Source organism: Mauremys mutica, chromosome 2 (genome assembly GCF_020497125.1).
Source record: "Mauremys mutica isolate MM-2020 ecotype Southern chromosome 2, ASM2049712v1, whole genome shotgun sequence".
NCBI lineage: Eukaryota > Metazoa > Chordata > Testudines > Geoemydidae > Mauremys > Mauremys mutica.
In genome coordinates this window covers 135,630,623-135,702,711 of record NC_059073.1, presented here as the reverse complement: position 1 = coordinate 135,702,711, position 72,089 = coordinate 135,630,623, and the positions used below count along the sequence as shown (strand labels likewise).

General features: G+C 44.5%; 1 long non-coding RNA gene across 1 annotated transcript; it reads right to left on the bottom strand.

Annotated features, from left to right (window-relative positions):
• Positions 1-18,513: 18,513 nt before the first annotated feature.
• Positions 18,514-51,377, bottom strand: LOC123362614. Its single transcript, XR_006576500.1, has 3 exons — positions 51,306-51,377; positions 31,285-31,309; positions 18,514-18,726 (listed from the first exon to the last, which is right to left on the bottom strand). It is a non-coding gene; the product is annotated as an uncharacterized LOC123362614 (long non-coding RNA).
• Between the last annotated feature and the right edge of the window lie 20,712 nt (positions 51,378-72,089).

The following is a 72,089-nucleotide window of genomic DNA, read 5'->3' as shown; positions in this document are numbered from 1 at the left end:
TTATCTGACCCATAAGTGCTGTCCAGATCTTGGGCTGTCTCCTCTGCACAGGGGAGAATTCCACCCACAGAGAATCTGTGGCAGAGCGAGGAATTGAATACACATCGCCAATGTCTGAAGCATGAGACCAAGATAAATGGAAGAGAATAGATCCACAGAAGGGGACCGTTTTGTACCTTGCTGGAGGCCATACCAAACAGATGAGGAACTCCCACAAAGGTTGTCGAGTGACAAGGAAAAAAGAAATCAAAGAAAAATTTGAAAAGCAGAAAATGTTCCAGACCATATTGTAGGTTTTATGAGTCTCTCTCTCCCTCTCCTCCAGGGACCGCTGTATTTTTTCCTGTAATTAGCAGCAAGCTGCAATTGCCTTGCTTTAACGATCTGGAAGTCCCTTTGGATGCCTCCTTGGGGGTCTTTCCCCCCCGTTCCATTCTTTAAATTTTATTTCCCACTATATAATTAAATCAGAATTGGCAGCTTGCAAAGCTCTTTTAGAGACCGTGCTAGTGGAATCTAAACAGTGGCTCCCGGCGGGGCGATGAGAAGTTATTCATTTGAGGCTTACATTGGGTCATTACTTACCCTGCCCTGGGGTGCTTGAGGAGACAGAACTCAGCTGGAGAAACTCCAAGAGGCCACTGCAGCCCACTCACTCAGACAAAGTAAATCAAGTATATTACAGAGAGGGTGAAACAGCAAATCCTGATGCAACCATGGGGAGCATTTGAGATGGTCCCAAAGCTCAGCAATCCAGAAATACTGCTGGACTGTGATTACAACTGGAATTTATGGCATGGAGATTAAGTGGGTTCTGTAAATTGCAGGGGCTCAAATCGCCTGCAGATACTTCTCACAAGATCTGGTTGAAATTTTTCATATAGGAAGTTTTTTTACATCCCAAAATGACTTTTCCCCCCAAACTAACTCATTTCATGACAAGTCCTCATGTTTCTCATGAAAAAAATTATGAAATTTTTAATAGTTTTTAAAAAAATCATAATATATCAACTGTGCTATTTAAATGGTCATTGAAATGCCCCAGTAACTAGGTTCTCAATAATTGATTTAAAAAATATATTTTGGTTAAAAAAAATTCAGTGAACATTTTCCAAAAAGGGGTCCGTTTCATACCCTTAGACACAAAAGCAGCATTGATTTTTTTTTTACATTTTGCACAAAACCAGTTTTTCTTTTCTTTTTTTTCAACCAGCTCTGCTTCTCATTTATACGCCATGGGAAGTATTTCTCTCTCCTTCTCCTTCTCTGATCCATATTTTATATATATATATATATATATTATATATATATATATATATATCTCCTTAACACTATGGTCTAAGTGCTAGGGATTTAAAGTGTTTGCATTCATGTGCCAACTTCAAGTCAGCAGCTCTCAAATGGCTTTGCAAACATTCAGGGGGAAATCCTGTTTGTATTGAAGTCCATGGACATTTTGCCATTGACTTCAATGGGGCCAAGATTTTACCCTAGGACTCCCAACATCTCGGTGAGTGGGTATCTATCATGATCCCCAGTTTTGAACCAGGAAGAATGTAGCACTTGCTCAGGAAAGCACCTTAACCAGCAAAATCTGGGGTGAGGAAAAGGAGAAATGGAATTGAGTGTCATCTGCGTGTTGTAGCCCATTATTCCTCCCAATCTCACCCAAAGCCTTATGTGCACATTGAACAGAGTTCTGTGTTAGACTGCTGCCAGAGAGGAAGAGAAATTACTCTGTGTCACCCTCTGAACTCTCTGAGTCACTCAAAAAGCTGGGATGGGAACCTACATGACCTGACTCTTAGCCATGTGATCTTAGCCACAAGAATTGATTTCCCTTCATTACACATTTATCTGAACTATTCAAAGCCTCTTGAGCCAAATTCATTCTTGCTCCAGCAATATCATTGGATTTTTTTCAGGGGGTGAATTCTCATGGGAAAATTAAGTTTTGGTTGACATTTTCAAGTTTTTGTATGAATAAACATAAGCTGGAAACTTTTTTTTTCAAAACAGAAAAATATTTTTGGGTATTTTTCCCTGGGGGGATAAAGGAGAAAGTGGCGAAAACTGAAATCTTGTGGGTTTTTCAAAAATGTATTGGATTTTCATAAGAAATGTCAGGAGTCTTTATAAGTCCCGTGGGGCTTCTTTGCAGGCTGTTGGATGGCACCCCAAAAAGTTGGTGTTGATTCATGTGAGCAGAATTCTGTACCCAAGCAGAGTGACACTGAAATTTAGGTGTAGGAGTCTTCCCACATGCATCTGATTGCAGAATAAAGGCCCTGAGAGCTGCTAACCCTATTGTTGTCTATCAAAGCAGCCCTGGTCTTCTGACCCAGACAACCCATCCCCTCTTTTTGTAAAGCAACTGTAATTGTGACACAGAGACACAATGCTAAACAGAGAGGTGCTGAATAAAACATGAATCAGAAAGTAAATCCTTTCTGGCACCTGGTTACCTCTCTTCCGAGTGCAATATGCGAGGCTGCTAATTGCTTGATTTACTGTAGCAGTCACTCTGCCAACAGCAATAAATAAAGTTAATTAATATAAGGTAACCCACTGACAGGAAGGCTAGTAATTACCAGGAAACCAGAGAGATGGGCCTTTTGTGGCTCTGTTAGGAAAGAAAAAGCACAATTTCCTCCCCCTATTTTTTGTTATCTATCATCTTTTATTTGTTTGCCTTGAGCACTATGTGAAAAGATCTTGGGTACAATTTCTGTTTACTTTTCTTTTCTTTTCCCCTTCCCCAAAGATGACTGTTTGTTAACTGGAGCAGAGTTTTGAAAAGAAAATAACTGTTTTCCCTCCCACCTATCATAGAATCATAGAATATTAGGGTTGGAAGAAACCTCAGGAGGTCATCTAATCCAACCCCCGGCTCAAAGCAGGACCACCACCATCTAAATCATCACAACCAAGGCTTTGTCAAGCCAAGTCTTAAAAACCTTTAAGGATGGAGCTTTTACCACCTCCCTAGGTAGCCCATTCGAGTTCTTCACCACCCTCCTAGTGAAATAGTGTTTCCTAATATCCAACCTAGACCTCCCCCACTGCAACTTGAGACCATTGCTCCTTGTTCTGTCTTCTGCCACCACTGAGAACAGCTGAGCTCCATCCTCTTTGGAACTCCCCTTCAGGTAGTTGAAGGCTGCTATCAAATCCCCCCTCACTCTTCTCTTCTGCAGATTAAATAACCCCAGTTCCCTCAGCCTCTCCTCGTAAGTCATGTGCCCCAGCCCCCTGATCATTTTCATTGCCCTCTGCTGGACTCTCTCCAATTTGTCCACATCCCTTCTGTAGTGTGGGGACCAAAACTGGATGCAATACTGCAGATGTGGCATCACCAGTGCTGAATAGAGGGGAATAATCACTTCCCTCAATCTGCTGGCAATGCTCCTACTAATGCAGCCCAATATGCCGCTAGCCTTCTTGGCAACCAAGGCACACTGCTGACTCATATCCAGCTTCTCATCCACTGTAATCTCCAGGTCCTTTTCTGAAGAACTGCTGTTTAGCCAGCTGGTCCCCAGCCTGTAGCAGTGCATGGGATTCTTATTCCTAAGTGCAAGACTCTGCACTTATCCTTGTTGAACCTCATCAGATTTCTTTTGGCCCAATCCTCCAATTTGTCTAGGTCACTCTGGACCCTATCCCTACCCTCCAGCATATCTACCTCTCCCCCCAGTTTAGTGTCATCCACGAACTTGCTGAGGGTGCAATTCATCCCATCATCCAGATCATTAATGAAGATGTTGAACAAAACCGGCCCCAGGACCAACCCCTGGGACACTCCGCTTGATACTGGCTGCCAGCTAGACATCGAGCCATTGATCACTCTCTGTTGAGCCCAATGATCTAGCCAGCTTTCTATCCACCTTATAGTCCATTTCATCCAATCCATACTTTTTTAACTTGCTGGCAAGAATACTATGGGAGACCATATCAAAAGCTTTGCTAAAGTCAAGATATATCACATCCACTGCTTTCCCCATATCCAAAGAGCCAGTTATCTCCTCATAGAAGGCAATCAGTTTGGTCAGGCATGACCTGCCCTTGGTGAATCCATACTGACTGTTCCTGATCACCTATGATCACCTAAGTCTATGTCTACACCACACAGCTTTTAGCAACGAAAAACTTTCATCCCCAATGAACAGCATTAGCATAAAGTGCTGTGCACACCGGTGCTTGTCGTCCACAAAACTTTTGTCTTTCGGAGGGGGGGGTGTGTGTGTTTTAAACAACTCTGAATGACAAAAGTTTTGTCTTTCACTTGCCAGTGTAGACAAAGCCTAACTCCAAATGTTGAGCAGTAGGAACTTGGGCTATGATCTTGTCAGGTCTTCCAAGCTAAGGAGCTGATTTAACAAGCCAGTTATGCACACACTTAAGTCCTTCCCTGTTCAGCGAAGCACTTATGTATGTGCTTAACTTTTACACTGATGGCTCTTCAGCATATGCTTAAAGTTAAGCACTTGCTTACATACTTTTGCTGAATCAGGATAAGAGACTTCCAAGTAATTTAGGCGACAAAGGAGTTCTGCCTTCTGGGTCAGCACCGAACAAACGTCTTGGCATGGAACTGTGCTGATAATGATGCTGTGTGTCAGATGAGACATAAAACAGGTTCTCAGTGTCCACGTTCAGGGGAACTGCACCTCTATTCCCCCTCCACAGTCCAGCAAGGACACCCATCCTCGGGGTTCCAGCTCTCCAGCCATCACCTCTCTTGGGTGGAGGTGCGTGTATCCCTTCCCTCCTGACCAGGGTATTTCCAGGCTGCACAGTTCCCTGCCTACACTGTGAATTCCCCAGCAAGTCAGACTGCCCTTGCAGATTTGACAACGAGCTGCAGTGCTGTATCTCCTGCAACATCTGCTAATTTCTGACCACGCTACCTCCCTTTGAAAGATGCAAAAGAGAATGGACAGTCCTAACTGTCTTACTCTGTGGCAGGAAGAGAACACTCTGGTCTGTTCAACATGCAGGGTGGCAGACTTCCAAGACTGCAGGCTGTCTTCCATCTCAGGACCCTTCTCACCCTGGTCAAGACAACATAAGAACATAAGAACATAACAAGCCAATTCAGAGGCTGTCTACAAGATAAAAGATACGGGTGAAATAGTACAATAAATGAAATAAAATAACAAATTGACTAAACCATCCCTAAACATACCTGGCCATTTCAATAGAAGCCCTAGGGGAATATGGGGAAGATTATAACAAGTAGATAAATGAAATCCTTTAAAAATTAACTGCAGCATCGTAAATTCTGGCGGAACAGATGCATCTCAATCGGGGAGGGGACACTTGTCATGAGTGGATTCTCTCCAGCTTGATGTAGGAATTGGTTGTTGGGTTTTTGTGATGCGCAGGTAATTCTGTCAGCGAAAGATTTCCTTGTCCAGCAACAACTGATATAGACAAATTACTCTGGCAAAACTCTATGACAGCTCCTAATGATCCTCATTCTGGGCCACTGTGGAAGTGACACCTAATCACTGCTGCTGATGTGTGCTAGAAAGCTTTGACGAGTGATGCATGTGATATGGGAGCCACACTGAATGTTCCCAGGCATCAGAGCTCAGGATCTCACAGGAATATGTGCTCTGAATTGCCTGGGGTGTGGAGTGAGGGGTGCTGGTGGAGGGAGTGGGGAGAATGATGCTGGGATAAGTGTAATAATTTCATGTTGTGCTATAGAGGTAATGGGCCAAATTCAGCATTGTGGCCAGCTGACAAATTAATTGGGAGCTGATCCTCAGGGGCCAGATCCTCGGCTAGTATAAATCAGCATAGTTCCACGTAAGTCAACGAACGTATACTGATTTGCAGTAGTCGAGGCTCTGGCCCCAGGGTTGAAATTAAGCCTATATGTGTAAGTTTCACCCCCACCCACTCTTGGAGGGAAAGTCAGACCTGTTCTACATGTGAGATTGTTACAACTGGTCAAAATTGTCAAATTTCAACTTTTTGGGTTGAAAATTTGAATTTTGCCAACAACTAAAGAACCCAAAATGTTTTAACAAAAATGGTCATAAAAAATGGATAGGTTTTCCAACCTGCTATATGGCCAGTTGAGAATGATGTTTCACTTTTCAAAAGATGAAGTTTTCAAAAATTTTGATGTATAAAAAGTGGTCAAAAATTTCGATTTATTTTTTAACCAGTTTTAAGATGAAATCCTGGCCCCATTGATGTCAATGGGAGCTTTACCATTGACTTCTATAAGGCCAGGCTACCCCCAGTGGTTAAGTCTGTCTCTGCAGCTGAAATGGTGAGTGCTTCTGCATTTGGTCCTGAGTCCCAGCTGTATCAATGACCATGTGAAGGTCTTGTGCCATGGAACTGTTTTTTGCCATTCCATTCTGTGATATTTATTTTGGATGTGACCTTTCAATCCCATTATTTTGTGTCTGGTTTGGAGTTTAGGGCCCTGATTTTGCTCTGTCTAGCACTTTGCATCATCACTTACACCTGTGAAAATGAGCAGATGTTACAACCAGTATAAGCAAGTGGATAATTGAATTTACAATCACTTTGCATATGTACATGGGAGGTTTTCTTCTGCTTCACACACTGCTACCACAGAAAGACCCGTCAGTGAACTGAGGTTCATCTCAAATGATTGGAGAGAGGTAGTCTGGGAAGCCTGATTCTTTCCCTACTTACACTAGCATAAATCAAGAGCAACTCCAGTGGTGTCACGCTAGTGTAAATCTGGTGGCAGCGAGAGGAAAATCAGAACATTTAGATGGCCCTGTTTTCTTAGCATATGGGAGGGAGGGTGTTCATATTTATAAGACAGATCACAATTGAACGGTCAGTTCCATCAGCTAGATACCAGTTCAGATTTCCCCTGCTGATAAAGTCAATGAAGCTTAGCCAGTTTTCACCAGATGAGGATCTGGTCTGTAGGAGCTGTGTTGAATTGGTAGCAGTTTGTTCCCACTTTGCACAGATGTAAAGGACAACATAAAGTTAAAGTGCCCACACTCCCCAGTTGATGGTTCTGATTTTTTATGTGCTGTCCCAGTTTCCCAAAATCTTCTTTCAGGGCACCTGAAATGTCCTCTTTTTTTCTTTTTATTCATTTTGTCAATCAAAATATTTGATCCCGCCCCCCCGCAACTGTAAATTGTTTGTAAGGGACATATGCTGCACCGAGTAGCTTTTGCTCAGTGTTTACCAGGAACAAACAGGCCAACAGAATGAGAGTTCAGTGTGAGGAGCAGTATCTGGGGAGAAAGGAAAAAAGCGAATGAGTGCAGATTCTATCTAAGCGGTTCTTTTTGTTCCAAGTGAATGTTAATGACATTTGTTCTGAATTTCGTGATGAACTGGTTCAGAACACTGAGTTACCGGAAGAAACACTCCACTGTGAGTAATATGCCCAGGTCGCTCGTGAGTCAGAAGCTGGCAACAGCAAGACTGGCTCACATTTTATTTAAAAGTGCACTTTTGTCTTTGTATGATTATTTCTTAACTTTAATATATGTTGCCACAACAGTGTCCTGGTTTCTTATCTGAAAATATGGATGTTGGGGGAAAAATCAGGAGTGTAATAGCCACATTGGATTTGTCCAAGAAAATGGGTTTAACAATCCCATTCTTACAACAACAACAACAACAAAAACCCAAACAAACAAAACCCAGCTACCTGTCATGGGATCGATAATGGAGCAGTCAGGATTCAGGTTTCATGTCTTACCTGAAAGACAATGCTTAGACAGATCTTCACATAATGTGAAATGTCTTACATTGGAAATCCCAGGCCAGATTCTACTCCACTGACTAAAGGATAATGAAGGGTCTCTGGAGTTAAAAATACTGATTCACAGATTCTAAAGCCAGAAGGGACCATCATATAAGCTAGTCTGACCTCCTGTATAACACAGGCCATAGAATTGTCTTCACCCACTTACCCCTATTTTGAACCCAGAAATGATGCAGGTACTTGAGCAGATTGAGCTGGAGTTTTGAAGTGATGTCACACCTCAATCCACCCCCATCTCTATAACTAGAAATGTTACCTTGTAAATGATAGGCCAGAACCACAGTGTGGCTCCATTTCATAACAGGGATAATAAATGCTGGGAGGAGGAGTTATAACTACCAATGGGCAAACCTTTCTTTGCCAGAAGCTGGGAATGAGCAACAGGGGATGGATCACTTGATGATTACCTGCTCTGTTCATTCCCTCTGGGGCATCTGGGACTGGCCATTGTTGGAAGACAGGATACTGGGCTAGATGGACCTTTGGTCTGATCCAGTAGGGCCGTTTTTATGTTCTTAACCTCAGCATGTTCAGCTGGAGCTGACGTCAATAGAGCTCCGCAGAGGTACACCAGCTGAGCATCTGACCTGTGCACATTTGCAGTAAGTTTTTCGTTGCGTATTTTAAGAGCATTTCCTCTGAGGCAGGTGACCTGTCAATTCTCCCCAAGGTCTCTCACCATGCTGGAAATACGTTTCAATATATGTCATTGCAATTAGAGTCTAGGTTTTAAAACTGGGGGCACATGTATCACTAGGGGTACACGAGCACTCATCAGGGGGTATGTGAGAAAAATCCTGTAAAGGCGGACACTGTATTTTATTTAGTAAGACTTGGCAATCTGATCATAGGTATATTATGACTCTATCTCAAATGGGGATACATGGTAGACTACATTATTTGGAAAGGGGTTCACAGCCTGAAAAGTTTGACAACCATTGAACTAGACAACAACAGTTCAACAGTTCGGGCAACTCCTGGGCATTTGTTAGTAAAATAGGTGCTGCTTCCTGGATTACTGGAACATTGCATGCAGCTTGTGTCAATGAGTTTCTGGAGCTTCCGCATTAACCCCGCTCCATGGCAATAACTGCCTTGGTTTGCAGCAGATTTGTTTTATAAAACCATTATCAGCTCTTTGAGCTCCCACTTTGAGAGCTGTTTGTCAAGAGGCTTCGGAATTGGAATTGCCAGGAATATTTTAGTTTTCAACGCAGTGGGTAACGTGAATGCCCCTTCTGAGAGCCAGTCTTGTTTGCTCCTGTAAGAGTTGCCACATTGCACCAGCAGCTGGAAGTCAATGCTTCAGCTTGCTTGACTCTGACTGCGTAAGGAATCCATTTGCTGAGCACTAAACTCAAGTAGTGTGTTGGATTTTGGACACTGTGAATGCTCAGAATGATGTTGCTGAAATTGGAGAGAGTTCTAAGAAGGGCCATAAAATTAAAGAGCCGGATCCTCAGCTGTGGTAAATCAGCACACTTCCATGCACATCTATAGTGCTAGGCCTCTTTACATCTTCTGTGGATCTAGGGCCAGATTTACAAAGCTTTTTCGATCCTTAAAGTACATAGGAGCATAGTGGGATTTTCAAACCCCCCTAAGCAGGTTAGGTGCCTAACTCTCATTGAAAATCAATGGGAGTTTGGCCCCTACCTCACTTAGGCACATTTGTGAACCTCATTAAGTGCCTTGAATAGAATAGAATTTCCATCTTTAGGTACCTTTATAAATCTGACCCTGAGCCAATAACCTGAAGGGACTGGTAAAAACTGATTTATGAGGCAAGAATAAAAGTATTTAGGGCCTGATTTTCTTGCAGCACAAGAGAGCTTAGAATCAGTCATCATTTAGCCAGGTTATATGTGGCCAGGGCTCAGGGTGAGACAGTGATCATCTACAAGTGTATGAAAGGTGGGGACCCCAAGGTGGGAGAAGAATTATTGTGAGAATAGGATGAATGCTCAGGAAAGGAAGATTTAGACTGAAAAGGGTCTGTCAGTGGAGCCTCTTAGGGCTTGTCTACATGGTGGGTAATGCACTCTATGGGGGTATGATTTCTAAAGTGGACTAAAGAGCTGAGCATTAATTGGGTCATGTGGACCCTGCTGGTGTGCTTTAACACAGCGCTGCTTGAAACATACTTTGTTAAAGCACGCTTGAGAACCTTTAGTCCTGATTTCGGATGAGGAAAAAATTCAAAATCTTAAAAATGTTCAGGGAAAGGGAAATCCATTTCCCAAGCAGCTGTAAGTTAAATCACTTTCCAAACCTGTTCCTGACCCCTATTGTCAGCAAAGGCTAAATTTCCTAGTGTAGCCAAGGCTTAAATCTTTTCAGTCATTGCAGAACGAGTGCCTGCACCCAGGCTCCTGCCTTTGTAACAGGATATCAGTGTCTCCTCCACTTTTATGACTCAACTTGTGTCTTTTTCCCCATGTGACATGAGGTGATCAAGTGGCTAAAACATTGGAGTGAGACTCACAAGACTTGGGTTTGATTCCTGACCCTGCCAATGACTTGCTGTGTGACTTTGGGCAAGTCACTTGACTTCTTTGCACCTTTCACTATGTAGAGCATAAGCTCTTTAGGACAGGGGCTGTCTCTTGCTATGTGGTTGCACAGTGCTTAGCACATTGTGTTACTTTAATGCAAACAATAATAACCTCCCCCCTCCATGACTCTGGGCTGATACCCATGCTCTCTCCCTGTGCTAGCAGCATGTACCCATTTGGTGCTCCCAAGTCCTTTGGGGAACAGCTCAGCTCTTTTAAACATTAAAGGCTCATCAAAGACATCATTATTTTGAATGCCATGAGATTTGTCTCCAGCATTTTCTGCTTTTCATTGTTCATTAATAACAGGCAAGGGCTTGTCCCATGACTATCATGTCTGCTGTTCTTGCCTCTCATTTTGTGCAACTCAAAGGCTTGTGCCGCTCAGACTTCCAAGTCATCATTATGCTATATTTATCCTCCTTGCACTGCCTTGTAACGCTTAGTCTTTTAACGTATCAAGTCCTTTGGTGCCTGGCTACAATTCCTCCTTATATTCACTGCTCTTCTAGCCCAGTTTCTGACATGCATTCCTAAAGTTAGTTACCAGAGGGGTCTGCTATTCACATGAAATGAAAAAATCGCAGCCTGGCTTGTTACTCGTGGCATTTCGTTCCCCTTTATTGATCATATTAAAAGATTCAGACACTTGGCTTTATGATTATGCAATGTTTAATTCTGCATATTAAATGACTGATGCATTCACATCTGCCTGAGAGCCTCCTTTTTAAGTACATTGCATTGTTTAATGTGCCTTCATAGCAAAGCATAAATTTTGAAGCATTTTGAGATCTGCTGATGAAAAGCACTATATTAAGAGGTGGTGTTTTAATTAATTATTCATTATCATTATTAATCATAGTTAGATATGTGAAAGACCTCTTAGCTTGTTTCACCTATTTCTCCTGCTAGTGAAGGATTGATCCCTCCATTATATTACTCTTTTTCCTTTATAAAAAACCAATAACACATTATTTCCCCAGGCCTCTAGCCATGGTTCTCAGGTTATTATCATTTATTATTTGCATTCTGGTAGCACTTAGAGGTCCCACTCAAGATCAGCAAAAAACAATTGATATTTTTCGACCAGCCCTAATGCTTATCATTCAAACCCAGGATTTATGGATTCTTCTTCTGCCTTTCCTACTTGCATTGACTAGCTTGCTATTCCTTCCCTTTTTCATTATTTTTCTTGTTAAAGATCAATGTTGAAAAGTAAATGCAAGTCAGTACCAGTTATTTTGGTTCCATTATTAATTTTGTCACCCTCTACCCTACTTATGAATGATCCTATTTTCTAATTATTTTCCCACTAAACTATTTTTACATCTCTTAACTTTCTTTCAAAGTTCTCTACTTTTCTCCCTTTCTGATCAGTCTGTTGTTATCCTCAGATTCCTCTGATATCTTTTCTAGTTCTTCCTAATAGTAAATTCAGGGCCGCCCAGAGGGGGGGCAAGAGGGGCAATTTGCCCCAGGCCCCGGGCCCCACTGGGGCCCCCACGAGAGTTTTTCGGGGCCCCTGGAGTGGGGTCCTTCACTCGCTCCAGGGGGGCCGGAAAACTCTTGTGGGGCTGGGCCCAGGAGCTTCTTCCGCTCCCGGTCTTCGCCGGTGGGGGGTCCTTCCACTCCGGGGCGGAAGGACCCCCCGCCGGCAAATTACCGCCGAAGTGGGACCCGCCGCCGAAGTTCAGCTCGGTCTTCGGCGGTAATTCGGCGGCAGGGGGCCCTTCCGTTCCGGGACCCACCGCCGAAGTGCCCCGAAGACCCGCGGTGGGGGCCCCCCGCCGCCGAATTACCGCCGAAGACCAGGCTGCACTTCGGCGGCGGGTCCCGCTTCGGCGGTAATTCGGCAGCGGGGCGGGCCTCGCCGCAGGTCTTCGGGGCACTTCGGCGGCGGGTCCCGGAACGGAAGGGGCCCCCGCTGCCAAAGAACCCAGGCCCCCAGAATCCTCTGGGCGGCCCTGGGTAAATTGAGTTAGGATTTGAACCTAAAGACCTGAATGAAAATCAAAGGGCCAGAATAAAGTTCATTGGAGTTACTCTCGGATTCATAAATTTTGAAGGCCAGACGATACCATTATCATCACCAAATCTGACCTATTATATAACACAAGCCCTAGAATTTCACTCATAGGTTCCCACCTCCAGCCCAATAGCTTGTGGTTGACCTAGACTATACTTTCTATACTGCTCTTTGGTAATCAGTACTTATGCTTAATTACTCTCATTGTTAAAAATGTGCATCTTAATTCCAGTTACAATTTAGCTAACTTCAACTTCCAGTCACTGGATCTGTGTTATGTCTTGTCTGCTCAGTTTAAGAATCTCACAGTAACAGGTATCTTCTCCCTGTGGAAGTAATTATAGACCATGATCAAGTCACCTCTTAACCTTTGCTTCAGGTTTGCACCAGTGCATCAGCATCTGGCCCTAAGTCTAGAGATGAAAAGCTGATTCAATAAGGGTCTAAAGCCCAGTAAAGTCAAGGGAAATAATCCCATATTGAGGGCTTTGAACCAGGACACAATCAGCTGTATAAATTAGACAGCCTTCCACCAACTCAGTTGACATCTACAGCCCTTGTTCTTTGGTACATGCATCTGGAATATCAATGGGCTTGATTCTTTTTCTGCAAAGGGATGATGTTATTCCCCTCCCCCATTAATGAAAAATACACTTTAATTTTATGGGACTGGGACTCTGATGTGCTAGCCACAACCAGCTACAGAAGAATGAACCTCCAAAGGCAGAGCCAGGGGACATCTGAGAACCTAAAAGAGCCTCAGAGAGTGGTTGGAACAACCAATTTCAAGGGAATTAGAGTTCAGTGTAATCCAGAGCTTCAGAGCATTCTTTCCAGGCGTGTACAAGGCAGAAGCAAAAATGAGCAGCCGCATTGGAAAATCCAATGTCTTGGTTGTTAATGTCAGATTTTCCATCAATCATGCCCTAAGGATACACTCTTTAAAGTTTCCTAATATGCAGAGTTCCCATTTGAAGGCTGTCACAGTTTGCCAATCAATGTACATGCTCCCTCTTATTAAGGGATTCCCCATGGCCACTTTCTGGAGGAAAGGAAAGGAAAGGACTTTTGGGATTAGAACAAAGACTGATTCAACAGAGTTGGCTGGCCCCTAGCCCATTATTCCAAGGCCTTGGTAGGAACACCATTTTTATATTAAGGTGATAAAGAAAATCAGCAACCTGGAAAGGGTTAAGGGATTTCTGCTTAATGCTTGGCTGGGCAAGACACATAATGAAGGGAAGCTTGATCCAGGGGTCACATCACAATGGAAGAGCGAGTCCCCCTTTCCCTGGTTGGTGAGCGTGTGATGTCAAATGGGATGCCGTGGGAATTTCCCTCTCTTGCTCTTTGTGTCACTCATTCTTTTCAGTTCTGCCTTTGTAATATTTTCCTACAACTACTTTTCTTCTTCATTCAAACATACAAAATATCCAGGCATGGAGCCAGCACTGCAAAAGCCAGAGCTGTGCTCAAGGGAACCAGCTCTCTCCTTTGGGATCTTACATCACCACATTTCGCTCCTGATCGTTCCCTACAGTCACAGCACCTATTTTCTGAGCACTTGCTTTTCAGAGGTGCCAAACACCCACAGCTCCCATTAGTTTCTGTGATCTGACTCACTGACTGGCCCTGAATCCCTAGCAAATTAGCATGACAACCCTAACTGAAACAGAGCTATGCTCCAAAATCCAGCAGCCACTTGTCAGAATTGTCCGGCAGCTGGCTAAGGCAGGAGCTGCTGCCAATAGGCATAGGCTAGAGTAGAAGAACAAAAGTCTGTTGCAACCACCAACAGGCATACTAGTCCCACTCACATAGCAATATTCAGCAAATTACAGAGGCTGCTCCCCCTTGGGAGCCTATATACCTGCCTTGGGATCACCTGGGTGAGTCCTTGCCTATAGATTGGCTGAACCCTGGTGGAGTGGAGTAGGGCCTATCACAAGCCCTGCAGTTCATTGCCTCTGATGATTCATAAAATTTGCTGGCTCAGGGATGACTCATCACAACATTCCATCCTCATTTCCATGATTCAAACCTCACAAGAACCTGCCTCAGGTTTGGCCCTTCAAAGTCAAAGTGACATATTTCTCTGGATATTTGCAAAGCAAATCACAGCCACCTGGGAGCTGGAAGCTACCACTCTGATTTCAATGGCAGTGGAAGCCATATTTAATTATTATCCAACCACACTGGGAGTGAATCTATATGATGAGCGAGGGCAGGGAGTACTTGGGGGAATCCCACCACAGTTGTGTCCCTTTTAAGCTCTTTGGAAATGTGCATCTTCTTTCTCAGTGCTGGAAACAGTTTAAGGAGCCTTTCACCTTTTTGATTCCAGAACCGTTTTTGACAGAACAAGGAGGAATGGTCTCAAATTGCAGTGGGGGAGATTTAGGTTGGATATTAGGAAAAACTTTTTCACTAGGAGGGTGGTGAAGCACTGGAATGGGTTACTTAGGGAGGTGGTGGAATCTCCTTCCTTAGAGGTTTTTAAGGTCAGGCTTTACAAAGCCCTGGCTGGGATGATTTAGTTGGGGATTGGTCCTGCTTTGAGCAGGGGGTTGGACTAGATACCTCTTGAGGTCCCTTCCAGCTCTGATATTCTATGATTCTATTCAAGCTCAGGATCCACCCTGAGACAGAGATCCTGACGAACCATTGATCAGTGGACTGAGATGGCGGTTCTAAGCGCAATTAAGAGGTTTTGCCTGCCACCTACATAACACTTGGTACTAACTGTTGGCCTTCTCAGCAGAGAGGCTGTGGACTGAATGGGCAATACATATCTAAAACACTCATCTGACCTTCATTCCTTTTTAACACCATGGTAAGTTCTCTTATCCCCATTTTACAAATTGGGGAACCCAGGCCCAGAGAGAGACTATGTGTCTTACCCAAGTCAGCAGAACAGGAACTTGAACCTGGGTTTCCTAAGTCTAACGCTTTCAGACTCCCTCAACCCTCCTAAAGGGTATGTCTGGACAGCAGCTAGACACCTGTGGCTGGCCTATGCTAACTCACTCAGGATTACAGGGTTCAAGCTGTGGGGCTGTCTCATTGCTGTGCAAACTTCCAGGCTTGGGGAGGGGGTCTAAGACCCTGCAAGGTGGTAGGGTCCCAGAGCCCAAGCCTGGAAGTCTGCACAGCAGTGAAACAGCCCTGCAAGCCAAAGTCAGCTGGCATAGGCCAGCCATGGGTTTTTCTTTGCTGGGTAGACATACCCTTAGAGAACAACCTCATTACACTCCCCTTGAGGTTATGGCTGCAGCACATTAACAAGGGCTAGTGCAAGAGAAGTTTGCATCTCTGCTGTCTGTGCTGTGTCCTCTCCTTCAGTCTTCTGGGGCTGCCAGCCCCCACCAAAAAATCTGCTGCGGTATTAAAAAGGAAAGGGAACATTTAATTTTAAAAAGCCAGACTTTCCAGAGATCTCTGCTTCAGTTTGCTGGCAGTGATAGGTTACATTCCAATTGGATACAAGATTTTGTGTTCTCCATGTAAATGCTTTTTAATGGATGTTTAGCAAAAAGCTGACAGTGATATGACAGATAGGATCCACTTGGGGCTTTTCCAATCACACTATTAGTTTAGTCTTTTGGATGACAGAGATCTTGATCTTTCAAGTGTTTATTTTTTCTTTTTTTTTCTGAAATAGCTGCATCCTTGGCTGATGCACAAGGAAAACAGCACAGAGAAAGGGGGGGGGGAACACATTTGAGAAGGTAGGAAGAAGAAGAAAAAAAAAGACAGAATACATCAGATCAGCTAAAAACTAAACATCATAGAGGAAAGCCTGGATAAGATATCTAATCACCAGCTCTGCAAGGCATCAGCTACCAAGTGGAGGAGGGGCTTATCAATACATCTGCCCTCCTTAAAATCTCCCTCTTGCAGAGGGCATGAGGGTTTTATGGAGAACCTGTAGGTCAAGGTGGCCACAAAGTTTCAATGCAACCCATTTTTTAAAGGTGTTGGTTGGGATTGTCAGATGCTCCTATAAGAGTTAAGAACTCAATTCCCACTGGAATGTTATGGGAGATGGAAACCTCTGGGGACTTTTGAGCCTTAGATAACACATACAATATGAAGGAACCAGACAGGAATACTGGTGCCCAAATAACCACATTTAGTATATTATAGTAGCACTGTGACTTTTTTTATGTCCTTTAGTAGTGTTAGATGGAATCCTGTGGGTGAGAGTCAAGTATCAAGGGGTAGCCGTGTTAGTCTGTAGCCACAAAAAAACAAGGAGCACCTTAAATCTGAAGAAGTGGGTTTTTTTACCCACAAAAGCTTATGCCCAAATAAATCTGTTAGTCTTTAAGGTGCCACTGGACTCCTTGTTGTTTTTGTGGGTGAGTGAATGGGTTGTAAAAGGAGCTGAAGATCTTGCACATTTCAGCAACAATGGGGTTGGCAGTGTAAAGATGTATGTGTTAGGGTGTATTGGTGTTAGTAATACAACTTGATGGGCACAATCAAGGGTCAGACCCCGAGTGAGCACAGTTCGTCAGCGACTAATACGACCTCTCTACAGTGTGGACACAGGCTAGTGCCATTAGGCAACCATCCAGGCCGCCTGGTCCAGCAATATGCAGGAACCCAGTTCTCCCTTCACAAGGTACAAGCATCTCTTATTGGCTTCAGTAGGAGTTACCTCTTCTGTGTTCAGCGGGGAGTTAGATAAATTAAAATCCAGGGACAATTCCTCAAGTTCCCTCTACCATTGTTGATCTTAAATATTTCATTAACACAGTATAGCGTGGTGCCAAAGCAGAGTGGATTGTTTAAAAAAAGACATCAGACCGTATTGCTCCCCAGATCCACTAAACGCATTAGCTGTGACAATTCAATTTCTTACCAAACTCTAAAGGGAAATAGAAAGAGGTCAGGGGAGGGGGGCTGTTCACCCAAACAGAAATTAATTAATTAAATTCAATCAAAACCAACAAAGCAAAAGGCCAGATATCATCAAGGAATAGAGATACATGAAACTACTGATCAGAGATAATGGGACGGAAGGACCTTCTCTTCATATATATTTTCCATCAGGCTGAGACTTAGGAGAAGCTATTAAGAATCTGACATTCCAAAGTATAGTTAAGCCTTGTTTAAATTAAAACATTCTGTTTCTCTCTCCTAGCTCTCTCTTGCACCCCCTCCACACCCCACACTTTCTTTAATATTCCTCCTACATTAGTGGATTTATTTCTGCCACACCATTCGGCAGATTTTATTTATATATATATATATATATATATATATATACCCTTTCTTCTTCCCCCCACCCCCCATTTGTATCATGAAGCTGTTGACGAATAAATTAGGAACAAATGAATATATTTCTTCCATAAATAATTGATGGGCATCTTGGCAACATGCAAACCCCGCATAGATTTTGTGAAATACACAGTGCCCAGAGAATGAGATGGGAAGGAATTTCTGCTTTCAATCATGGAAACTGGTTGCTGATCGCAGGAGTGCAGAGAGTAATATTGGACTGTCCCATTCCTCATCCGGTGACAAAATTAATTGTTGTTTCCTCAGCACAGAGATGCTGATCTGCTCTAAGGAAAAAATGGAGAGGTGCAGGTGCAAACAAAGCCCCTGCTCCCCACCGCCCTGGGTAGGTTGTGCCAAAGGCGGCTGTGTTGTGAGCAGTTAGGGAGACACTGTCACCTCTTAAGAAGGTCCACAGGAATTTAATCCCCATGAGACATTTGTCTACATAAGAAATCAAATCTGCAGTGTAGCACAACTGGCAATCTACCCTGGAAAAGGCCCAGGCCTGGAACAGCAAGTGGGGATGGAGTGAGATTTCAGGTGAGGATTCAGGGGCATTGGGAGCTGTGTGTGTGGGATCCCAGCACTGGAAAAGGAGAGGTGGCCAAGGGTCAGGATTGAGGGGCATTGGCAGAGCTGTGTACAGGAGCCCAGGAACACAATAGCAGGGTGGGCTGCAGCTAAACATGCAATGCTTATATAAATGTAAGATACTCTGAATAATCATTCATTTATTATTCATTAAGTTTCTCTTGCAAGAGAATTGGATTTTTCTTTTCTTTCTTCCTTCATTTCTCCTTTTAAATGATATGTCTTTCTTCTCCGGCTTTTCCCCTCCAGCCTCAAATGGCCTGCAGTCCCTGGTCGCTGGAGCTGAACGAGTCTATCTGAGCTTTCTTCTGGCTGTCATCATAAATCCTCACACTGCAAAATCACTGAGCTCGGGTGTTGAAAGAGGGCTGCCGGGAACACTCATGTCCAGTTCAGGTGTTGTGGTCCCCAGGTCTGTCTCTCCCCCCCTTGCACAGCATAGGGTGGGGAAGGCCAGTCATAATTCAGTAGAATATCTGAGGATAATTAAATTTTGCAGTTAAGAGATAATGTGAGAGATGCAGCTTTTCCTGGGAGCTTTTTGCACTGCAGCTGGAGGCATTAGATAAGGTGGAAACTGGCCTATTTTCCAGCCAAACACTGCTTTGCTGAGAGAACATGAGGAAATCTGTATTTTTCCTGCTTTGAGACAAAATCAATCACAAATTTTTGCAGGGGCAATTTTTTTTTTAAAAAGCCCAAAAATTCAGGAATGCAAAATCTCCTGAAACCAAAAGGAAGGGATTTTCTCTTGGCTGGAACAATAAAACACCCCACCCTTGAAGTACAATAAAAATGCTGGGCTTGTCTCTGTGTGTAGAAAACCCATTGTAGTCAGTGAGGCGTCTGCATACAGAGAGCATGTGGGATAAGGCCCCATTAATTAACCTTCAAAACCCACAGCACTGAGAAGGAGCTATTATTGTCGCCATGTTGTAATGAGGAAAATGAGGCACACAGAGACTCACCAGTATAATCATACAATAAATCAGTGGCAAAGCCAAGAGAAGCACCCTGGAGCCCCCGTCTCTCTGTCTTTTGCCCAGAGCACTAGGACATACACCTAGTCTCCATAGGGTATGTCTCCCCGTGCTGCGATCACACACCCCGATTGCAGACTAGACATACCCTGAGTGTCTGTACAATGGGATCCTATGTGGGTTGGTGGCTCTTTATGCTACCATAATACATATAATAATAATTTGACTCAGTCTGATATTCCCACTGATGAGGGATGATGTGCCTCTTCTGATAAAATAATCACAGGTGCCTGATTCTCCTCTCATTTACACTAGTGGATCTTCAGGCTTTGCACCAATGTGAGAAGAGAAACAACCTCAAATGGTGCATAATATTATAATGAATAAATACCCAGGGCTGTTGCTTGCCCCAGCTTGGCCTTTGTGGCATCACTATGCATGGTCTGACCGGCAGTGCAAGAAACAATGTGCAGTATGCCCAAGGCAGTCCAGTCACAGGGGATTAATGTTAGACACTGTGTCTGCTCGTTTTGGTGCCAGGGCTTGGTGGAAATGCTTTTCACCAGGCATACGATCCACAGCGAAGACAAGCCAGCGGATGTGATTGTCCCTTGGTTGGCTCACCTCAGCCCCCGATGAGTTGTTAGAGGATTTCAATTACCATTTCTGACCAGCAGAAAAAAAGATGTTTTTGTTAAATGCCTACCTTGTTTGTTGTTGTCACCTCTGGCTCTTACTGTGCTCTCCTATCTCCAGATGTTTCCTCCTGATAATGATGGTGTGAAATGTGCAATTAGCCTGTAGAACTCATTGCCACAAGATATCAAGGGCAAGAGATTAGTGGGACTCAAAAAATGATTGGACATTTATATAGAGAATTAGAGTATCCAGAGGATTTAAAAAATCATCAAGCTTCTCAGGAGAGACAGAAATGCTGCTGCTTCACAGATAATCCTACCTCTAATGGGAGTTGGGAGGAAACTTCATGTGGCCAAGTTATTCCATAATTATCCACTGCTTGCACATTCCTCTCAAGCAGCTGGTACTGGCCACTCTTAAAGACTAGATACTGGAGTAGGTGGATCACTGGATCCCTGTCATTTGGAGATTGCCTTTGCCCAGAAGAAAAAAGGATGACAACCCTTACAAATTGCTTGGGTTTTTTAACCCTTACTCCTCTAACTTTGGATGTTCTTGTTATTCACGTAAATGTCCAATTCGTTCTTATAATCTTGCTAAACTCTTTGCCTCAACGCTCTCTTGTGGCAATTAGTCCTACACGCTAACGATGCATTGAGTGAAAAACATTTGCTTCCATCAGTTTTAAATTTGCTACAAATCTATCCACCCGCTCCCCCAAGCGCAGCAACCGCAATCTTCCCCAAAGGGTGCTGCTTCCTCATGTAAATAGCTGCTCTCAGGCACTGTCTGCTAGGAAAGAGGCATTCCCTGGGAGAGGGACTCGACCTCAATCCAGGATATTGCTTCCTTCCTCTTGACACTTATGAACTATGTTTTTCACATCTCTGGTGCCGTGTTCCATAAAATAACATCTGTCATAGCCAGCAGCCCTTGGAAAGTGCTCTTGCTGGAGTTTACTTTGCAGATTTAATGCTCCTGAAAAGGGAGATCACAGGAACTGGCTTGGGTTTGGCAGCAGAATCCACTGCAAGGAGGTGGGAGCCAAAGGACATTGGGAAGGGGGGAGGTGAGGCTCTCTGTAGGCATCACCTAAGCACAAGTGAGTCTGAAGGGGAGTAGCCGTTCAGGCAGTGAACCAGAGCAATGGGTGCTTGTCCAGATGTGACGGAGCAGGACATGAGGAAAAAGAACATGACCTGCCACTATCCTGTGAAGGCAACAACTGTATCTCTCCTGCTCCCCGACAGGGATAACTCAGTGTCACCTTAGCTGGCAAATTCTAAGACGTCCACACACATGCTCAAATCCGTCAGTGCCTGAATGCAACCAGTCCCCTCCTGGGCACGTGACCATTGATCTCAGCCCCTCACTAAACTTCTTGAACATCAGCAGTGGGTTCAGATGAAGACAAGATTTAGGACTCCTGTTTTAACCTCATTGGACCAGCCATAGTCTAGTGAAGGTCGCTAATGAGCTGAGCATGTCCTGTCCTGTCCTTCACCCACATGCAGGTGCTGACAGAGAATGTTCCCGCTTTCTTATTCATATAGCCAGTGCGTGCAACTAGAGATCAGAGCCGAGATAGACATGGGTAATACGCAGCAATTACAATAAATAAGGATCAAGCCGAGCACTGATTGCACACCCACTTTGTCCATCATGGGCCAAAGTGGAGCTGCTGACCAATCAGAGCACTCAATTTGATCCTGGATTATTGCAGCCACTGTATGTTCTTCCTCTCTATCTCCACACTGATCTTTAAAGCTACAGATGTATACACAAAAGGAAATCAGTGGTAAATCTCCTCACTTTCTATTGCAGCTCTCTTGTGCTCTCATTCTCTCTCCCTACTACTTTTTTTCTACATCCCTTTCTCTCTCCATTTCTTCCTCTCTCAATTCATTCCTCTCACTGTCTCCTCTGCTTTCTCCCCATCTCTCTCTGTTCCTGCCCTGCCATCACTTTCTGTCTTTCCCATCTCTCTCTCTCTCTTTTTCTCCATAACTCTTTGTCTCATGCCCTTGCTTTCTCTGCTTCCCAGCGCAGCAGGCTCCATGGAGTAGTCTCTTGATACCTTGAGTCACCATGACAACCACCTCCACAATGATTACAATACAGATAGTAAAATCTCTTTGCCATTGGGAGCTCCCATTCTCATCTGACATAAATCTCCCTGCTCCTTCATCCAGTCACCAGCCATTGTCAAAACCTTAGAGAACCAAGAGTCGGGATCACCTATAAACAAATATGAAACATTCCATGAATGAGAAAGGGCCATAAGAAATGACAAATATGGATACACATTAGGAGTTTCAATCAGCAGATGTGAAAGCCAGTCTGGTCCAGCAGAATATTTGATTGGGTGTCAGGAGACCTGGATTCTGTTTGGGGCTTTACCTTCATGATACCTCTGTCTCTCCAGCAATGCTTTGTTTGCTTTGTCCTTTCAGATTCTAATGTACTTATGTGGCCCTCTGCCACAGTATTAGAGCACCCCCTTATCAGCAATGGATTTTTATCTTTAGAACACTCCTATGAGGAAGGGATGAATTATCCCCATTATTACAGTTGAGGAACAGAGGTGCACCAGGGATTGAGTGACTTGCCAATATCATGCAGTAAGTTTGTGGCTGGAACTGGACTTGAACCCTGGGCTCCTGAATCCTAGTCGAGTGCTCATTCCATTGAACTAGCCTTCAAGATCCTTAGGGCAGAGACCATCACTATGTGTCTGTATAACACCTAGCACAGTGGCGCTCTGATCCTCACTGGAGCCTCTATGTGCTAATTTCATATCATCACAGAGTTTAAAGCCAGAAGGGACCACCAAATCATATAGTCTGCATTACTGCACCAATAACAACAATAGTGGCCTCAGAAGTAATTACATCCCTAGACAAGGAAAGGATGCTATGAGGAGACAAAGATGTTCTGGGGAGGGTTAGTTTATAAACGGAGAGCAGGTTGGAAATCTGAGATGCTGGACTCTTTGTTCTGATGTTAACAGACTCAGTTTGGGTCCAAGAGAGAGAAAGAGAGAGAGTGAGCATAAACAAAGGACCAAACCAGTGGCAGGTGAACCACAAAGGAATCAGCTAAATTTGAAAAACACCCGTGAGGCCTGACTCCCCTCTCATTGGTCACTGCAGTTACTTCCTGTGTTAGTGAGAGGAGACTCAAGCCCAATGACTTGGAAACTCATGCCCAGATTGCTGCCAGCAGCCAGACTTCCTCCTTGGGGTTGAGATGTTGCATGCAAAATTTCAGGAAGATAATGGGGGGCCAGGGAAGGGGTGTGGGGTTGGCAGAGGGATTGAAAATCCGACTTATAACGAAGAGCACATTTCAACCTTAACTATGGACATCATAATAATTTCTCTCTCTCTCTGTGTTCTGAATTGGACTCCATATCTTTCTGTGAGTGTGTGTGAGAGAGAAATCACTTTGCACCAAACTTGTGTTTATCTAGACAGTACAAATGAATATCTCCTTCATGGAAATGCATGAGCCTTGTCTCTCTGATTGACACCCATTCAGTAGCTCCTGTAAGATGCAGGGAGGAGGGGAGAGGAGATGTAAGCTTTTAAAAACAACACAAGAAACCTTTTAGCTACAGAAAAGGTTTTGATGATAGTTCTTAAGAGCGACAAGAAAACATGTCATCGTAGCCAAGTGCATTAATAACCCAGGGAGCGACACACTCAGGGAAGTTGAAGGCTCACCTCTCTCTGTTGACTCTTTCTGAAGTGAGCACAAGCAATTTCAATTATTGGTTGGAAACTAAGGTGTAACAGTTTGGAGAGGATTTCAGCAGTAGTAGGCTGAGTAAAGAGTGAATGTATCCAGTTATGATCAATTCAGAGATCTTAATCACAGCAGGAGGGAAAAAGAAAAAGAAAAAGAAAGAAAGAAAGATCCTTCTTCCGTTTAAATGAAAATAACAGAATGAAAGAATGAAAATACCCTTCCCCTAATTGAAATTCTGAAAGTTCTAAGTCAGCCAGGGCTCTAGAGTCTGTTTTGGGGTTAAAAATCCAGCAAGATTTGGTGTTTTCAAGTGATTTTCATGTTGATTTCAGAATTCAAAGTTCAAGGTCCATCTTTCAAATACCCTAGAGTTCAAGGATGATCAGATCTGGGACATGGACCTAGGAGCAGATTCAGAAATCAGACAATCCCAGCATTCAAGGGTGCTTGTATCCAGAGTTTGGCACCAGGCCCTCTTGTATTTGAAAAGTCACTCTATTTCAGATCCATCTTTGCATTAATCCCCACAGCAGGATGAGGCATGTTATTGTACCAGTGAGGGTGAGGGGAAGTCAAAGCCAAGCACATTATGATGAATGCTACACAGATGGCCCTGGGTAGACATGTGCCAACACACTGGGCATGTATTTGACTCACTCTTCAAATGGTGGCACCCACCATCGACACTGTTACAACTAGCTTTCCTGTGGCAGGAGTTGTCTCTTTATGTTTTGCCTAAAGAGCTTTGCACACTTATGCTGCTCGCTACACCTATCAAGGTCGCACTTTATGCTTAAGTTCCCTTTATACGTAATTTATAAACAAAGAGTGAAGAGATGTTATAAGCCATAGAATCATAGACATGTCGGGCTGGAAGGGATATTGAGAAGTCTTCTAGCCCACCCCCCTGTACTGAGGCAGGATCAGGTAAACCTAGACCATCCCTGACAGGTGTTTGTCCTGCCTGTTCTTAAAAACCCACAATGCCTGAGATTCCACAACCTCCCTTGGTAACTTCTGTAGCTGGTTATTAGCACATCCAAAGGCTAATAACCTAAGCAACCCGTTGTTATAAGCAACCCGTTGACCTATTATGATGAACTCCATAGATTTTTAATAAATGCTGATCATTTATTAAACAGGCATACAGTATTTATACGGGGAACCTTAATATAAAGTGTGACCCATATTAAATAATAAATAATAACTCACCACTTAAATATTAAATAATGTCAATTATTATTTGTTATCTGTGACGTTCGGTAACTGCCTCATTACCCCTGACAATTCAGTCCTTGCCAGTTCCTCTGAGTCTGTCAACATGGGGCAAGTTGGGGCAAAGAGCAGCGGTGCTTTCTGATCCCTGGTCATGTGAGCCAGTGGATGGAACACTAGACTGAGGCTCAGGAGACCTGTGTGCTATTCCTAGCTCTGCCACTGGTCTGCTGGGTGGCCTTGGGTGAGTCACCTTACCACCCCGTGCCTCGGTTTCCTCATTTGTAAATGGGGATGTAAATCCTTGCCTCCTTTGTTAAGTGCTCTGACACCTAATGATTAAAAGAGTGGTGTAAGCACTAGGTACTATTTATGTCCAAGCTCCCTATCCAGGGGTAACCTTGAGATGAGGGGCTCCATATCTCCTTGAGACATTGGAAACAGCATGCTTTAACTCAAGCCACTGCTGTATTGTGAAAACCAGAAAGTGCGTCTTGAGGGAAAGGCAGCACATTCCAAACCAATAAACAAAAAAACACATGTAATCCCAGCGCCCCTGGATGTGGCAGTGGTGACAGCGGGATTAGATCTGGGATCTCTCAATTTAAATGTCTGAACTTCTACTGCCTGCGCTAAAAGACCGACCTCTGTCAGCCAAGCCTGTAGCTGGCTTATCAACTTCGATGTGTCCCAGCCACCGTGAGAGGGTGACAGTGTGCCACATCCAGTGGGCGTGGCTTAACCACAAATGCATGAACCTATGGAACTTGCTGTCACAAGATATAATTGAAGCCAAGAGCCTAGAAGTATTTTTTTAAACAGACTAGAGATTTATATGGGTCATGAAAACATCCAGCGGAACATTAGACAGGATAAGAAATCATGAGGGATAATAAACCCTTCTGCCTCCTGTAATAAACCAAGCACTAACTGTCTCAGGGTAGGCAGAAACTTCCCCTAAAGGCAGGTTACAGCACTGGGGAGTTTCTGTGACCTTCGTCTGAAGCAGTTGGTGCTGCCACAGACAGGAAACCCACCTAAATACAGAGCAGTTCTGGTTCCGTGTGGTGTAGCTCCTGAGTCCCAGCCCTTTACCATAAGAGCATCCTTCCTCCTGAACAAATATCAAGAGGCGAGAGCAAAATGGGAGCTTGCCGGTAGTGGGGCAAGAACAGGACACGAAAGCAGAGCTGTGGTAGCTGGAACAGGCCAGGTGTCTCACCCATGCTGTGCCAAGAAACAGCTTGTACTTCATTTCTCTCCTAGCCTCTATGGGGTCACATAAGCCAGCTTTTTTTTTTTTTGTCCTTCCATTTGGGAATTGCCAGCGTTCGGGGTGAGGGAGGCGAACAGGTTGGCTGTCCATCAGCACGTGAGTCTTTCATCTGGAATCCACAGCAGAGCTCTCTAGACAGTGCTGTTTCTTTTTTCTTCCCCACCCCCCTCATTTTTGTTTGGAAGCATTTGAAGGGCTTTCCTGCTGTCTTGGAAAGGGGCTTACACAAGGAGAACAACTGAGACGATTGAAACTGGCATCCATCCCAGAGCCAGCATGACTGCACAAAGCTCCAACTCTGGCCTCAGGGCCACTCTGGCCTTATCTGATGTGCAAGGCTCTTCTTCTCCAGTGCAGCAAGCTGCTGAAATAGCCAGGGGTTAGAAGCATGCGTAGCTACAGCGAGCAGATTCAGAGATGAGGAGAGACACCTCCAAGACAAGGAATAGGAAGCAGGCAGGAATTAAATAAATACATTAAAACCAGAAGTTAAGGTTTGCTGGGAATATATGGGTATTTGTGATGTCAGCTGGGCTCAAGGGTCTATGGTTTGGAAAAGGTAATGGAAGTTTGGATCAGCCAAAGTTTGTATGCAAATCTCTTTGGTAGAGGTTTTCCCAGTGCAATCCTGATTTACCCCTTCCCTCTCCAGGAAAATTGATGGAAGCCCTACGAGGGGCCGTGAATAGGGTTTCGATCTCAAAGCTTCCACAATAACATTGGAGCTAAAGGACTGGCTTTGGTTGGGAAGACCAACTATCCGCTATGAACCAGCTGCTAAAGGGGAACACAAAGCACACTATTCAAGCATGTTACTCAGATGAATGGAAGGTGCTTGGCTTTTAGAAGGTGAGGTCTAATTTAAATAGGTCTGATTTACGTAATTTACAGGCTACTTATGTTGTATGTGGCATGAATAGCATCTGCTGCTTTATGCTTTCCCATAGGAATTCCTTTTCTGATGGCCAGTAGAGATCAGTCTGGTGAGCAGAATAAACAAGGGATATCTCTACACTGCAATTAAACTCCCATGGCTGGCCCGTGTCAACTGACTTGGGCTATGGGGCTGTAAAATTGCAATGTAGACATTTGGGCTCAGCTCTGTCGTGGGACCTCACTAGCAGGGAGGGTCCCAGAGCCTGGGTTCCAGCCTGAGCCTGAACACCTACACAGCAATTATACAGGCCCACAGCCTGAGCCCCGCAAGTCTGAGTCAGCTGACCAGGGTCAGCCACGGGTGTTTCATTGCAGAGTAGGCATACCTCAAGTGACCTGTACACTTGGTATGGGGGACCTCGGTATGGGGAACCTGTATGCGTGGGGAGGAGGGGTTAGCTGTAGATTTACATTCCTGTGCAGAACCCCACTGAAACACACAATGACCAAATACCAGCACTGGCACCGATCTATTTATCTATGAACAAATCTGCTGCCATTACGGACTGAACAGATGTCACTGTGCTTCATGCCATGGCCGTTCATAGCTTCATGGCAACACCACACACAAACACCAAACACAAAGGTCCCAACTGCTTGAGTTGAAGGAGAATCTCTGCTGGCTATTAGCAGCATAGCATCTATGACACACAGTTGATATGCTCCAATTTTGTTCACTAGAGGGCAGTGGTGCACCAATGATAGTTCATGTGAATTTCATATATTAGATGCCCTGTAAAGGGGGTACATTTGGCACCAAAGCCTACATAAAAATTTCATATACCACTCTCACAAGATAAAATGAGCTGGGTAGCTTAAAAGACAATTACATATTCTTCTTACTTCCTATTGTCCTCGCAGTTAAAGCAGAGAACACAGAGAAGGGGCACCTGGGTTCTATTCGGGGCTCTGATATTGACTCACCATGTAGTTTTGGGCACATCTTGTCTCTACCCTGCAGCTGTAAAATGGGGATAATACCTACCTCAAGGACTTAATTAATTGATGTTTGCAAAGCACTTTTGAATTGTGGGGTGAAAGATGCTGTAGCATCATTGCAAAGCATCTTTATCTCACTCTCATTCACATTAGCTGCTGCATGCGTTAAACTCTCACAGCATTTCGAAGGCAATGAAAGCAGATTCTGTGTGGCAAATCACTCAGTACTGCTCTTGTTTCCAGCCCGAGTCAAGCGGCTTAAAGGGCTTCTGATGCCTCCTGGGAAAAAAAAACTTGAGAGAAACATTCCATGCCAAGATAATCCTGCTTATACAACACAACCTCGGCCTTTCTTTTCCTCTGGATTTTATGACTAAGAGCTATTTGCATGAAAACAGGATTTTTGTTGCTTAGGAAAGTCAGCTGCTCCTTCTCCTGCTTATTAGCCCCATTCTGTAGTGACTGAGCAACAGCTATTGTGCTGTGCTACAAGCCACAGCTATTTATACACTCTGGAACTGAGTACTCCTTTTCTCTGCCCTAGTGTCCTGCCTCTTCAAGAAAAATAGTCCCATCTTTAAAGAAAAAAAATTGAAATGAAATAAATGGTGTTTCATTATCTTCCTTATACTCTGGGCATTGCAAGCAGGGAGCAAACTACAACTCTTAGGCCATGTCTACACTACAAAGTTAAGTCGACTTTATGTAAGTCGACATTGAGCCTCTGGTGTAAACAATATGATGTTGTGTGTCCACACCACAGTCTTGTGTTGGCTGAGTGCGGCCTCACCAGCAGCGCTTGCATCAATGCACAGATGCACAGGGCTAAATAACTGTTTCAGTTCAAAGGAAGGCTCAGCCTGTTTATGTGTGGGATTTGGGGAGGGGGTTCCTACGAGAGAGAGGAGCCAGGATGCTCTCTGAACTGCCTGGTCTGCAGAGCATAAGTGAGCTGCTTTCTAGGGTGAGGAGGACCTGATGTTGTTGGGCCTGATTCCAAAGCCTGAATTCAGTGGGGACTTTCCTGTGGACCTCACTGGGCTTGGGAGAGGCTTTGTGTGAGAGCTGAGGAGAGATGTTCTTCCCAGGTTTCACTGTGTCATCTAAAATTAAGGTGAGCTGTACCTGACGGGGGGGAGGGGAAGAGGGTTTCCAACACCATTAGGGGAATGGTGGATGCTCTGAGTTAGGGAACCCCCTTCCCCAGTCATCCTGATGTCTGTAAGCGACAGGCAAGAACCAATTATTATCAACCTCTCAACAAAATCTCTACCACAGAAAAGCCTTGAGCCAACCCCACCTGTTACACAGCTGATTCCTCACTTGGTGCCATCACCTCACAATAATGACCAGTAATGCAGGGTAGCACTCATTCCAGGTCACAGGAACTTGACCCATTGACCCAGCAGGCTGGTTGGAAATGTTCTGTCAAAATTGGGCATTTGACTAAAATGTCTGTTTTTTGGAATTGTCGGGAGCAGGTGTCAAATATCTATTGTCCATGCAACTGTAACCAAGAACTCGCCTGAGAGAGGGAGAAAAAATGAATAAGAGAGAATGGATGCAGGAGATAAAGGGGAAAGGGAGGGAAAATGAGAGAGAGGCAAAGTGAATGGGACAGTGACTGTGAAAGACAGAGAGAATGAATGGGTGAGGAAGAAGGGGAAAGGAAGGAATGATGAAAGAAGATAAGTGAGAGAAAATGGATGTGGGAAACGTAGGAGAAAGGGAGGAATAACGTGATTGTGATAGAGAAACAAAAGAAAACCCAGCATCACCACTCAGTACACCAAGGAGTAGTGAAATTTCAAGCCCATTGATGATTCTGCACCTCGGCGGTTACCTGCAAGTGTTCAGCAGTTGGCTATAGATGTATAAATCATACAGGTCAGTTAAGGGGGTTCTTCCAGCTGGAAGCATTTCAGCGGAGATGAAAGAACACTACAAACCCAGGGACATCAGCAACGCCATCTTTGATTAAAAATTTACCAGTGTGTGCTCTCCCCTTTGCCTTTCTCAGGCTCTCACATTCCCCCCACCCTCCTTCCCCCTGCTCCTATTCTAGCCATGCACTGAACCTTGTTTAGATTAGCCAGGGTGTGTGCTTGGGAGGAGAACTGGGAGTGCAGAGGCATTTTCTGTCAAGTGTCTCTAACCTGACACAAACATGGCCAGTAATTAGCCTGTCTCCCAGAAGCCGGGCAGTGGGCCTGTGTTGCATTTACTTTAAGTAGCCAGGTAGCAAGCAAACAGGCTACTGTTGCTGCATTCTCTAGGGCATGTTAGTCACTTGACTCTGCAACTGGAAATACAATCCATTAAAAAAAACCACTAATAATACTTTGGGATAAGGAGAAACTATATATATATATATATATATATATATAGGTTTTTTTGGCAATCTTACTCCCCAGTCTCATTTGCATAATGGGATCAGGGATGTAAATGACGTGCAGCCTTGAATGTTGTTATTGTTATTGTTGTTGTGACGGCAGCTCCAGCTGAAATCAGAGCCCCATTGTGGTAGCTGCTTTTCAGACACAGTCCCTGCTCTGAAGAGCTTGCCATATTAATAGACAGACAAAGAAGAAGCATTGCTACCCTCACTGTAAAAAAGGGGAAACCGAGGCACAGAGAGATGTGGTTTGCCCTAGGCTGCACAGAAAGCCCAAGTTAGAGCTAGGGATTTTTTTCAGTTTTTTGACAAAACAAAAACCCAGACATTTTCCAGTTTTTGACGTTCATTTCCCCTATCCCCAACTCTTTTTTTCTCATTGGTAAAAGCCCAAAAAACCTGAAATCCAAAAATATTTCTTTTTTTTGGACCAAAAACCGAAGGGAAAAAAATCATTTAAGCTGAAAAGATATTTTGCATTAAAAAAACGGGGGAGGAGGGGAGGGGAGAAAAAATTTCATCCAGCTCAAGCAGCCACTTACACTGTGCCAAATCCCTCCACCCTTCCGCCATCCCACTAGGCATTGCGGCCATGGCACTAACAATTATTGTTAGTATTTGTATTACTGTAGCATGGAGGAGCTCCCATCACGGATCAGGGCCCCATTGTGCTAGGTGCTGTACAAACAGAACAAATAGACAGTCCCTTTCCCAAAGAGTTTACAATCTAAGTAAAAGCTTTTTGCCGTGGTACCATGGTTTCTTTCCTTAGATGTAATGGCATGATGAAGGCCAGCTTTTTTTTTCTCTTTGCAGATTGAGCAAGGAGGAGAAACCTCATCAAGCAAAGTAGCTTCTGTGTGTGCTGATATAAAGTCAAAACGGTTAGCAAATCAGTGCTTACCTACTGAGGTCCGACTTCGACTATTCTGCAAATGTAAAAAGAAAGTAATTAGTTTCTTTAATGGCTTAGAACTATTAATAAAAAAGAGGGGGATTTGTACAGACATTTGTGCAGGTTTTGGAAGTTTAATTGCTTTTTATTCATTAAGCTCTGAGGCTGCTCTGACATGCTCCATTGTAATACAATGGCCGTGCTTGTACAAAACTGATTACCGGGTTACAAAAATGATAAATTAACAGGACAAAGGTTATTTATTTCTTGAACTGCTGTTTGAAAAGTCCAGGCATAGATTTATCTATTGGAGGGGCTGATGGGGTGAAGATATCAAGTCTCCCATTGAACAGTAGCTTAAGTGGGGAAAGCAACATACTCTGCGCTGAAGAAACGCCCACCAGACCTGACCCAGCTACCCTCCCTTAACTACTTCCTAATTAGGTGTCTATATGAGTTTGTATCTGATTCTAATAGGAATAGGTACCTTGATTCAATGGCTCTTTCTTTGTATAGCATAGTAAAAAAGGAGCTGCCATGGTAGAACAAACAGACCATTTAGTCTGCTCTGCTACCTCCTGCTGTATCTGCTCAGACTAATAATGATGACACTTTGTTCTCTTCATCCATAGCTCTTCAAGCACTTCACCAAGGAGGATGAGGAGTATCATCTAAATTTGCGGGAGACTGAGGCCTGGGAAGGTTAGGTGACTTTCCCAAGGTCACATTGCAGGTTGGGACTACAACCCAGGTCTTCTGGCTATAAGCCCTATTGACTGGATCACATTGGCTCTCCCCAGTCCCTCTTGTTTGGAACCCTGACACCTCACAAGATGATCCCTCTAATCTAATATCTTTTCTCCAGCAGCGGCCAGCTCCAGATTATTTAGGCTACCTCTGCACTAGAGATGGAGTTGTGCTTTCTGTTGGCAGGGGTCCAGCTCCCTCCTCCCTCTCAGTTCCCAGACACAGTTTGCCAGAAAATAACAATCCAGAGTCCAGTCTGCAGACAACTTGGTGGGTTTATTGGGGCTACACAAGCAAGCATATTCTGAAGCTCTTCACACTTCAGGCTAGCTCTATATGCCAATAGAGTTTTCCTCTTCTCCTCCCCCAACTACTGTTCTATACGCTGATAGAACCCCCTTCCTCTCTTAACCCCTAGCTTTGCATGCCACCGGAGCACCCTCTCCCCCCGATTCTTGGCAAACTTAATTATACTTCCCATGGTGTCAAGTATCAGAGGGGTAGCCGTGTTAGTCTGGATCTGTAAAAGCAGCAAAGAGTCCTGTGGCACCTTATAGACTAAAAGACGTATTGGAGCATGAGCTTTCGTCACATGCATCCGACGAAGTGGATATTCACCCACAAAAGCTCACGCTCCAATACATCTGTTAGTCTATAAGGTGCCACAGGATTCTTTGCTGCTTTTAATTAAACTTGTAGTGCCCCTCCCCGGGTACCACCCCTTCCAAAACATGGTCCTGTTCCGTTCTGGGGGGTCCTGACTCTGGGGTCGATAAGACTGCCTCTTTTGTACCTGATGGGAGAGGTAAGGAGCGGGGGTTTTTTTGGTCATGGTCACTCTCTTACAGACTCTGCATCTCCCCCTTACACCTTCCCCTCCCTTCCAGCTACTCAGTAACCACTGCAACCCCTTGCTCCATTAGTCCCTTATCTTCAAGGCTACCAGCTGAGGGATGGGAGGGAGGAGAAGGGGTGCAGCCTTGTGCTTTCACTTATATGCTCTTACTTGCTTATTCAGCCTATTTAAACTAAAAGCAAGGCCCGAAGCAAGATGATGATTGTTTAGTCTCTACCCTATTTATTTCACAATCTCCTCACACTTTCCAGCTCAGGAAGACTTCTGCATGTTAACTTTGTACAAGTTAGAGCACTAAAAATAGAAGCGTGGCCTTGTTGGCATGAGCTGTGGGACAGGCTAGTCATCCTAAATACAATCTCACCCAGGACCCTAGGTACTTATTCAGGCAGCTAGTCTGTCCCCCACTGTTGTGGCTACACTGCTATTTTTAGCATGTTAGCTTGATCAAAGCTATCACGTATATGTCTACCCAAGCTGGAAATTATATTTGCCAAACTCGAGCGTAGACATACCCTTAGAGGAAGTTGTAAAACCCTGATGTGCACACCATGTGGGTAGGTATTTTCCCCCCTCCAGATAAAGATAATTTATGTTTTGCCCTGAAGTGCAAGGATCTGTACTATCTATTGTCACTGCAGATGCTGCTCCAGTTCATAAATGTTGTTGCTGGGTTTTTTTATAAACTTATTAGGATTGTTTCACAAGTTTGCCCCTCTGGGCTGGGAAAAGCCTCCTCACATTTTCCATTTGTTAGCTGTTATCTAATGTTCCATATGCCTGAGACATAGGGTTTATCATTAGTTCTGAAAAGTTTCTCTTTCTACCACTCCTCAGACCCTGGGATCAGAAGAGAAGCATCATTAGAGCAACCCTGGGATAAAAATACAGAGACTGGAAATCCGTGGGAGATTCATAAGATCATAGAAATGTAGGGCTGGAAAGGACCTTGAGAGGTCATTAAGTCCAGCCCCCTGCACTGGTTAGCTTCCCGCACGTAATAGCCATCTGAAAACATAGCCTTCCATATAAAAATGACCCCATCATACATGTCTCCTAAAAAAACCATAGACCTGTCCGTAACGCTCACCCACTTATATCCCAGCTTTAGACTCCACCTTGCGTTCACTGAAACTTACATATTTATTTATTTAAATCTAGTCGAAGAAATCCGTTTTCCCCAACACACCGAAGCCATCATCACAAGAGGTGGCAATAAACCTCCTGGAAGGCAATTTCAGCAGAGGAAGGATGGCCTAGTGTTCAAGGGATGGGTTTCTGGAGATCGGAGTTCTATTCCAGGCTTGACTGTAAGCTTTTTGTGGGGTGCATTCTTTATAATTATTTGTATTACAGTAGCACCCAGGAATGCCAGTCAAAGATCAGAGCCCTATTGTGTTAGGTGCTGTACAAGCAAGAGAGAGGTAAGACAGTTCTTGTCCCCAAGAGCTTACAGGCTGCATGTCAGACAGGATACAGCTGGCAGTTCAGGGAGGGGTGGTCTGAATGGATGAAGAAACACTCAAACGAATCGGGTTTGGCAGAAAAGCAGATGTCACAGCTCACCACTTGCTTGAGCTTGGGAAAGTCACTTATCCCTCTGAGCTGTAGTTCCACCATCTGGAACTGAGCTGTGTCATGAAGGGACTGGGAGGATACATCCATTGCCATTTGTGAGGTGCTCAGATATTGTGATGAGAGGCCCATGTTACATCCAAGATGGATGGACCCACCAGTCCTTATGCAGGCGGGATGGTGCATGACAGCATGTTGTGTTGAAACTTCCCATTGGTTTCATTTATTCACTCTGTTAACCTCATTTCTCTGAACTTCACCATAATGCTAATTGCTGGGAGTTTTGTCTGACGGTTCGAGTCACTTCATCTTGGTTCCACTTGGTGCATCCCAAACCAGAGTACCAATGGAGCGGGGCTGAGGAATGGGGATCTGAGGGAAAGCTTTCCCTGGGAGAGCTTCCTTAGGAGAAGCTCTTCATATCCCCTTCTCAATCATCATGGTAAGTGAAGTCTTCAGGCTGACAAGCCCATTCCTGCTCAGCTGCCAAGGATTCTCTGGATTGATTTCGTCAGACTGGACTTTAATAGCTTGTACCACAATTAATCTATTGTCACCCTGACACACTCTATCTGTCTCTTTTATAGCATTTCTTATACTCCCTTGTCAGCCATCCGTTACCTTTACAGTGAGCAAAGCCTCCATCTATCTAGTAGTAAGTCCACATACAGAAGACATCCTTCAAGGGAATCCCTTCCCTCCTAGGCAGGAGCAGCAGCCACTTCTTAGACTCTGGAGAGCCAGTTATTTTCCCATAGCCAGATGGCTGTTAACTCTTCCCCTGCTCCATCCACCCCGGTGCTCACAGATGTCTTTCTAATGGGATTGCATTTGGCCTTTAGTTGGTGTCGCTTCAAATATCTCATGTAATGCCTTTCACCTTAAATACAGCCCCAGTGTAAACAGAACCCCACTCACAACCTAGAAGCAACTCCATCCCCCACATTGAGCGCGTGGCTGTTTAAAAAAGATCTGCTTCCTGCAATGCTGTCTGCCTGCCACATCACTTCCTGCTAATCAAACAGTGGCCATGCTGCCTGCCCTTCCCCTATTGCTAAGGGTCAGGTGATCCTGGATAGATCCTTGTTAAATGAGAAGGTGCTCCCAGGATGGAAAAGGCTGAAAAGCATTGCTCTAAAAAAAAGAGACACACTCAGTGTTGCCAAAGCAAAGTGTTCAAAACTCATGAATCAAAGCTCCCAAAATCATGAGTTTGGCTTAAAAATCATAAGATATTTAACAATAAATTGTGTCTGCTTTTAATTTGCCTTCTGAGCCTTGGGTCACATTTCACAGCTTTCAATGGAAACCGTGTGGGCTAGAAACGTACTTCTTTTTTAAATGAAAGCTCAGATTCTCGTGTAAGATCATGACTTCAGGCCCCTGGGATTTAAGGAAAACACCAAATGTTGTGAGAGTTGTGATAAAATTGTCCCACAATGGATGTTCCAGTTAGAATTCCAGGGCTGGTATCTCTAAAGCTGCCCATGTGCCTCTGCTTACTTTAAAGCTCTTTGTTACTTCAGGAAGGAGCAACTTCTTGCCCTGGATCTGTGCCTGAAACCTGAGCAAATGTACCCCAGAGGTGTATAGTTCGTAACGCTTCACTCTGGCACACACGTCCATCTTTTTTATGGCTTCCGGGATGTTACACTAATTGTGATGGATACTCTCTTTGTGCTTACACAGAGAAGCAGATGATGAAGCCCTAATGTGAGGTAATATGTCTATTAAAGATTTAAAATAACCCAGACTGCTGGTGATTCCTCACTTTAATGGCAGCTTAGCTTATCGTGAGTCCACAGTGCGGGAAAAGAATGAGGTCTCTGGGAAAAGTTTTCTGCTTCAAGGTGTTTGCGAGAAGTGGGTTTGCGCATCGTTAGCCAGCTGTACAGTTTGTCCATGTCTGTCTGTATTAGACAGTGCATCCAATTGCAGATAAACCAAAGGGAAAGTTTCAAAGTGTCTAGATGATTTATGAGCACAAGCCCCATTGACTGTCACTGGGACTTGTGCTCCTAAATCCCCTGCATGCTTTTGAAAGTTTCTAACTGCAGCCAGAGAATGAGACAGGGATAGTTGAAGATCTATATCAGTCTGTTGATCAATAGCCAAGTACACACGTAGACCGGAAGGAGGGAATGCTCCCAACACACTCCCTTCCCTTTCATGGAAGAGTGAAGTGGTTATAGCAGCAGAGAATTTCCCTAACAGAGGGGAAATTCTCTGGCATCTTCCAACTGTAGCCTTAGCAGACCAGAGGATCCTGCCCTGGGATTCTAAACTCTTAGGTTCTAGTCCCAGCTCTGCCATTGATCTGGACCCTTCCTGTGCCTCAGTTTCCCCTTCTGTACTATGAGTGTATGATGCTTCCTTTGTAAAATGATTTCAGGTCCATTGATGTGAAGCACTACATAATAAGAATTAAGCATTCTAGGGAGTGAGATCCCCTGTTCTCTAACTCACAGGCTACAGGCAGCCAGCTTCCAGTTCCAGAACCTTTACAGTGCAGAAGAGAAATGCAGTTTGATTTTCAGGGACTAGGTGATGCTGTACAGCACCAGGCAAGTTGGGAGTGGATGGAAGGCAGGGGGTGGAATTAATCCTGTTTGACTTATAAAGTGAGTGAATCTGATCTGGAAATTATTGAGGGCATTTAATATGGCAGCATGAAATATTATTTATACAGTCACTTCTCCAGCTGCAGCTTTGAGGCTTTAATGCATATTAGGAAGGTTATTCAGGAAATGATGCCTTTTAAAGACTTTTATTTAGAAACTAAAAAGGAAAGTTAAAATGTCACTTATTTTTTTTTCCTCCATGAGCTTTTATGGCAATAATTTTGAATTTTAAAAAAATCCCTCTAGGCTTCTAATTGTGAGAGGGAATCTCATAGAAATATACGTCATTTCTAAATGCTATTACACTGAAAAGCTAATATTCCAGCCAGCAGACTAGACAACTTATCCCGTAGTTTGGGAGCTGTCCATTTGTGTTAGCATGGTCAATAACCATGAACATTTAGGGCTTTACCTTTAACAAAGGAGACAATTAAGGCACTGTGCTTGCTCTGGGATGCCCAGATATGGCTGCACAGCAGTGGGGACATTTGGAAGCTATTTTAATTTTTTTCCCTTCCCCCCCAAAACTGGATTCAGGATATTTTAGTCTCCTCCAAGCTGACCTACCAACAAAAGAATTGCCAGACTGCATCAGCCCAGTGGCCTGGCTATATCAGGTACTTACATGGCTCTAGTATCTAAGGGCTAGTCTACACTTACCGCGCGGGTCGACGCGGTGAGTTCGACTTTCCGGAGTTCGAACTATCGCGTCTGATCTAGACGCGATAGTTCGAACTCCGGAAGCGCTAGTTCGAACTCCGGTACTCCACCTCGGCAGCTGGAGTTAGCAGAGTCGACCTTGGAGCCGCGGAGTTCGGTTCCGCGGCGTCTGGACGGGTACGTAGTTCGAACTAGGGTAGTTCGAATTCAGCTACGCTATTCACGTAGCTGAATTTGCGTACCCTAGTTCGACCCCCATTCTTAGTGTAGACCTGCCCTAAGTGCCTACTTCTCATTAACATATCTAAATCCTCACGGCACCCAGCATGGGAAATATTATCATCACCATTTTAGAGATGGGGAGCTGAGGCACTGAGGGCCAGTGTAGGTGCTTTTGAAAATCTCACGTCAGGCCTATCTGCATGCTCAAGGCCCCAATACCTTTTAAAATCTGGCACTAAGAGATTCAGCGATTCACCCAAAGTCGAACAATGAGTCTGTGGCAGAAACAGGAATGGAACTAAGCTCATCTGAGTCTGAGTCGAGTGCCTTGGCCATAAAACCAGTCTTTTCCCCTCATTCAGTAATCTGTCTCTAACGCTGGCCAGTAACAGATGCTTTAGAGGAAAGTGCAAGAAAGCACTTAGTGGACAATTATGGAATAACCTGCTCATACAAGAACTTTCTGCCTGACCTCTGTCAGCCCCTGGTTAGCTTATGCCCTAAAGCAGGACGGTTCATAGCCTTTCTCCATGTGTATCTTAGCTAATAGACTGTAGATGTTCTCATTATCTGTATGTGTCTCATCTTTTTAGAATCCAGCTAGCTCCTGACCTCAGGGATACACTCTGGTAATTAATTCCACAACAAAACGGTGCAAATAAACAAGTATTTCTTTGTATCCGTTTTATATTTGCTAGCTTTCCATTTCACTGAATCTTCTGTTGATCTTTTACTAGGAGAGGTGGCCTGGGATAGCAGGGGACTGGTCCCTTCCAGTTCTATGTTCCTACGAGAGAGGGTAAGGACAAGTGCCCCATCTACCATCTCTATTGCATCCATTATTTTATCTTGTCCATCTCGCTACACTAAACCATCCTGGACTATCCCTCTGCCCAGGGATGGCCTTCAATGGCTGTAATCATTTTTATCGCTCATCTTCTTTTTCTGCTTTATTTTGAGGATGAGATTGCCAGAACTGAACACTGTGTGCCAGCTGAGGGAGTCCATAGCAGCATAATATTTTCCATTATCTTCTCCATTCCATTCCTTATGCTTCCAAACAATTGTCTGTCCAGGTCTTTGTCCTGAGCCATTACAGTTAATTTAGAGCCAAGCAATGTGTGCAACTTGTTCAAATTATTCCTTCCAGTGCACACACCCTCTTGAGTTTCCCCACACTGTATTGATCAGGACCGTCTTTCACAATATTTGTGATGGATGGACACTCCTATCTAGATGCTGAAAGGCTCTTTACCTCTAGTGCCTGCCTCTCCCAAATGCAGCTAGGAGAATGTGTGCAGAAAGTATACTGATTAATGCATTATAAATACCTAAGGCAGGTAGATACATAGATAGATTATGCTGTGCTGGAATATAGTCTTAACATGGAGTCAAGGAAGTGTCATGATTGCATGCTATTGCCCTGGGCTTCCACAAGCAGCAGCCTCCAGCATCTATTAGTTGAAATGGTCCCATACAAAGAAAAGCCAGACCTAGTCGCCCACCAACTTTGGAGGCTGTCCAAAATCCAAATCCAGACCCAGACTCTGATCCACATTTTACCTCTTGAGTCCATCTGTAGTAAATATGGGACAGATTTTCAAAAGAGCTCAACATGCTGGATGTCAATCTCAGGCTGTACATGTCATGATGGGATCTGCTGGGAGCTGAGTTCCTTTGAAAAACTGACTCTCTAAAAATAACTATATCCCTCCTTGGAAACAGAGCTCTTCCCATGCTCTCAGGCAGTAATCCCTCTCCCTGCTGTGCCGTAGTTACACTAATCTCCTCCTCTCTGGATGGAACATGGAGAAAAATCCCTCCAACCTGCACCAGGCAGAGTTCAAGGTACTCCCTGCATCTCTGGAAGAAGAAGGCTGAACGGAAGATACACAGGGTATGTCTATACTTGGAGCTGGAGGTATAAGTTCCAGGAGGAGGAGACATAACCGTGCTAGCTCCCATCAACATGCTAAAAATAGTGTGACCGAAGTGGCATGAGTGGTGGGAGGGGCTCGCCATACTAGGCATGTACTTGGGGTAGCTAGCCCCTCCCACCGTTCACGTCACCACGGCCACATTGCTATGAGCCAGATTCCAATACCCATGCCTGACATACAGTACCCAGGAAACATAGGCCTGGAAGGGACTCCTGTGTCATCAGGTCCAGTCCTCTGCTATCACACCCAACGCCATCATATAATCCTGTTCATAAACTTATCAAGCGCCACCTGAAAACGAGTTAGGTAGTTGTCCCCCGCACTCCTCCTATTGAACGGCTGGTCAGAATCTCACACCTCTGATGGTTAGAAACCTTCCTTTCACTTCCAGCCTAAACATATTCCTGATCAGTGCCTTCATCCTCAAAGAGTCCCACTGAGCTGAGTCACTGGTGCTACTCTTGCGGTAAATTACTACCCAACAAAGAACGTCCGTCGTTTGGCTTTGCGTGTCTATTCTCCTACCAGTTCATGCTTCCTTCTCTGTCTCCTGTAGTGAGTCTCTCACTCACTCAAGCTCACACACACATAGAAGTGGCTCGAATAATCAGAGCATCTCTTAGGCTTGGTGGACGCAGGGAATCACATTTAACTGTACGAATGGGTGCAAGAAGGGAATAGTGTGTCTCCAAGCCTCATTCAATCGTTGGCCTCTGTGCTGAGATTACCAACCAGGGGATCCCATCAGTGCTATATGAGATGGTGGTTTTTTTGAAGAGGGCATCCAATGGCAATGGCAAAGTTATAAATGTAAAATGCCTCTTTCCATCTTGCCTGAAATGATTTACAATAAAACCCACTAAGCAGAGCTCTTGTGCAAACACGTTACACTAGTAGGGAATCCAGACACCCAGGAGTTAATTTAAGCATGTAAAATAAGATAACAGAAGCAACAAAAAAAAAACCTTTAGCTTTTACTTTCCATTAGCATGTGCCAGGTGGGGGGAGGAATGCTGGTATGTGTGTGTGTTTCTCAAGCATAAAATTCCAAAATTAAAACAGCTTCACATTGCAGATGTAATTTGAGGAGACAGTTTGGTTTGCAAAGAACCCCAGGTTCCAGGGGAAGCAGCTCTGAAGCCTTGGCTTGGGTTCCAACTTTCAGTCCTAATGTTAAAAAGCACCATCTTCTCCAGTATTTAAATGTTTTGACATGGAAACAGATGGTCAGGAAGGAGAACCAGGTGGATTTAACTTCACTGTCAGCTCCCCTTAGAGCAAGCCAGAGGGGAAACAAAAAAACAGAGTGAAATTATAAAAGGAAAAACAAAAAAAGGAACAGATTCATATTAAAGGTACAGAGGAGAAATTCCAGTGGGTGGGGAAGAACTTGTCACCAGAATGTCATCTCAGATCTCAACAGGTATAAAACAGTTTAGGACCACTAAAGTCAATGGAGTTATGCCACTTTACACCCACTGAGGATCTGGCCCTTGGGTGATAGTAAAACCTCTTGCAGGTATGTTGGATTTTTTATAGCTGAGCTCTGCCCTTAGGATTTCAGAACAATGATCCAGAGCAACACTGCAATAACAATAACTGGCTGTGGCCAGTTCTACAATAACAAAGCAGCACACCCACAAAAAGCCACATTTGCATATAAATCTCAATAAATAAATTAGCTCTATGACAGGAAAGCGGTATCAAGAGAAACCCTACAGTAACAAACCAGTGTCTACAAGAAACCGCACAATAACAAACCAGTGCTAGCTTCCAAAAAAGAATCAGAAGCAGTAGTGGGGGGGGAAGATTTGTGACAATTATAAGAATGTCCCACTTAACTATTAGAGTGATGCTAGAAAATCAGTATCTCATGGTGTCTTCCTGAACTTCTTTGGCTTAGTTTCAGAAGTGCTGAGCAGCCTCAAATGCCAGCGAAGTCCTTGGCAGCTGCAGGTGGCCAGCGTCTTTGAGAGTCAGGCCCACTGGTCTCTAGCTGCACATGAGTTCTGTCCCCAGCTTTGCCACTGGCCTGCTGTGTGACCTTGGGCAACTCACTTCCCTTCTCTGTGCCTCAGGGTCTCCATGTGTAAAATGGGGATAATGGCTTCCCTGTTTACCCACTAGGGGTGTTGGGTACATAAATTGATTTGTTAGGGTTGGTACAGTGTTGTCAGAATGCTGGGTGCTACCGCAGCGCTGACCTGCTGTTGGTTATGAACAACTCGTAAAAATGAAAAACAAGTATTATTTTTCTCTGGGGTTTTCCAAAAAGCCAAAAGCAGCTGGATGCCCTGTTCCAAATGCATTTCAATGGGATTTTGGCTGCATAGATCCCTTAAGCAGTCCTGGAAACCTCAGCCTAATATTTATTATTATTGCTTTAGGCAGCTCTAAGTGACTTAGATATTTGGTATTCGAAGGGACTTGGTCATCTAGGTGGCTTTTGAAAATGCGTGTGGACATACTGTCAATGAGTGTGTATCAGGAAGCCATGTGAGTCAAGGGGCTGTGGGAGCAGAGAGAGGTGTGTGTGTGTGTGTGTGTGTGTGTGTGTGTGTGTGTGTGTGTGTGTGTGTGTGTGTGTGTGTGTGTGTGTGTGTGTGTGTGTGTGTGAGAGAGAGAGAGAGACCATATGTCCGAGGACTCTGTGTGTGTGTGTGTGTGTGTGTGTGTGTGTGTGTGTAGGGGGAACTGTGTCATGTGAGAGTGTGTCTGGGGGCTATTTATTCTATTTCAGCTTCCCGAGCTGTCAGCCAGTGCTACCTCTAAGAGCTCTCTCTTTTTCTCCAGCTTGCCTAGCACTCCAGGCACTGTCTCCTGAGTGCTGGCCATGGTTTGTCAGCCAAAGGTGTGAACCCCACCAGAGTGTGATCTGCCTACTCCTCAGTGGAGCTGGGAGAGTTCAGCTGTCAGGCTGCGCTGCTCAGATCAGTAGTCTGCTCCGAAACCACCAGGGAGAATTTCTAGGAGCGGGGGATATGTGGATTTTATATTTTCCCTTTACAAAGAGTTATTCAGGCAGAAGTGCTGCAGTGAAGCTGAGCCTCCAGTCCCATCAAGGTCCCTCCTCCAGCCCCACATGCTAACTGTAATCTTCCTAAACCCAAACTCCCCTGCTCAGACAGAGCTTGGAATCCCTCCTACACATAAGCTCCCCTGCACCCACACATTTCTGTGTATCTATCCAGGCACTGCCACCATCTGGTACTTGCTCTCTGTGTCCTGGTGCTTTAAAGACTTGGTTTTCCCCATGCTACTCACAAGGCACAAAACCCTGAGGGGCAAAACTAATGTAATCTCAAGGCTACCCGCCAACCAGGGTGTCTCATGGACCCTGAAGCTCTTTGTCAAGGAAGGCGGAAGAGTGGGGGAAGAAGGGGTTGCACTGCGCACCCAGCAGCACTGAGCCTAGCGTGGATCTGACTACATCTGCACACACAGAGACACAACTCAACAGATAATATCAAAGCATAAAGAAGAAATATGCAACAGATTAGTCCTGTATATTCAGGAAGGAGCAAAGGACACAACACTGTCTGCACTGGATGACTGTAAAATAACACACTGATGATAACAAACGGTGTCCATATCACAGAAGCACTTTCATACAATGTCAATATCGGTGAATAGCCTTTCTAGCACAGGCCAAGGACTGAATGGGACAAGAAACATGAGCTCCTCTTTCCACTTTTAAAGCAGTCTCTTGCAGAGCTGAGCTGAGGGACATTGGCTGGAGGCAGCGTGTGTGTGTGAGCGTGCGCACCCATGTACAAAGTCTGCACTGGGGCTGATGCTGCCCTGGGTTACAAAGAGGCTTCCAGGATTGTCAGTCTGGCACTTTTCAGTCAGGCTCTCTGGTCAGACTATATGTACTATGATGCATCCGCCTCCCCTCTTGGTGAGGTGGTGCATCATGGGAGCATCATGGGCATGGCGCGTCATGGGAGATAAAGTCCAGCCTGCAGAAGAAAATGGGAGCACAACGCACCTAAATTACAGCTCCCTTGAGACACTGCAGTGGCAGTTCAGAATTGAAACATTTTGGTTTTCAGGCTTTGTTTTTCAATGAAAAAATCGGAGAATAACAGATACTCTTCACCAAAAAAAAAATAGTAGAAAAAACAATTTTTCATTGAAAACCTGTTTTGATGGAAAATTTTCAACAAGACATCATCATAATTTGTTCTAACCAAAACCTCCTCCTAGTTATTCCAGGGAGAGCTGAATGCACTGGTCCCACAGAGGAAATTTAGCATAGAATAATAACACCTAGCATGTCTAACTATGCCATTCACCCAAGTATCTCAAACCACTCCAGAAACACTCCTCGATTGTCGTGACTTTCCTGAGGGGGAAGGTCAGTATTATTAACGCCTGTATTGCAGAGGGAAAAAATGCAACACAAACAGGTGAAGTGACTCACTCAAGGCAAGACAGTCCACGTACTTATACATTGCTGATTGTAGTATCTGAGCTCCTCACAATTGTTCATGGCTTTAACCTACCAACACCCCAGTGAGGTAGGAAAGTATTATCTCCATTTTCATGGAATCATAGAAACGTAGGTTTGGAAGGGACCTTGAGAACTCATCAAGTCCAGCCCCCTGAGCTGATGCAGGACCAAGGTAACTTAGACCATCCCTGACAGGTGTTTGTCCAACCTTCTTAAAAACTTCCAGTAACAGGGATTCCACCACCTCCTGTGGAATCCTGTTCCAGTGCTTAACTCCCCTTATGGTTAGAAAGTTTTTCCTAATATCTAACCTCACTCTCCCTTGCTGCAGATTAAGCCCATTACTTCTTGTCCTATCTTCAGTGACATGGAGAACAATTAATTACAGTCCCCTTCATAGCAGCCCTTAACATACTGAAGACTGCTATCAGGTGACTTCCTCAGTCTTCTTTTCTCAGGACTAAATATGCCAGTTTTTTAAACCTTTCCTCATCAATCAGGTTTTCTAAACCTTTGATCACTTTAGTTTCCCTCCTTTGGACTCTCTCCAATTTGTTCACACCTTTCCTAACGTGTGGCACCTAGAATTGGACACAAGAACTTCAGGTGAGGCCTCACCAGCGCTGAGTAGAGCAGGACAGTTACCACCCTTATCTTACATACAACACTCCTATTAATAAACCCCAGAAGATATACGCCTTTTTTGCAACTTCATTGCATTGCTGACTCATATTCAATTTGTGATCTACTAAAACCCCCAGATCCTTTCCAGCAGTACTACCACCAAGCTTGTTTTGAATTCTCATCCTGTCCTTCAAAGTGCTTGCAATCTCTCCCAGTTTGGTGTCAGCTGCACATTTTATAAGCACACTCTCCAATCCATTATCCAAGTAATTGATGAAAATAATTAATAGTACTGGACCCAGAACCGACCCCTATGGGACCCCACTAGATAAACCCTCCCAGTTTGACAGCAAACTATTGATAACTATTCTTTAGGCACCCTAGTGTGTCTAATTTCATTTAAACCTTATTTCCCTAGTTTGCTTATGAGAATGTCAAGTGGGATGTATCAAAATCCTTACTAAAATCAACATAACATGCGCACTGCTTCCCTCTTATCCACTAGGCCAATCACCCTGTCAAAGGAGGAAATTAGGTTGGTTTGGTATGATTTATTCTTGACAAATCCATGCTGGCTACTGCTTATAACCCTATGAGCCTCTAGGTGCTTACAAATTGATTGTTTAATAAACATTATTGCTTTGTAGATGAGGAGCTGAGGGACAGAGTACATCAGGTGATTCAGTAATAATAATAATAATAATAGGAGATATGCCAATTTCCTAGAACTGGAAGGAACCTTGGAAGGTCATTGAGTCCAGCCCCCTGCATTCACTAGCAGGACCAATTTTTACCCCAGATCCCTAAGTGGCCTCCTCAAGGATTGAACTCATAACCCTGGGTTTAGCAGGCCAATGCTCAAACCACAGAGCTATCCCTCCCCTGAATCAGGAATTGAACACAGATTTATTGAGTCCCAGCCTAGGGTGCTACCCACTAGATTATCTTTCCTAAGGCTTCCTTTAATGGCAAAGCTGGGAATAGAGACCCAGAGTCCCAGCTCCCATTCCTGTGCTCTGACTACTAAATACCATTCCTTCTGTTCTCAAGCAGCAGCAAGACCCTGCTTTCATTCAAACCCAGCCCCCCTCAATACCTTATCCATCGCCAGAAGCAGAGTTAAGATATTCCCCAAGCCAACTGAAAAATGTTTCTTCTGAATCCAGACACCACCACCCACCCCAGCACCCTGATGCTATTTTTAACTCTTGAAAAGCACTCAAGGCCATGAGCAACAGCAGGAGTTTCAGTCTCAAGCTGCGCTCACTGGCTGCTCCTATGATCTGGGAGAGGCTATTTTTAGCTCCCTTGAATCTTGTCTTTAATAAAGCCATTAGCTTAGCAGAGGCAATGCAAGTGCCATGCCCTGGGGTGTGGAGAACGGAGGTTGGTGTATGTGTCAAGGCCTCACTGGTGGGATGCACTTTGCAATGAAAAGGGACTTCGAGAAGGGAAAGGCAAACACCATTTTGCCGTCCTGGGAAAGTAGACAGCTGGTGTTTAGGCACGAAGGAGCAGAAATTGTCAGAAACCGGCAAGGCTGGGCAAAGCACTGCAGGAAGCTGACCTCTGTCCTGGCTGGATAGGCATGATTAGATGGGACCACACGAGACAGGGGCGGCTCTATGTTTTTTGCCACCCCAAGAACGGCAGTCAGGTGACTTTTGGAGGTGCGCCTGCAGGCTGTCCACTGGTCACGCCGATTCGGCAGCATGCCTGCGGGAGGTCCACCGTTCCCGTGCCTTCAGTGTCCTCGCCGCCAAATTGCCGCCAAAGCCATGGTACCGGTGGACCTCCAGCAGGCATGCCCCCAAAGGGACCCTGACTGCCGCCCTCATGGCAACCGGCAGGCCACCCCCCACGGCTTGCCGCACCAGGCAAGCGCTTGCTGCGCTGGTGCCTGGAGCCGCCCCTGACACTAGAGTTTCTGTGTCTCTGATTTCCGTGGTTCTGATATTGAGCATAAATGTGGGCCAGAAACTGCCTAAACCTGGATGTACTAAATAAAGTATGTTTAGGTTCCAAAATTTATTCTGCTCTGCCATCCAATGAAAATAATCAGAGAGGTGCAAACCATATAACTGCCTGGTTAAACCACCATTACCATTGTTTCTAAAGCCCCTCTTGGCAGTAGAGAGGCTGAGAACTGAGTATTCTATCAATCTTATTATTTTTTGTAATCCAGTTGCATCTCAAGGCACCAGTTGGTGAACCTGACACTCCCCAGACATATGGCAATAGACAATCCCTGCCCAAAGAGCTTACATAGACGAAGGGTGGAAGGGGACAAAGAAAGGTGAAATGACTTGCCAAAGGTCACACAAGTCAGTGTCAGAGCAAGGAAGAGGAGCCAGGTTTCCAGACTTCGCAGCCAGCACCATATCCACTGCATCAAATTGCCTCCTGTTTGGCTGTCTATGTCCCCTCTCCTTCTCTTTGATTGTATCTGTTTATCTACCCATATTGAAATATACTCTCCACCAATGGGGACAGAATTCCCCGCACAGCCTAGAGATGGTCCAATAAGAGCAAGTTCCAGGCTCTGGGAAAGACATTTATGTGGTTATTGCTGATGCTCTCCTGCTCTTAGAATTAAACAGAGAGCTCCAGGCTCTAGGCTCCTTCCAGACACAAACATTTAGTATTTCATATACACATATAAATAGGAAGGTATCGTAACTTACTGGAATGCTAGAATTGTTATAAAAATTATAGAGGGGAGGAGATATGATGTGGCACATATAACTGAAACCCTGTTATTCTTCGCATCTTTATCATCTGAATAATGAGATATTTTGACATTTCAAGAAATCTGCAGTATTGTGTGGGGAGTTTTTAACCTACCTATTTTATTTTTTATCTGTGTGATATTAGATGAGTTCCACTCCACTTTCTGATTTCATTAACCAGCACAGAGCATAATAACCTCTTCATTTCCCCCTGAAACCACCCACTCAACTTATATTTTTTACTCTGCTGAAATTTGCCAGCAATTCATGTTTTGAGCGTGATTGCTCAATGAAAAGCCATGGGGAAGACAAATGTGCATGGAGTCTGAACAGCATGAATGGAGCTGCAGGAGAGAGAAACTGAGGTGAAACCCGAATTCATGAAAGAGGGCATTGGACCAGACCCTGCACTCGAATGGCAGCCGAACTTCTTTTTGGATAGCTTGAAGATCTGTTTGTGAAATGCTCCGGAGTCCTTACAAATGAACTGTATTACATACACTAAAATCATTATCACTGTGGGTCATTTTCACTTCTCCTTGGTCTCAGTTCAGCAGCCCGCCCTGTTTGGTAAAGCACTTAAGCACATGCTTAACTTCATGCATGTGCCTCAGTCTTACTGAAGGATGAGTTATGCAGGAGGTGAGATGAGGTGATCACAATGCTCTTTCCCAGCCTTACAATCTATGGGTGAAAGTCTGACCCTATTAAAGTCAATGGCAAAAACTCCTAGCAACTTTCGAGAGGCTGGGGTTTTACCCTATGAAGCACATGCTCTGCTGAAATGGGGTTTGCGGGTTAGATGACTTGCCCAAGGGCACACAGGATGCTTGTGGCAGAGGCAAGACTGTCCTGAGTGGACGCTCTCTGAATTAATTACAAAACCACTCTCCCTTGCTGTTCTTTGACATTAATGGAGGTTTAATGTATCCACCACAGTCTGAGAGCAGAATGTGGTTCTAAGGGAATAGGGTTAGGAAGCAAAACTGAGAGGGTAAATGTTCCATCTGACTGGTCAGTCCAAGGTGTATCTGTGCCGTGCATACTCCTCTGCAGCCTTCTCAGTAATCAGTCTGCTGACGCATTTTTAGTTCTGATTTCTAATGACTCTTCTTCCTCTGGATATCTTATCTCACTCTTCAGGGGCTCAGGGTCACCTTTTTCAAATGGCTTTTTGAAAAGTGTCCGCTATTTACTGAAATAATACACTGAGGCTTATAGGTACAAAGCAGGACATTGGGCTTGTAAACTGGAGTTTCAAGGGATCATTGACCTTCCTCCTGCAGCAATTCTCCAATACTAGTCAGAGGGGGCGGGGGAGGGAGGAAATCTGTTCTCTTAAAACAATTCCAAGTTGGAAAAGCCTCGTACTGGCCCCAGTTTGATCTAAGCCACATGGGACCCAAACAGCAGCAATTTCCTTCTGTGTCACTCTGTACCTCAAAATAGCACCCTGGAACCCTCACTGTGACATGACTGGGATTTGTTTTGTACAAAGTATGCCCTGTGAGGTATCATTTGAGAAGTCATGATCTGTTGAACATTACTACCCTGTTGAATTGGTTGTGTTCCCATTGCATCTGAAGCTGTGAGATACTGCTATGTGCATGTTACTGAAATATGTTGTGAGGGTGGGAGACACTTACAGCCAGCCTTTGAGTGGCAACAAAGGAGCACCTTGTGAGACAGATTTACCTCAGGACCGGCCAAACATATACTGATGGCCCATTAAGGGGAATCCACTCTCCCAATGGCCACTCAGAGACTCCTCAGAGGGCACATACAGGATGGAGGAGACCTAACTCATGTGATACAGCAAAGATATTTCTGGCAGCTGGAGGAAAGCATAAAAGAGGGACAGTGACATCACCACAGGGCCTCTCTCTTCCCTCATCTCAACACCTGGAAGATCATGTGGCAGACAAAGACTTTGAACTGGAGAGACTGGTCCCAGGCTGAAAGGGAATACAGCCTGTGTATTAAGAACTGTGAGCTGCCTGTAACATCTATTAGGGTAAGAAAAGATGTTTGATTCAAATCTTGCTTAGCTTGTTAAAGTTAAAATTTAGACAGGGTTTCTATTTTTATTTCTTATGTACCCAACTTTGATCTCTCCGCCTGCTACTTATTATCACTTAAAATTGATCTTTCTGCAGTTAATAAACCTGTTTTATATTTTACCTAAAACAGTGTGTCTTTGGTTGAAGTGCTTGGAGAAACTCAGCTCAGATTAACAAGGGCTGTGGCACTCCCACTACCCTTTGTCAGAGTGGTGAACTAATTCATGAGTTTGCACTGTTCCAGGAGTCTTGAGCAGTGTAAGATGGTATATTTCTGGGGTGCAAGGCTGAGGGTTGGGGTGACTGGTTGGTGCCTCTCTCTGTATAATTAATGACTGGCTTAGAGAGCATTAATTCAATTTAGCTGGGAGTGGGGCTCCACATACTGATGGCTGAGTGATCACAGCACCTGGAGGGTTTGCCATTTGTCACTGGCACAGCTTTGTGAGAGACAGCCCAGGCTGGAGTGTTAAGGGGACACAGCAGTCCCACAATTCCAGGTTGTACGCCAGGGATCCCTTCCCACCCATTCCACTTGGAGCAGACACAGAAAGTTCAAACTTGACAGAATACAAGGGATTAGGAGCTTTCAACATTTGCCTGTTTTTAGTAGCTTCTTGGGGGGTCAGTTGAGATAGCTAGAAGGAGACCTACACAATCACCAGTCAATCACTGGTATCATGGGCCACATAAAGTGGCAAAGGAGCAAACCCTTCCCAAGTCTTTAGAGCTGAACTGGATGATCAGCTATTCAGCACCACGGACAGAGCACAAGGGAAGAAAGCAAAAATCCTACAAAAACCTAAAGGACTCAATATGATATGGTGACGTAATAAAAGAAATAAAGACTAAATATAAATAGCAAGTATATTGTTCTATTTTGGGAGCTCAGAATGTAACAAGCTGGTGCCTTGCCATCTAAATCAAGACTCCCAGTCAGCCATCAAAAGCAGATCTCTATCTATCTATCTGTCTTTCTTTCTTTCCCTTCCCTGGAACACGTGAAAGGCTTGTCACCTGCAGAAAATTATGAACTATATGAAAACTGGTCAGGCAGTCCTTCTGATTCACCCTCTGACATGAAAGGGCAGTACATCAAAAACCAACCAAAGGAAATATTTCTGTATGCACAGCCTAGCGTTCACCTGCGGAACTCACAGCTGCAGAGCATTGATACATCTGTGGATGGATTTGGAAAAAGAAAAGGGAAGCAATGAGGTCATCAGTTAAGATATGCAGACTATAAGAAACATTATAAGGTCAATCAGACATCACACATTTATTTTTACAGTGCGAATATTTATAATAAAAAATAAATATAAAGTGAGCACTGTACACTTTGTATTCTGTGTTGTAATTGAAATCAATATATTAGAAAATGTGGAAAATATCCAAAACTATTTATATAAATAGTTTTCTATTATTGTTTAACAGCACGATTAATCGCGATTAAATTTTTTTAATCACTTGACAGCCCTAAATATAATATAAACACCAAGAATCAAAGTGATGAAGTTGAAACATGGCGTTTTTACCTTACCTTTGCAACTGGCCCCAGGCTCGATGCATATGAATGTTGCTGGCTGGCTGATCACCTCTCTTTTCCTTTGACTTGAGCTGGGCAGTCAGCTCACTCAGTCTCCAGAAGGCTGATTTACTTGTTGAATATCACAAGCGGGCACCTCTGGGAGCTTATGAGGCCGAGTGTTTCATGTTCCAAGCCCTGGCGATGGGCATTCCTTCCATAATGAGAAATGAGATAATCCACTAAACTGGGAAATAGCACTGTACCCTGGGATTCTGATTGATTTCTTCTCTCTGTCTTCTGAAGCTACACACGGCCATGCCAGCATGTGGATTGCAATCAATAAGACAAGACTCTTCTATTAAAGCAAACATAAAAAACATGCATTTTTGAGGTGTGGGGGCTGGCTTTTGATGTTCAGGAAAGTAAGGGAATGATAGCATTGGTAACAACCAGGCACAGAGCAGGCAGGGACTCTCTAGAAGTCTCCTCACACAGCTCTGGCAATGCATCTGAATCCTGGCCCACAGCTTTCCCTTCTATTGGAGCCCTGGGACCCATTGGCAGCTTTGCCAATGCCCCACAGCTCTGTTTTGCAGCAGTCTCTCATATTCCAGTCCTGGAAACCACAGCTCTGCCAATGCACCTTGGACCAGACCTTCAGCCCCTCCTCTGCCCCCTCAACAGCCTGTTCTGGTTTAGTCCTCCTATGCCTGTACATGGATCTATTAATGCATATCAGTCTTGGCTTGCAACGCCTTTCCTGTCGCAATCAGCGGAAACCACAGCTCTGCCAATGCACCTTAATAGCAACCTCCCTCTGCACCCTAGTCTAGCCCTGAGCCCCAAACACAGGTCTGGCAATGTGCCTCAAATACGGCCTTTAGTAACCTTTGTTATGCTAAGCCTGCTGTGCACAGCTCTGTCAGTGCACGTCAGTCCTCACCTGCAATATCAACTCCCACTTTGGTCTTGATCTCTCACACAGCTGTGCCAAGGCTCTTCCATCTTGATCTTGGGACCCTCCTTCCCCCCGCTCCTGGGGCTGTTCTAGTCCTGGGCCCCTGAAAAGTAACTGTTGAGTTGGCTGAGTGGAATTGTGTTTTTATGATATGAACACACTTCTGCCGCAGTCTCATCTGACACTCCGGGAGTATAGGGTTTGCTACATCCGATCAGATCACTGATCTATTCAGACCAGTACTCTGTCTAAGGTTATAGCGAATACACACTACTTTATAGGAACTGAATATATGACAGAGCCACTACAACCTAATTTCCCTTAATTACCTGAACCAGATTTTTACTGAGGTATTCAGATACGAAAGTCTGGTGGAATAGCCCAATGTTTGTCTTGACTAATCAAAGATAGAGATTCATAGATTAACAGATTACAAATCCAGAAGGAACCATTATGACCATCTAGTCAGACCTCCTGTATAATGCAAACCCTGGAATTTCCTCCTGTGTTTCCTACATTATGGTCAGACCTTCTGGTTGAGCGAGCACATATCTTCAGAGAAGAAAGAAAGTAAAAAATAAAAGTCAAATAATTGGTTGCAGATAGAGACAAAATAAAGGCACATCCAAAGCAGACAAACCAATGGTTAAGTGGTGTGTTTCTGAAGCCATTAAACAGAAAAAAGGTGAATGACAAAAAGCTGGGCTGTTTAACAAGCATGATTTGAAAGATTATTTTTTTCCATATAAAAGATTCATCTTCCTGAAAGAGTTTTTCCTTCCAGTTACCAAACAAATTGCTGGAGGAGGCATTTTGAAAAGTGACAGCTGAGGGAGAACAATTTGTCAGGATGAAACTGACAAAATAATTATTTTAAAAACCAAAATTTTAGAGGAGAGGAAATTTTGTGGGAAAGGAAAAAAAACATATCAGGACTCCTGAGGTCTAGTCTTGTCTCTGACCCGCTTTGTACAAGTCATTTTATTTCCCTCTGGCTCCGTTTCCTCATGAGAGTATGTGACTCAGGCAAAGGAAACTATAGGAAAGTCAGGATTTGAATACAGATGATCAGCACGCCACCCCAGTGCATCAGCCACAAGGCTACCTTAACTGCACTCTAGTAGTTACCTTACTTGTAGCAACAAGCTGTTTTGCAAACCCTGCTGGAAGCCTATTTTCTCCATGCAGAGGGATTGAGAAAGTGGCCTCTCCTAAGTCCCTACACAACTAAATAACTTTCTTCCCATTTGCAAAGCTTAAACTGGTTCTTCCTGCTGGTGCTTGTCGGAAGGCACCATAGTCTAAGAGGGACAAGGGCTGGACTGACCGCAGTGAGTTGTGTCTATTAAAGTCTGTAACTGGTTGATTTATTGCCAGTATTTATGTTGCTCTGGAAGAGAGAGTTAATAAAGCCACCCATCCTTGCCAGGGACATTAATTACAGAGCTGATGTGATTCTTTCCTTCTAACCCTTAACGTCTATTGGTCCGATAGAAAATACACAAGAGGTTTTCTGTAAATCTGAGTGAAGACCCTTTTCTGTCAGTTACCATCTCTTCCAACAGAACATGGGGACTCATTCAAAGATTCCACTTCTGGAGTTCTCTCTGATGGATACAGAGTACTATGCTCAGAGATATGACAGATACCTGAGCATTTATACAGAGAGAACCAAGGAGGCTGCTGAGGCAAAGTCCACTAGTTCATCAACAATTTTTTGCCACTTGAGACCTGGACTAAATTTTGATCTTTAGTTCACTGTGAAAATTAGGTTTAGTGTTTCTCTTTTTATATTGCAGAAACCAGCTCACCATTTCACCCCATTGACAGACTCCATTCAGGATACAGTAGGGGTGCTGCAGGGCAGGAGAGCTGGGTGACAGAAAGACTGGAATATAAGAGTGTTCTGGGGGTGCATCAGTGGAACTAGGAGGGAAAAGGCTAGAATAGCAGGGGTACTTCAGGCCAGGATTGGGGTACAGCAGAAGAGCTGAGGTGAAGTGACTTGCTCAAGGTGACACATCAAAGCAGTAGCAGAGTTGGGAATGAAATTCAGGAGTCCAGGTTCTCAGTCCTGTGCTCAGTCCCAGAACACCCTTTAGGGTTAACTTATTCTCAGCAGTCATTCTCTATTAAGATTCAAGGAGCTCTGAATGCGAGGGTGCCAGCCCCTTCCCCTATCAGGCTGTCACTCCCACACCTGTGGACTCTATTTTGCAAAAAGTTACATGGCTATTGGAAACACCATCTTTGGGTATGAGTATTTCTGAGCACCTGAAAAAGATCAGATGATTTTCTGCTACAATGTCTTTTCCAAGCCGCTAGGGGCTTCAGGGCACAGCAGGCAGGGGTAGGTCAGAGTAACTGGACTCTTTTTATTGGTATGTCAAGCTTCTGCCTTCCCGCTCCTTGTAACTTCACCAACATAGAGATACAACAGAGCAGCCTCATACCTTGCAACAGCCTCTGATAGGGATCTTAATAATGCTATTTCTGCTAATCCTCACGAATTAGTAAATACAGTTTCATCCTATTTGGAGATATTCCACTACCCTGGGGCTTCTAATAAGCTGTTAGAAAGGCGAGGCAAAGGAGCTTGACTAACCATAGCTTTTGAATAGCAGCATCAGGTACTGTGTCTAATAAGCCCTCTCTGGTCTAAAGGGAGCCCCGATCAATCCATATTAGGCGATTCCCCATGTAACTTCCCATTTACCTCCCCGGTAATCCCCTCCAGCAGTTAATCAGTGTTTCGCATTCAAAGTCACTTAAGTTCCGATGGATTTTCCTAATATTCTCAGCACATTAATATTTAATATCAGTTGCACTGCACCTTCCTGGCGTTTATGGAGCTGTGATTTTGCTCAGTGGATCTTTGGGTTCAAAGGAAGCTGATGAGTCCCGGGGGGTATCCTGGGGAAACCGAAATGAAACTCAAGTGGCAGCCATCAGCATTCTGAGGCCTCATAAGAATTTTTTCTTGGCCTCCTGGAGGGGAAAAGGGGGTCCAGCACAGCCTGAGCAACTGTTCAATGTGGATTTTTGCAGCAACTTCACTGCACCCTCTCCTCTTCCTCATCACGTAGCCTCCCTCTGTTCCACGTTAGGGATGGGGAAAACCACTACGAGAAAAAGCTAGAACTCCAATGGACCTAGAGAGCATAGAAGGCACAAGACTTCCTCTGGAACTTGTGAATGGTTGTCTGTCTGTCCAACAACTATCTAAGATTTCTCCGCACTGCCCACCAACACAGTCTCTAAGCACTGGAGGTGTCATCTAAACTAAGACCCTGATCTCCTCCCAGACCTTCACACCCAAGGACGGGCCCACAAAGAGCTGAAAGACAGCGCTTATTACAGTAAATCCATTATCCGGAAGTAATGATGACTGGCATTAAATATGAATTGTGAGATAATTAAAGTTTTAATTTTTATGTCTCCCTCTCTTCTCCTCCTCCTCCCACTTTCGTTTTTAAATAAATATTTAAGAATTACCTTGTAAAGTGTGTTAGGACTGCTAAAACCTGGAGGTTGGTTCACTCTCTGATCCTACCCACTGCAATACAGGAAAACTCTCATTTGCATCTTTTGCAAACCTTTGCCAGTGGAACGAAAAGAGAATTAGGGAAGATGAAGAGCTAGCGCATCAGTTACCTCCTTTTCCACATTGCTTCTGAAATCCTTAAAGGAACACAGCAAAGGCGTGAGTCATCAGTTTGAATATTATGGATATTTCATATCTTTCCCCCCTCACAGTCTTGTTTATATTAACCCTTTGGGATCCAGACTGAAAATCTGTTGCTTTACCAAAATCTATCCGTCTTTCCCCATATATACACACACATATCTACCTATCTGTGTTTTTACCAAATTGCCGAAATTCCATGGTCACTGAGCATCAGAGCATGCATACAGTAATCTATTATTGCAAGTATCTTCTAGTGCCCTGTGATCTTCATATTAGTTTGTTCCTGCAGGGTTTCTCACAAGTGCGAGGGCTTCTGACACTGATTTCTATGCATGTAAAAAAAGAGCATCAAAACTTTCTCTTTGGAATAAAGAAATGCACACAATCACACGGACATTGTAAGCAAGATGATAGAATAGATGGAAAAGTTACAGCGTGCAGGTCATAATATCTCAGCCTCAGGGCTGCCTCTCAATTCCTGATGGAGCTCTTTGAACGAACTGCCTAACCTCATTTGGTCTTCCTTGGAAAACAAAACATTGGTATTTCCCAGATGATTCTTTGGGCGTCTATAAAACAGATTCAATAAGTCATAAAAAAGAGGGTTAGACCTCCCATAAAAATCTACACGTTATTAACAAGCAGAACTCTAATCCCAGTTCAGTCATGTCAGGATATCAGACCAGGATTGGAAATCTGTTTCCTGCCCCCAGATATCAAATGTTAGGCGAGCCAAGGTATTTTGTGTTGTGCCTGGTAGTTCTGAGTGTGCTGACCTCAGCCAGCTCTTAAAGCTCTCTCAGAGGGAAAATCACACACATAGGGACCATACAGTACAGTACTCACACATGCGTGCTCAATCTTCACTGACACACCACACATCATTCACTCACACCAAACAGCATTCACAACTGTGCACCCACCCTTGATACAGATAAACAGCACTCATTCACAGACATAATCTATCCAGCTGTCTTGGGGTTTTATACAACAGCCCCTTGCTGCTCATGTCCATACGACTATATACACCCACATGCATACACCTATGCATATACCCTCTATGCATACTTACACTCCCACTCACTGGCATTATAATACCAGGAGAAACAGTACCAAATGACCCTCTGATTACTCCCATTCCCTTTGACCCACACCTCTTCCAATAGTTCCTTGCTGTTCACTTAACTCAATCTGCCTGTTTTGTATTTCACTACCTCCTACAGTCTCTATTGAGCGGTGAATAGCTCTGTATACTCCCCTCCTCCTGTCCCTGAGCTCCTGCTCTGACAATGCAGACAACCACTGTCCTTTTCATGAGTTCTTGATGTCACACCAATCAGAGGGACGGGGTCAACATGAGTAGGAGTTTTTATCCTTTCAAATAGCTCATGAGAGGATTTTCTCACAAATGAGACTGCAAGCAGCAAACTCTCCCTTCCTCCTCCTCCCAGGCCAATTCCCCTTGATTACTGATCCCTTGTCTTCTGCTAATCCTCTTTCTATCCTTCCAACTGCTAACTGCGGTGTCTTCAGAGAAAACTGCTCCCAGGGGACAACGAGGAGGATAGCAAAATGGGGGAGGGAGCACACTGCTCCTCCACAGCTAACATGGGTCAGGTTCACTCCAGACCTCCATTGAAATGTGAGGAAATTGAATACCTCACATAATTTTGTTGACAAGGGATCTTAAAGCACTTTGCAGTCAGCCTCCAGAGTCTGGTCTCAGCTACACCCGTTAGGGTGACCAGACAGCAAGTGTGAAAAATCGGGATAAGGGGTGGGGGGGGTAATAGGCGCCTATATAAGTAAAAACCCCAAATATCAGGGCTGTCCCTATGAAATCGGGACATCTGGTCACCCTAACACCAGTGCAAACCTGGAGTAACTCCTCTGGATGGATGGATGTTATCCTGACTTCTGGGAGGTTGAAGGAAAGCAGGCTATGTAATAGTCTGAGCTGCCATCTCCTAAGACTCTCATTTGGCAGATATAAATGAGAAACCATTTTGTGGCATGTGACATCTGCATTTTGGTGCCCTGCTCTCTAGCTATGCTGTATTGTTGGGAAAGGATGGAGTAGTGAGTAGGAAGAGACTGGGGCCATTAGCATTGCCTGTTGAGGTCATTTGAGTGAACTGGCCCCAGGGAGCTAATGCTCAGTGCTTAGGATAATGGCTGAGGGGCACAGTTTCAAGGAAGGGATATGTCACAGGGACATGCCTCATGGTCCTCACATTTCTTTGGGGGGGAGAGGTGCTAGGCAGCAATACTGACCTTCAAGCATAAAGTGTTTTGAGATCTGCCGGCAGGATGGGGAGGGGAAGCACATTAGAAGATCTAAATCATAACTGCTTCACCTCAAATAACCTTCGATTCAGCAAAGCATGTAAGCACTTGAGAGTTCCATTGAAGTCAATGGGGCTTTGCATTCATGGGGTGAAAGTTAAGCATACTCTTTAGTGTTTTACTGAATACGGGCGTAAACGCTGCCTATACCTAGGTGTAACAGTGCGGGTTAAGGATGGAAGTGCAACTTTCTTTGCTATCTCCTTTGGTTGAGGAGGCTTTCTAGGGAACCATTAACAATTCTTTTCTTTTTTTTTTTTAATTTATTTTACATCCTGTCCGGAAGCTTATTACACAAGCCAAGAAGGTGAGCAGAGCACAGGAGTAGAAGAATAATATATCCTGGTGGGATTTAGAGATTTCCATTCCCCTCCCTCTCCAATGCAAACACTTATTATTTTGACCTACCAAATTCTGCCCATAACGGAGGTATCACAGCTACTCAGAGCCCAGCCTTGGTAATTGATATCATAAACTATCCATGGCAGCACATACTGTAATATATTGTTCTCCAGCTGCCAGCGCAACTCACACTAATTCTGAAATGGAAAATGGCCATCCTTTTCCTAAATGGAAAGCTCCACATATGAGTATCTCTCTGAGGGGCACATCTGAGATACACTGAAATCAGGATTTGGTTCAATGTTTAATCCGAAAAGTACAGTCGCCGTTTCATTGAACAAACTGCATAGGGGTGAAATCTGCTCCTGTACACAGGGACAGCCCAAAGTTTTAGGCATGCACTACGTAAATCTTCAACACAGGGATTAAGCAGGATTGAAATGGTGCATAGGCCCTTCTGCAATCAGGTGACTGAGAGGGGGAAGAAATGTTGTCATTGCTGCTGTGGTTTGTCTGGAGACATTTACATTCTGAGGGGGTCATGTTTTATTTTTGCTTTTAAAAAAAATCGCTATTATTTTTAATGTATGTTATTTCTTTCTTATGCTGATGAGTTTCCATTAATTTCCACTGGGTTTTTTTTTCACCAACGTGAAAATGAGGATATCAAACTAAAAATCAGCTGATGTGGTATAATCGACTGTCCTGGAGCAGCAAAGAAAACTTACAAAGAGTGAATAATCAGCCAGCCAAAACCTTTCAGTTCTATCTGCCCATCCATCTAACTACCCCTTAGATGGGAGAATCTCCATTAGCTGTTTCAAGTGTAGATACTATTTTATTTGCATCACAGTAGCTCTTACAGATCCCAGTTAAGATCAGGGCCCCCTTGTGCTAGACACATGGTGAGAGACAGATCCTGCCCCAAAGAGCTTACAGTCTAAATAGACAAAGGGTGGGAGGAAAAGCAGATGCGCAGAGAGAAGAATTGATCTGCCCAAGGTTACATAGCACATTGGAGGCAAAGCTGGCACTAGAACCTTCGGATCCTGATTATCAAGCCACTGTCCTGCCCACTAGACCACGCTGCCTCTCCTATAACAGAGTGCCTATGATATACGGTTGGGCAGTTCTGATTCCATGCAGGAAAGGACAATGCTAAACACACAGCGTGTGCGTGTGCATGCTGCAGTGGCTTAGTACTCTGGAAATCGGTGGCAATGGACAGTTTGCACCGTGTTAACAATGTAGAGTGGGCTTGTGTTGTCTCAAGAAAGCCAAGTTTTGCTGCACTGACACTGAGCACCAGGACTCTACTTCCTTTCCTTGTGAAAGGCAGCTGGGTTTTCACATTTCTCATTTCTGGGAGAAGGCTCCATAAACTCTGGGAAATCAGTCAATGCTGTTGGAAAAATCAGCTCCTGCCCCTTTGGTTCTAGTCAGAAAATGGCAAAGCTGTATGCTGGGAGGAAAGAAGTAAAAAATGTGCTACAGCTAGTGGCAATGGGCCATTTCTGGTGACATCTCCCTTCTCAGCAGGTTTTTCTCTCCCCTGGTAGCCCAAGGAAATGTCATTTTAGATCATCCCACCACACACTAAAAAATTGCCCCACCAAGAATTGTAGGGGGTTGTGATTAATGCAAATGATACACCGGTATGATTACATAGTTTACATGTAAACATAAAACATGTTGGCTTTGTCTTCTCTGCTTCAGTCTGTATTTTTAGGATTTCCAAGAATACCTCTGGCAGCCTTCTTCATATAAGCATTGCATCAAATCAAAAGAGAAGCATCCTCACATTAGCCTGTAGTTTTTCTGGTATAGACGTAGACTCCAGTAAAGGGTTGGGGAAGTGCTGTAGGAATTTAATCTCGAGTCACTTTGGTTGGCATTGGGTATTCTATATGCATTGAACATTCTAGGGGAAATCTCATGGTTCCCGGATGGTAAGATGTTCATGGAACACAAAGGTGTCCCAAACACAACTACAAAAATACAGTATGTGTTTGCACATTCAGACCGATATTAATGGAATAAATTTGCTGAATTTGACCCGCTCTACTGCAAACATGTTAAGGAAAGGTGTTCAGATGCTGTGGTGATAGAATCATAGAAGATTAGGGTTGGATGAGACCTCAGGAGGTCATCTAGTCCAACCCCCAGCTCAAAGCAGAAGACAGCAGTATAAACCCTAAGGTAGATACAATTGATCTACCAGGCTGGATCTACTAGCTGAAACCCAAATTAGTGATCTAAAGTCACTAGAAACTCAATGCAAAATTGCCAAGTCAACACCAGCAGCCAAAATGCAAAGAACCAATCCGACTAAACTTAGCCATGTAGAGCACAATGACATGCCACCTACAGCAAAGGTGAGGACCTCTTGGAATTTCAGTTGATACTATACTGCGCACCCTTGGAACATCACAGCAAGAGCAGGGAAAGAACTCAGATACTCTGGCTCCAAACACACAGACTCCTACCACTTGAGCTGAAACAGAAGTTCCATTTTGCTGTTAACCGCATAGATCTACCCCTCAGAAGTTCTGGTTCCAGCCAGTAGAAGGCAATGTAGTGCCCTCCTGCACACACATACAAACTGCAATCCATTACACACCTTTCCTCCCAGAAGACTAGAAAACACATCTCATCCAACCCACCAAATTAAAACTACAGATGCCAAACAAAACACACGTCAAGCCTACAGCAATGGAGCAAAGCAACGGCTGGCTCTGCTAATTCCCGATGAAGAATGAATCCCAGGCGACAAACACCCCAATGATTCAGAGGAGGAGCGATCAAGCTGAAATGCGTCTGTGTTCTTATTTTGAGCATTTCCATTTATCAAAGGGGAATGAAAAAGTCCCAAGTTGCCCGTTAACTCCAGTGTATCTAATTATCCTCTGTGCATTGGAATGGGCTGACCTCCTTGTGCCAGCTCTCAGCATTCAGCACAATCAAGGGCCCCAGTTAGCTGTAATTAGAAAGGATTATAAAGCATCCGTCATATGCATTTTTACATGTACATATTAAAATCCCATTTCTTTATGTGCAGATCAAATATATATGTTAACAATAATATTTCTATACAAAGAAAGAAGAAAGGAAAAAAAGGAAAAGGTTCCATTTATTATTATTCGTGTCTAGGTTTTACATCGGGAGTTCTGTCTGCAGCTGATTATAGATGTCAAATTGAATTCTAACTGGAGAGAGAGAAATTAAAAAGGAAAATAAATAAATAAATAAAATTGCAGAGGTTGTAATCCCCTCTGAACAGCCTTGCTGGGATCTCTTGTGTAATGAATCCATCTTGTGCTGCCATTACTGGGCTTTGTTTACCTAACAGTTTGACAATGCATATTTATGCAAATTGGAGCCTGGCTGCTTTTGCTGTTCATTAATTAGCATCTCATTCTGTACGTGTAAGCCAGGCTTCGAGAATTCGTCTAATTTGATCAACAGTTTGATTTTCTCTTTCCCTCCCCTCCAGGTCTTTAACAAGGTTCCTAGATTGAATGTAAACTGCCTTGTGCTACAAAGGATCTCCGGAGAGTTCCAGGTTTGGAAATAAGAAGAAAGGGAGTGGAAAACAGAAAGAAAGGAAAACAAGTTTAGGAATGAGTTAGCAGAACCACGGTGCTTGCATGAGAGCATGGACAGATGGGAACAAGCAATGAATCACCATTGAGAGCACTAACTAGCAGTGGTATATACTCAGCACTGGAGCTGGGGGTGAATACTGGATTTTTCAGTTTGATGGCAATTCCTTAGAAAAAATGCATTGAGAAGAGAAAATGATTTTTAAAAAAATTTAGGTAAATAAAAAAGTAAAAAAAAATAATTTCATTCAACCCAAAAGAAAATATTTCATTTTGATTTTGAGCTTTTAAAAACACTTTTTGAAAAGAAAGCAAATTAAAGGAAATATGAAAGAAAAAATAGTTTCAAATCGAAAAATTGAAATGTTTCATTTTGAAAATGTCAGAATGAAACATTTTGGGTTTTTGGAGGGTATTTTTTGTTTTGTTTTGTTTTCCCAAACAAATGGTGAAATTGACATGAATTCACAACATGCTTCGGTGTCATTGTGTCTGTACGTTTTGCTGACAACATTTTCACTTATAATATTTCACCCAGCTCTATTCAACACACCAGTCAGAATGGCTCATGGATGAGTCACTCTAAACCCCCATAAGCATCCAAGGCTGCCCAGAAAGGTGGGGGGGGGCAAGTGGGGCAATTTGCCCCAGGCCCCCAAGAGAGTTTTCAGGGGCCCCCATGAGAGTTTTCGGCAGGTCTTTGGCGGCAGGTCCTTCAGTGCCACTGAACACACCCAGATTGAGTGAAGGACCTGCCGCCAAAGACCTGGAGCTTCTTCTGCTCTGGGTCTTCAGCGGCAATTCAGCAGCGGGGGCTCCTTCCGCTCCAGGTCTTCAGCGGCAGTTCGGCAGCAGGTCTTTCACTCGCTCCGGGACCTGCCGCCGAAGTGCCCCAAAGACCCTGAACAGAAGGACCCCCGCCGTCGAAGACCCCATGCCCCCTGTATCCTCTGGGAGGCCCTGTAAACATCAACCAGAAGTGACCCATGCCTGCCAATAGTTGGGGGGGAGCAGAGTGAGGGCAGCTCACTTCAGCAGTGTCACTGAGCATGCTCAGTCCATGTGAGCATGCTCAGTACAAAACAAGCAGCAAATTTTGTGGGGGGGGGGGACGTGACCCAGCTGTTGTACAGGTGAGAAAACTAAAGCTGAGGCTGATTCCCCACTCCAGATTTAGATTGGTGTAACTTCACTAAAATTAACTCCGACTTCTGCCACCCACCTCCTGTGGGACCTTGTGCAAGTCACCTGGGTCCAGATTTTCAAAAGAGCTCACAGGCTGGGTGCTGAGCTGTTATGAAATGCTGGCCAGTAACATTGCAATAGGAGTTGCTGGGTGCTGAGCTTTTTGGAAAATCTGGCTCCAGGCTTATCTGTGCCTTTGTCTCTTTAGACTGCAAGCTGGCGCTGGGATTATCCCTCGCTACATGGGTGCGCAGGGCCTATCACAATGGGGCCCCAGTCTCAGTAGGTGTTACGGTAATAATAGCATCATATTAACAGGAGAGATGATACAGAGGCTGCTGGACAAGGAAATTAAGTCTGTTTGACACGTGTTTGTTTTTAGAAGAGAGAGGTGCAATGCAATGCGGCTCTTGCTCTGCCATCCAGTCGTGTCCCTCTTTGCCTAGGCCAGTAGAACTGAGTTCCTTCCTTTAATCTCCTTTGCATGGGGAGTGGGGAAAGAGATGCAACAGTGACCCCTAGGCAGCAGTTTACCTCATTAAAAAGCAACAAATCTATTCCCAGCAGCCTTTTCATCTTCCCGCAGCCTGGTCATTATAGCCTCACACAGGACAATTCGCACAGCCGTTATGCTCACGAACGAGACACAGCAAATCGGCTTGTGGGCAGGATGGAGAGCCCATGAGCTGCTGCCAGTTGCCAGACTGTCATTAATGCTTAAGCCCAATGGACATTTGTTACTGCTGTCACTGCAAAGAGAATGCAATGGAAGAATCAGTCGGATTCATAGACTTATGAGTTTCAAGGCCAGAAGGGACCACTTAGATCTAGTCTGAGCTCCTGGCTCACACAGGCCATAGAAGTTCCCCCAAATAATTCCAAAAGCCTCATTTTTAGAAAAACATCCAATCTTGTTTTTAAAATTATCAGTAATACAGAATCCACCACAGCCCTTGGTAAATTGTTCCAGCCGTTAATTACTCTCTCCATTAAAAATGTATGCCTTATTTCCAGTCTGAATTTGTCAAACTTCAACTTCCAGCCACTGGATCCCGTTAGACCTGTCTCTGCTAGATCGAAGAGCCTGTTATTAAATATTTGTTCCTCGCGTGGAAACGTACAGACTGTGATCATGTCACCCTTTAACCTTCTCTTTGTTAAGTTAAATAGGTAGAGCTCCTTGAGTCTCCCACAATAAGACAAGTTTTCTAATCCTTTAATCATTCTTGTGGCTCTTCTCTGAACCCTCTCAAATGTATCCTTCTTGAATGATGGGCACCAGAACAGGACACATTATTCCACCAATGGTCGCACCACTGCCAAATACAAAGGTAAAATAACCTCTCTGCTCCTACACGAGATTACCCTATTTATGCATCCCAGGATCGCATTAGCTCATTTGGCCACAGTATCACACTGTGAGCCCATGTTCAATTGACTGCAGAAGTTAGGGTCCCCCCTCCCCCGAACTTGTTCCATCATGGTTTGGTCCACTCCCCATGGGGTTAAACCCACAGAAGCAAGAATGCTGAGGCATCGAGCACTTGGCTTTACTCAAGTCATTTTTCCTTACAAGTGTAGTTTTATTGCTATCTGTTTTTTGCTGGTGTCAGCTCTCGTTAAAGCTCAGGCCAAAGCACAGCCAGCCAGAGCACCTCAGTCCAGTGTCCCCTCTATTTCAGTCCTGAGCCTCCACGTATGCATAACTCTGCCAATGTCCCTTGAGCCTGACCTGCAGCCCTTCCCCCAATTCTACTCCCCAGTTCCCTGCATGCTACTTTGCTGATGCCCCTCAGTCATGCTCTAAAGTCTTCACCCTGTTACTCCAGTTCTACCCAACACACAGCTCTGTCAGTGTTCCTCCATCCTGACCTGCAACAACCTCTGATATTCCATTTGTGGGATCCCCACTCTCAGCTCTGCCAGTTCATCTCAGTCTTGACTGAAATAATCCTAAATGTATTTCAGATGCACTGAAGTACTCCAGATGGAAGTACTTTAGAGTGAAGCACTCCTGAAGGGACTTCAGCAACTGAAGTGCTCCACAAGGGACTTCAGATGCTGGAAGTACTTCAGAAGGGATTCCCGGTAGCACAACACATTCCAGGAGGTGCACTCAAGTATTCCAGCATGAAGTACTCTGAAATGGACTGCTCCAGCCAAACCCCAGTGGGCAATGTTCCATTTCAAACAGTCCCTTCCAAAGCTGCCAATCCACCTTCACAAGGTGAACGGCCCATTCCCCTTCTGTATCTCGCCATCTCCACACCCCCCAACCCCTTTGGAAAGGTTTAAGACAGCAGTGTCATAGGTTCTGAGCAACCACTTCATGCCCTGAGTGCAAGGCTTGCTGCAGTGTCTGGTTCCTGGGCCCCAATTAATTAAGCTTCAAACAGCCTTGTGGAGAAAGTAAGTATTAGAATCCTAGAATCAGAACCATGGGGTTAGAAGGGACTGCAAGGGTCATCTAGTCTAACCCCCTGCCAAGAGGCAGGATTACTTTATCTGTGGTTCATCTGTGAACTTAACTGAGTTGCCCAAGGTCATGCAGTGAGTCTGTAGTAGATCTGGGAATGGCACCTAGAAGTCCTGACAGCTGTGTCCTGCCATAACCATTAGACCGCACTCCTTCTGCATGAAAGCAGCTCCCGTTTTGTCTCTCTCACTTTTATAAGATTTTCCCTATCAAGGTTTGTTGCTGTCCTGCAAAATATACCCACTCAGCTGAAATCGAGGGGTTACCTTGTTCTGATAGGGTGCCAAAGGTGTGCAGCTGCAGTTCCCTCTTGGGTTACCCTTGTGCTGCTTCATCTCTGAACCTTCAAGAAGCTCAGAAAAGCTAGATCACATAACTCAGCCATTTGTCTGCGCTTGTCCTCCAGCTCCTTGTATCGACTGCCATCCAGAGCAAATGGGTTTTACAGCCTAGACATTGATGAATCAGGTCTGACGTGGTCACATTCCTGGGAATACATTGCTTCTCTCAGTGGATCTGACAAGTGCCAAACACAGTTCTGTTTGAAATCCAAGCAGAGAGGCTGCTAGTTGGGATGGGGACGGAGGGGTCGCAAAAGCCACTAACAGCCACTTCCCTCCCTCCCCAGTGAAAGTTTGTCTATGTTGTCACAGCAGGAAGAAATAAATCTGTCAAGGCCAGAAAGAAAAGTCACTCTGTTTCAAGAGGCTTTTACAGATCAATAGACATTGCTGGTAGCTGGTTTACTGCACCATTGTGCTCTTTGCTCCTGTGTCCACGAAGAGTGATCAATGGCGCCAGGGTAACACAAGCCCATTATTTATAAGGAAACATCCTATTATTCATAACGGCCCCTGATGGGTGTCTCACTTAAACTTACAAAATAAAGACTTCCCCATTCACCTGTAACTGCCCTTGCACATAAATAACTTCACAGTTAGTAGGAAAGTTTATGGAGCAAATGAAGAGAAGAAGGTATAAGTTATTATGGTGGCCTAAATTTTAAATAGTGACTAGTGATTTAGGGTGTGTCCATTTTTCGGGAGGGTCATCCTGAGACACCTTGAAAGGGCCCAATTTTCAGACAATAAGTGCTCAGCACTTTCTGAAAACCAGGTGGCTGTGAAGTGTCTCCTACTGAAAATCACTAGCAGGGCTCATCAAGAACCAGAATTTCCATTCCATAGGAAAATCCCCCAATCCAGGGGGGGAAACCCATTCCAAGTGAGAAAAAAAGCTGATACTTCTAAATTTCCCATGAAATAAAAATTCCAAAATGTTTTGATTTGGGACCATTGAAATGTTTCATTTTGACTTTATTGTTTGGATTCACTTTGTTTCCACTTTTGTATTATATTAAAATATTAAATATATGCAAATATAAACATATAAACCTAAACTAAATGAATCGATAAAGTCAAAACGTCATGTTTCATCTCTTTTTGACACATTCCTATGAGCTGTTCTGATTTTGACAAAACTGCATTTTATGTAGGAAAATTGTTCCATCGAAAAATTTTCAACAATCTCTAATCACTAATCACTCTTGAAAATTTTGTCCCTCCTCTTAAATTCCCCTAGGCTCCATCACCACTCAAATTCCAACTTAGCTGGGACCCAGCAACAACATAGCTGCCACCTGACTTGATTACAACATACATAGGAGATATGGTTTAGATGCAAAACTTAAAGTGGAACCCTGGACAGTCCAAGGCCCCATTCTCCAATGCCCTACAGCTAGTGCAGTCATTTACACCAGTGCAAAGTGGGTGTGAAACACCATCGTTCTGATCTGATAGAGGTTCTGAACAATGGAAAAATCAGACCCCAAGACTTTAGCCCAGTAGCTGAGACATGGGTAGAGTTCGTCTACATGCGCCTTTTTTAATTTTAGTGTAGCCAGAAGAAGGGGATGCACCTAGCTCAGTAATTCGACCAGAGACTCCCCTTTCTCAATGTAGCTTCATGGGATATACATGCCAGGAACATGCTGGTGCAGCTTTTTGTTAAGCTCCTTGGTATCAATCCACTCACAGTCTGAATGACATCCAACCCCAGGAGCTGAACCCAGGAACCTTCACAACCAAACAAGCATGGGCTTCTACTGCTTGAGCTAAAAGGCCACACTAGCTTAACTCAGGACCTCTGTAGCTCAGACACAGAAGGAGACATTTAACGTGCACTAACTAATGGGTTACACATGCTTTAACTGAGCCTTGATCTTTCCCTAGGGTGAAATTCACCCTGTGTAGAGAGCTAGCCCAAAATCTGTGCACTACTTAAACCCTATCTTAAGCCCCTTTGCACTAGGACAAATTTTACCCTCAGAGACAGGAAAAGCAGAGGCAGTCCTGCCCTGCGCTCTCAGTTTCATTTCCGTTCGCTCTGATATTTTTAGCCTTTCCCTGATTCCTTAAAGGGCCATTTCTTTTGCTCGATTTACACATTTGTTTACAAATACATAAGGACTGCAAGGGGAAAAATAACAACAGATTTCCACCACTGGCCTCTTCCTGTGCTTCCTCTCCAATTTCTGCACACACACACACAAAATGGGCCTAAAACACTGCAATTTTCCAAGCATTTTCATCCAAATTGTCAGCAATTTCCCAGTGGCCCTGGCACCAAATTGCAAGTGAATGCTCCATAATACTCTACTACAGCACAGGCATTGTGGTCACAATAAAGGCAGGTGGGGGGAAAAGAGAGCCAAGATGTTAAAACAAGACTTGGGCAAAGCTTATATGCACTCCCTTTGGAAGCTGGCAGTTTGGTAACTCTTGTCCCCATCTCCAAGTCCCTGGACATGCATGGTGAGAAGGTGGGCGAGATTTTGTGATATACTTCTAAGAGCAGAGGCAGATTAGCGGTTTGTGGGGCCTTGGGCCAGAGCAAGTGAGGGCCCCTACTCACCCCTTCCACCTGCAGTCTCCTCTCCCCCCCCCCCCGCCCTCTCCAATGCTCCTGCCAGGGAGCAGGGTCAGGGCATGGGGGGTTTCCAAGGGAAGTAGAGAGGGCAAAAAAAAAATCTAACTTGTTTCAGTACTGAGCTTGGTAAGTTTCTGGAGGGGATGGTATGATGAGGTTTCCTGCAATGGCATCAAGTAACAGGGGGTAGCCGTGTTAGTCTGTATCCACAAAAACAACGAGGAGTCTGGTGGCACCTTAAAGACTAACATTTATTTGGGCATAAGCTTTCGTGGGTAAAACACCTCACTTCTTCAGATGCAGTTTTTTACCCATGAAAGCTTATGCCCAAATAAATCTGTTAGTCTTTAAGATGCCACTGGACTCCTCGTTGGTTTTTTTGCAATGGCACATGGCCCATCTATGATGGCTATTAGCAAATATCTCCAACAGCTGGAGATGAGACACTACATGGAGAGGGCTCTGAATTACTACAGAGAATTCTTTCCCAAGTGTCTGGCTGGTGGGTCTTGCCCACATGCGCAGGGTCTAACTGATCACCAGATTTGGTGACAGGAAAGAATTTTCCCCAGGTCCGATTGGCAGAGATCCTGGGTTTTGTTTTGTTTTGCCTTCTTCTGAAGTAAATGGTGGATTCTCTGTAACTTGAAGTCTTTAAATCAAGATTTGAGGACTTCAGTAATTCGGCCACAGGTTATAAGCTTATTGCAGGAGTGGGTGTGCCCGAGGTACTGTGCCCTGCAATGTGCAGGAGGTCAGACTGGATGATCATGATGGTCCCTTCTGGCTGTAAGTCTATGATACTGATATAGCTACTTCTAGCTTTCAACATGAAGAATTTTTCCCAACAGTAATATTGTCCAGAGCACCAGAGTGGTTTAGAGTCAATGGAACTTATGGTTCTAACTCACTTGGGCTCTTTGAAATGCATAGTGTCTGAGTGAGATTATTGTGAAGCACTGAATATGTGCAGTTTACATTCATTAAGGGTATGTCTACACTATGGGATTATTCCGATTTTACATAAACCGGTTTTGTAAAACAGATTGTATAAAGTCGAGTGCACGCGGCCACACTAAGCACATTAATTCGGCGGTGTGCGTCCATGTACCGAAGCTAGCGTCGATTTCCGGAGCGTTCCACTGTGGGTAGCTATCCCGTAGCTATCCCATAGTTCCCACAGTCTCCCCTGCCCATTGGAATTCTGGGTTGAGATCCCAATGCAAAAACTGTGTCGCGGGTGATTCTGGGTAAATGTCGTCACTCAATCCTTCCTCTGGGAAAGCAACGGCAAACAATCATTTCGCGCCATTTTTCCCTGGATTGCCCTGGCAGACGCCATAGCATGGCAATCATGGAGCCCGTTTTGCCTTTTGTCACTGTCACCATATGTGTACTGGATGCTGCTGACAGACGTGGTACTGCACTGCTACACAGCAGCATTTATTTGCCTTTGCAAGATAGCAGAGATGGTTACCAGTCATATTGCACCGTCTGCCATTGTAAATTGGTGATGAGATGATGGTTATCAGTCGTTCTGTACCATCTGCTGCTATCATGGGTGCTCCTGGCTGGCCTCGCTGAGGTCGGCCGGGGGCGCATAGGCAAAAATGGGAATGATTCCCTGGGTCATTCCCTTCCTATGTTTTGTCTAAAAATAGAGTCAGTCCAGCCTAGAATATGGGGCAAGTGTACTAGAGAACCAGAGAGCACAGCCGCTCCGTGTCAGAGCCCCAGAGATCCCGCAGAAATGATGAGCTGCATGCCATTCTAGGGGGTGCCCCTGCAACAACCCCACCCGTTGCTTCCCTCCTCCCCCAACCCTCCTGGGCTACCGTGGCAGTGTCCCCCCATTTGTGTGATGAAGTAATAAAGAATACAGGAATAAGAAACACAGACTTTTTAGTGAGATAAAATGAGGGGGAGGAAGCCTCCAGCTGCTATGATAGTCCAGGCAGGACATTAAAGGGAAGTGGGGGAGAGGAGACCAGCCTTCCCCTGCTATGATAGTCTAGGCAGTACAGAATCTTTTCTTTAGACATGACGGTGGGGGCTGATAGAGCTCAGCCCCCAGTTGCTATGATGAGGACGGTTACCAGCCGTTCTGTACCATCTGCTGGGAATGACCAGGAGTCATTCCTATTTTTACCCAGGTGCCACCGGCTGACCTCACCGAGGCCAGCCAGGAGCACTCACGGGCTGATAACGAGGACGGATACCAGTCCTTCTGCACTGTACCGTCTGCCACCGGGGAAGGGAGAAGAGAGGGTGCTGCTGTTTAGTGCTCCAGCACCCCGTCTACCAGCAGCATGCAGTAGACATAGGGTGACATTGAAAAAAGACGAGAAACGATTTTTTTCCTTTTTCTTTCGGGGAGGAGAAGGGTGTAAATTGACAACATACACCCTGAAACACCCGGGAAAATGTTTTTGACCCTTCAGGCACTTGGAGCCCAAGAATGCAAATGCTTTTTGGAGACTGCGGGGACTGTGGGATAGCTGGAGTCCTCAGTCCCCCCTCCCTCCCTCCATGAGCGTCCATTTGATTCTTTGGCTTTCCGTTACGCTTCTCATGCGGCACTGTGCTGAGTCCCTGCTGTGGCCTCTGTCTATCATAGCCTGGAGATTTTTTCAAATGCTTTGTCATTTCGTCTTCTGTAATGGAGCTCTGATACAACAGATTTGTCTCCCCATACAGCGATCAGATCCAGTATCTCCCATACGGTCCATGCTGGGGCTCTTTTTGGATTTGGGACTGCATCGCCACCTGTGCTGATCAGAGCTCCACGCTGGGCAAACAGGAAATGAAATTCAAAAGTTCGCGGGGCTTTTCCTGTCTACCTGGCCAGTGCATCCGAGTTCATATGGCTTTCCAGAGCGGTCACAATGGTGCACTGTGGGATAGCTCCCGGAGGCCAATATCATCGATTTGCGGCCACACTAACCCTAATCCGACATGGCAATACTGATTTCAGCACTACTCCTCTCGTCGGGGAGGACTACAGAAACCGGTTTAAAGAGCCCTTTATATCGATATAAAGGGCCTCATTGTGTGGACAGGTGCAGGGTTAAATCGGTATAACACTGCTAAATTCGGTTTAAACGCGTAGTGTAGACCAGGCCTGAGTGAAAGAACAGCTGAGATAGGGGGTCGGCACTCATTTGACTTTTCACTGTAATCACACTCAACTCAGGCTCTCTGCACAGACATTTGGTATTAGAGATTGCAAAGGTTTGGGGGTGGGGAGCATCTTTGATTTTATTCTTGGCTG